The sequence below is a fragment of the Cololabis saira genome, chromosome 20 (assembly GCF_033807715.1).
Source record: "Cololabis saira isolate AMF1-May2022 chromosome 20, fColSai1.1, whole genome shotgun sequence".
Lineage (NCBI taxonomy): Eukaryota > Metazoa > Chordata > Actinopteri > Beloniformes > Belonidae > Cololabis > Cololabis saira.
The window spans coordinates 32,027,313-32,080,955 of NC_084606.1; the positions used below are offsets into that span (position 1 = coordinate 32,027,313).

A 53,643-nucleotide genomic window follows, 5' to 3' on the forward strand; every position below is an offset into this window, starting at 1 on the left:
AATTTAACTGGATAGTTTTTTTTTTTAAAGGCCGAAATGAAATAGAGTAACGAGGCTGTTTTTAAAATGTAAGGAGTAAAAGTCAAAAGTCGTCTGAAAAATAATTACTCCAGTGAAGTATAGATAACCAAAATTTCTACTTAAAGCAGCACTATGTAACTTTCAGCTTTTGTTGAGTTTGGCGGCTCCTTTGGACAAAAGCGGTAGTGCTTTACCAGTAGTGTGTCAGGGTTCCTACCATGCTCCTCAAAGTTACATAGTGCCAGTGAAGGCGATACAGACCCCTCAGACCATGACAGAGGTTCATTAAACCTGTTGGAAGTTGATGTACCATCACAATGATGATGATGAAATATTATATTAGGGTGGAAAAGTTACATAGTGCTGCTTTAAGTAAGGTAACAAAGTATTTGTACTTCGTTACTTGACACCTCTGCTAATTTGGATTCACATCTTATATCATATCATATAAGTTTTCAGATCCTTCAACTAGCTGGTTAATATACAGACTTAAAAAAAAAGGACCAAATCTCAAGTTTTTGTTTAGAAAAAAATTAAAATGTTCTAAATGTCCTCAAGGTAAGAACAGTTTGATAATTACTGTAATTAAATGTATTCCAAACATCCATAATTATCAGGATATTTTGAATAAACTGATCTTACTCAAGTTTGCAAATGTCAGATCTTTCCAAAAAACTTTCTTTAAAGCGTAGATACATTTGCGCTCACCGCATGATTGACCAGCCTATCGATGCTTCAGTAGCCACCGTGCACTTGGACTTCTTATTAAAAGATGAGGCAGATATTCAGATTATTGAAGCATCTTTAATGATCAGATTAAGAATAAGGTACATGGTTAATGAGGGCATTTGTATAAAGAATGATCAGCCACTGATGGCAGACTCATAAAAAAGTAATGTGGCTCAAAATAAACCACCAACAGTCAGAGTAATAAAGCAAAGCTGTAATTCAGGTGTGTGGTATCTTTAATAACTAAACACAATAAAAAAGGTGCCGTTTAAATTAAAATTATGGCTGATACAGACGGCTGAATAACCAGAATGCTGATCATTCAGGGACACGCATGATCTTGAATTAAAACAGCATAAATGTAAATATGATTCACTTAACATACTGGTAATATTCCTTCAACTCAGCTTGTAGATTAATCCCTCAACACTATATCTTAATTGTCTTCAGAGTACATTTTAATACTGTTAACAATGATTTTAATACAATGATGTTGGGACAGACTGGTACATCACATGAACTGGCATCTTTTACGCTTTTATTAACTCTTCGTTTAAATCTCAAATAAATCCACTCACAAACTTAGAGTCAGTTGATCATATCCTTGGGTCAATGTGAATAATTCTTTGGTGATACATATCAAATCTGTCAGTGGTCCAATAATAATGAGGATAATACTTTAGAAAGTATATACTTAAAAGTAAATGTAGTAAAGAGTAAAGACTGCAGCAATCGGGCGTCTCATTTCCGTCAGTCTCTATAGTCGGGCGTCGCTTTGTGAGGACGGAAAGGCCTTCTGTTTCCAACTGCATTCCTCCCGTCAACATTTTGCCTGTAGTCAGAAGATTACATTTACAATGCGACTCAGTAACTGTCTGTAGTTTAGCATTTGGAGTAATATAATCATTCTAAGATGTACTTCTGCAAAGTAATGATGATAAGTTGAACAATGCTGAGGATCAGTTTGTTTTTTTCAGAAACAAGGACACACTGCCATCTGCTGATGGAGAAACATATCAGCAAAAGCATTTACAAAGTTTAGTTTTTCAATACGAGTGCAGAGAGTGCAGAATAAATCTCAAGCAAACAGATGCAATGCAGAGACTGCAAATAAAATTGACCTTTGAAAAACGTACTGACTGAGCACAAGTCATTCCACCTGCCACCAGAAAGGAAGCTCTTTTTGTTTGTTTCCCCAAAACATAATAATCCTTTCCGTTCTGGTTCTGTTATGAAAGCACTAACCTCAGATTCTCATCTTGCAGGTCATCAGCTCTCAGGGCAGATTGGGAAATGCCGATCCCTGGAGCAATCCTGTCTGGGTATCTCACAGCAATCCTCATACCTTGTAACTCATAGCCCTGAAAAAACAGACAACACACATTTACTGGAAGATTTAAGGGGAGGGAAATTACGCAAGCACATAACTTATGTAGAAAAGGGAGCATCATCTTGATTAGCAACGGCCTGGTTCATCGTGGCCCAAATACTAAACATTAAACAAAACCAAGTAGTTGTTTTTCTCTGTACTTTTAGTGATCATAGAAGATGGAACACAGCATGAACATTATGGCCCATCTTGTTGATGCTTCAACAGAAGCCCGTGTGCCAGATCAATGCAGTTAACAACTCGGCTTATTGCTGCCTGTTTAAATTGAGTTTCACCGGCCCTTGTTTGGATTGGGTCAATCACAAAAGTTAAACACATTTAAAGACATAAATCTGTTGGGAACAACTGTTGAGTCTCGTCATTCGGCACTGAATGATTGCACGTCCATTAGGGGTGTAACAATATATCGTGCCACGAAATTTTGCGATACAAAAACGTCACAATACGTGTCATGGAGGCGACAAACTGTATCGCGATATTGGGTTATTAATATTAATCTATTGTGTTGACTAGTAACGCCATCCGACCACGCGTGCCGACCGCGACTCGACCCGCCAAAATCTTCCTCCGCTCAGAAGAAACTAGTACCGTTTTGGTCCCGATCACGGGACTCTTGCAGGGTTTTGAGCTCTGAACTTTTACTTATGTAAGTCTGGTGTAGAGTTAAGCTTTACCTTATTAAATTAAACCTTTTTGGGGTGGTGAGTAGGATAAACACGGGGACAACTTCTGCTGAGTTCCAGTGTACTTTAATGTCCCTCAACAGTGTAGGATTTTAGAACATCAACACAGCACCTAGTGCCGTACTGTGGCGTATCACTCCGCCCAATCTAAAACAGACTAATCACTACAGATAAACTGACTAGTGTCATTATAGTCCCTGATTTACATCAGAATATAAAGAATATATTTAGTGTTTAGTGTATCGTTACATCCCTAGCGTCCATCCAGTTGTGTCTGGGGGCATTTTGGACTTCATCTATCAATACTTTAAAACGGGCCAATTAACAAGCATGTATCTGCCGACGCTGCAGTGAAGGGAGATTTATTTTCACAATGACGTTCTCCTCTTTGTTGCAGTTGAATCTCATACAACAAAATTGTCTGTAGTGTGTCAGGTTATCTGTGACTGGACACGCTCACCTGTCGTCACAGAGCCGTTTAGGCTGAAGTTGTTCTAGGTCCTAGAGCAATGCGCAACACCAGCCACGTCCTGTCTAAAATGTGTTTTTAGCTTTCAAAAGCAGATTTTGTTGTTAAAACTATGGTTCTTCAGTAAATACTTCACAACACACACACACACACACACACACACACACACACACACACACACACACACACACACACACACACACACACACACACACACACACACACACACACACACACACACACACACACACACACACACACACACACACACACACACAGCAGGGTGTACTTACATTATAGCGTCTGATTGCTTCATCACAGTGTTCTTGTTTTGTAAAGTTTACAAATGCACAACGTTTATTCTGTAGAACCTTGGCGCTATAGACGTCCCCAGCCCTGCAGGAGGAGAGGACAGGAACAATGAAACAAGTGTCTCACCACTAGGTTTAATTTACACGTTGTTAAACTGGAGCAATAAAAAATAAAAATGACACACACAAGCGTCTTACATGCTGAACAGGTTGGTAATCAAAGACTCGGGTACTGGATTATTCAAGTTCCCCACCCAAACTGGAAACAGCTCCCTGTTAAGAGAAAAGATCATTAATATGTTTAAATATTAAATAAGAAAAAAAGTTAATCTACTTTCCAATTACATTTTGCTATTGCTATGCCACTACTTTATTATATGAACTAATAATGATTACTTTGATGCTTAGAAATTCAAAAATTAACACATTTAAAGTCACTTTGTAGTAATACCACTTCTGGCCATATGGGGGCAGCATATCAGGAGAAAGTTTGTGTCAGCTCCTGGCACGAGACAATGGCATCTCCAGTGTGAAGAAAGTGGTATGACAACCATCCCCCTCACTAGTAGTCAGTGGCTCTTGTCAGCGCTTATATGCCCCCCTGATGTCAGCACTGATACTTGCTACAGAGCAGCTTTAAAAAAGGCAGAAACACTTGTTTGCCCGTTTTTTCCAACCTCGCCAGAATAAAGGCTGATTTATGGTTCCGCGTTACACCAACGCAGAGCCTACGGCGTAGGTTACGCGTCGATTTAATGCGGAACCATAAATCAGCTCCGGAGCCGGCAGGCAGAAATCCCTAAATTTTTGGAGCAAATTTCTTAACAGGCGTAGCTACAACTGTTAGATTTCATCTATTAAACCAACATTTATCTTCCTAAATGATTTATTTCAGCCAGCGGTAATTCTCCACAGAGCTGCAGGTTTCTCCCTGGGACGACGGCGCAGGTTGACCCGGCGATCACGTCTGTACGTGAGCTGCTGCTGCTGCTCCGAGCCGGCGGCTCTTCTCATCCCCGAAAACATCGGGTCAAATTTCTTAACAGGCGTTATTTGGATAAACTGAGCCCAGGTTGGGGATCTTCACGGTTACTTTTACGCCTGAAAGAATATTAAAACTTAATAAAGTGGCATATTAACAGCGCTACAGCTGAAATTAAAACAGCTTTTTGCTCTCAGCTTCCTGATTAGGAGTAGGGATGAAAACGAGGGGTAGGGGGAGTATTGGGACAGGCCCCTGGGAAGATTTCAAGTGCCCTAAAATCTGTCCCTTCTTTTTTAGGGGTAGTGAAAAAAGAAGGGCGAGTGAAAGAAAGTAGGGGGTGTATTGGGATTGGGCCTAAGCAACAGACCAAAGAAATGCTATATGTCTTTTTGGGGACCTGCAGAGCTAAAAATTGCAAAAACCCCTTAGTGCTGCTTTAAAATGTAGCATCTTGGTCTAAAGAAAGTGTAGAGCAACGGATCTATACTCACGGTAGTGGTCGGCCATCGCTGCTGTTGGTCTTTAAATAATAAGCATGATTAGGCTTTGATTGGCTTTGGACATTGGGCATATTATAGACGGGACCTAGAGGTTTGTTGGTAAGTGGTGTCTTGGGTGCATCGTAGGACTGAGCTGGAGGAGCAGGTGAGGAGTATAAAGGTTTTGTATTGGCTGACAGGACTGGAGAGACTCCGGTGACATTTGCTACTTGAACCGGTGGGAGATGGCCATTGAGAACAACTTCTGAAACACAAAGAACAACATTTTAATTAATGAACCCTCTAAAAGGCACAAAGTAAACTTTTGTGTTTGGGTGTGTCTGCTGTTAACTTAATGGTTCAATGACTCACCTGGTCTAGAATATAATTTGGACAGCACCTCTAAGGCCTTATTTACTGTCCCATGAATAATTAAAGCATTTGAGCTCTCCTCCCGTGTGAAGCCATACGCCTGCCGAAACGGAATAAAAAATGTTACAATTTGAAAGAATTATCAGGTCATTTCTCCATCGCTGGATCAAACATGGCTTGTTTTTTGGAGTCATTTGTAGTTACACAGGCACTTCAGCAGTGCCCAACAACAACACAGTATGCCAAATGTTGGCAGAGAATCCAGACAAACTGGTTCTTGTCTGATGCAAAAGAACAATGCAGTTATGGGAACCAGAGCGCTACTTTTTACACCTTCTCCTCACAATATGACTGCAGATAAAATAAGTGTTAATGTTACAAACCATTAACTGTATTATCTGCACCCGCATGAGCTCCTGGGCAGCTTCTGCATATGAACTATCCAGTTTGAGCACATCCATAAACGCTTTGGCAGCCTCTTCATACCTCTGAAAATAAAAAATAAAAAAAGTAAAACCTCCACATGTCTCTGACTTGGAACTACATTTAAATTCAATCTCATTCACCATCTTGTAATTAAAGTTTCTGCTATAAATAGATGAAACATGTCTTGAGTAAATAACACAAACAGGCAGAAGTTGCCAAAAGGCCAAAGTAAGTAAGGTCAGAACAATCTGAACTGTAACTAAACTCATGACAAAATTCTGTCACCAAGAACATGACGGGTGGCTCATGTAGAGGTTTACGTAATTTACCTCTGATGTTTCAGAGTACAACTTATATATAGCACATCAACACGGACTTTGAGCACAATTTTACAGTATAATTAAAGAAACAATTTATCCTAGTCTTCCTTCTTAAAGCATGCAAATCCTTCAGTTTTGTTTGTCACAGTGATGACACTTGAGGTCTAATGTTGCAAAAGAGAAAGATGTTAGAACATTTACCTTCAGACCTGCCAGAGCTCTGCCCTTCCTAAACAGGCCTTTAACCCAACCTGGACTTATGCTGAGAGACAACTCTGCATCTGCAAGAGCCTTTTCATATTCTTGCAACTTTTCAAAACAGAAGGAACGATTGCCAAACAGCCTGCGACAGAAAAACAAGTTTCAATATAGCACACAAGCGCAGCAATTATACAATTCAGTTTAGGTTTAAGTGAAGAGAAGAGACATGCACTTACTTAAATTCTGTAGGATTGTATTTAATTGCATCGGTGAAATACTTCACAGCCATATTGTAGTCTCCAGAACTTGCAAAGGTATTTCCAAAGTCTAGGTAAAAAGAGGAACTTTAGTAAGAAAAAAATAAAAATAATAACACCACCACCACCAATAACATGATTTACACATTAACAAGTTAAGAGTTGGCATACATATAGACAGCACTTACTAGCAAGATCAGTACTTATTTTCACATGATCTTCAAAGCTGGGGGCAGCAGTATCCTGTAACAGACAGATTATTGACCTCATACATGCCAAAAAAAAAAGATCTAACTCATTGCATGCATAACTTGACAAGTTAAAAAGCCTTACCTTCATCTTTTCATCCTTTCCAACCTTGTCTTCGTGGGGTTTGCCTGGGCCACTTTTACACTCTTTGTCTGGGAGCTTCTTCTTCTCAGCTCTGGAGTTCTCCAGTTTACGTTTGGCAATAAGAGCTGCTTTGCTCACGAAAGAACTTGTCATATCAAGCTCCTGAAGAAAAAAGGGGGACAAAAAAAAAAAAAGATGGTTTTTAGGCTTACAGCAAACTTGATTCCCCTACACAGAGTAGTAATTTATCATCTGCTAGTTAACGAACCAAAACAGAGTCATCAACAGTATTTTTGCATGAGAAACTTTCACAGTCCAGCTGGAATATCACTCGTTACAAAAAGCATGTCTTACTACTTCAAAAACCAGAAGAAAAAAATATTGAAAATGGGGGTTAAATAGCGGCAATTCTGAAATGTGAGTTTTATTTCTATGAACACAAGTTAAACTCTCTTCTACATTTCATTCGTTTATGGGCATTCCTTTTTTGAATTTCAGGCCTGAAGTTTTCTTTAAAAAAATAAATAAATAAAAAAGTAGTAACATGGGCAATTTAGTGCCAGTAAGAAGAAAAAAAAGGTGTTATTTCAAACAGAATATTAAAAAATTATTATAATTATTAACTAAAAAAAGGCTTCTTGAATTCTTTTATCTTAAAGCAGCACAATGTAACTTTCAGCTTTTCTGAGTTTGGCGGCATCTTGTGGACAAAATCGGTAGTGTTTTACCAGAAAGAACACTACGTTTCCCATGAGCACCAGCGCGTACTGCCGGAAAACTCCTGTCCCGTCACTGCATTTGTTTTGATGAGAGAACACGGGACACTTTTCTGTTTCACCAAGTGAACAGAAGGAACGCAAAAAAAGATGTTAAACTGCTGGAAAGGAACTGGAATTTACCGGGATACCTTAAACAAGGAAGCCAGGGAGCGGTATATGGAGAAAATAATGATTATTAACGGTCTGGATCCATATGAAATCCCTAAGAGATCCCTGAATCCCTGAAGAGCCATGTGTTTCAATAAATTTGTATAATAGTACAACATACAGTACATGTTTTGTATCCCTCTTACTTCTCTTTTCTTTTTTTTTGACTGCTATATTATGTTGAAGAGGCGTGAGCAATATTTTTGTTTTCCTCGTGAGATTATTTTTTTCCTCTGCAGCTACAAATAGAGTTAATATTTTTTCCTCAACAAACTAGTTTTATCTGAAGATTGGGGTTAATTGCTCCGCAGAGAGCTGGCCAGCAACTGCGAAGTGGGGAATAAAACCCGAGTTTTGATCCGACGCCCGTCTGCGTGAGTGTTTGTGGTTTAAGGCTGATTTATGGTTCTGCGTTAAATCGACGCAGAGCCTACGGCGTAAGGTACGCGGCGACACGCACCGTACGTTGCGCGTCGCCACGTACCCTACGCCGTGGGTCTGCGTCGATTTAACGCAGAACCATAAATCAGGCTTTACTGTGTGTTTGGTCGTTACAGCCGCGATCCAAAGCGAGCCAACGGCTCTTTCACTCTTTTACTTTGTTATATCAGATACTTGGCCTGCGTGGTTCTGCCTCCGAGCAGGAAACCGTTGAAAAGTTAAACCATTAGGATCTTTTCCCCACGTCTGTTATGTGGAGCTGCTGCAGCCGCAACGCAGCAACAGCTTCTGCGGAGCTCTGCGCTCCACGCCCCGCCCATTTTCGTCTCGACTGCGAATCGGGAAGGAGGGGGAAGTGACGTATGCCGTAAAGCAGTCAAAGTCATAACGATTTGTAGTTTTTTAGTGTGGCAGGGTTCCTACCATGCTCCTCAAAGTTACATAGTGCCAGTGAAGGTGATACAGACCCCTCAGACCATGACAAAGGTGTCATTAAACCTGTTGGAAGTTGATATACCATCACAATGACTCTGGAAATATGATATTAAGGTGGAAAAGTTACGTAGTGTCGCTTTAATTCCGTTGCTCTGGTGGCCTTATTTTCAGCAGATTAAAAGAGGTGTGAAAGATTAGCAGCTTTGGGTCTTAGGGCAGGACTCAAACATGACACAGCTGCACAAGAACCTCTGGTACAGAGGTTGGGGCATTTACTCATGCATGTCAGCAGTCTGGCACCCCTTCTAAAGTGTATATTATTAAACAATTCAAAGGAATCGGAAGGAATTTCCATGATGAAAATTTACAAGTTCACATCTTATCTCTGAAACCCTCAGATGGTACCGGGGCAAGAACTCTTGCTAATTAATAGTTGATATAAACCGATGGGAAAGGGAGTAAATTTAGAAAAACATTCGTCAAGCTACACAAATTATACTGTTTAAGAAAATATATATATATTGATGTTAAAGGTATTGTGACATCATTTTTAAAATGCTTTTAACACTATTAAAAGTCTTGGCCAACATCCCTCAAATGTGTCTAAAAGGGTGTAACAAGAAAAACTTAACTCTAGTACTCCATTCCTGGCTTTTTATTACAGTCTTTTTTTGCGCCGTGAAAAACGCTTCCTTTCCCCCCTTTCCTGTCAATCATTGCTCCGCTCCTCCTCCATACCTCCCCCTCCAACCAACTGCTACAAACTTCTGCCCGCGTCTCCACCATGACATCACACCGAACCGGACTTCTAACAGCGGCGTCGGAGAGTTAAGCCGGGAGCGACAGGCGAAGCATGCACAGAAAAGCAGTCCACCGCAAACAATCATAAAAATAAAGGCATGCGAAGCAGCAGTGTCCCCTTATCTTAAGTCCAGTCAGTGGCCGCGGGTCTTCTTAGCAGTTTTCCTCCGGTGATGAGAACAGAGGGGGCTCTAAACAGCTCCGTGTTAAGCCTGATTTATGGTTCCGCGTTAAATCGACGCAGAGCCTACGCCGTAGGGTTCAGCGTACGGTGCGCGTCGCCACGTAACCCTACACCGTAGGCTCTGCGTCGGTGTAACGCGGAACCATAAATCAGCCTTTATGGTGCGCTGGAGAGGAGAGGAGGCAGGGAGCTGGGTGGAGGGGGCGGTGATTTAGCGGGCCGTTACGTAACGTGCGCACATGCGCCGTTTTTACATAGTTATGCGGCAAATCCCAGAAAGCACACAATACACTGAATGTTAAAAGTTTGTTGTTTTTTGGGTGTAATTGATGTCAAGACACCCAACAAAACACAAAAAATCAACTGTCAGCTGAATTAGTATTGCATACATCTTTTTGAAAGAAATCTGCGCCATTTGCTCCAGACCATAGATAGAAAGGAATATCCAGACTTATCAGCAACAACTGCAGACGCCAGGCTCTGTGACGGTATTGGGTTTCCATCAATGCCTTTGGTAAAGCACATTTACACTTCTGTCAAAGGCTGCATTAAGGCTGAAAAGTTCATTTACATTTTAGGGTATTATGTGGTGCCTTCACGAACCCATTATTTCCAGAAACTTCTGTGAATCTTTTACAAGATGATGCAAAAATCCCATTCTACAAAACAGGAAGGCGTGGCTGAGGAAGGAGGTAACAGAAATTGCCCTGTCTGCAGTCCTCAACACAAAATCTGCAGAACAAAATAGCAACCCTGTATTGTGACACATCTTAAGACAAGTTTGCATGAAGAATGGGGCAACATTTATTTAATTTTCTTTTTTTAACTTTGCATCGTCAATCCCTGTGAATGCCCTTAAATAGATTTGAGAAGGAATGGCAGCATTACAAAACAGGAGAAAACATCAGTATGGGGCTGCTCAAATGCAAAAATGTATCTGTAAGATGCAAGAGAAATTAAATGGGGAAAAAAAATTAATTATTTTGGTTGTTACCGTCTGCAAAGACAGAGGCCAAAGTAAATTAAAGAATTGCTGCATTACCTTTTGTGTTTATATTTTTCATGCAGTGCCACCTTTTTCTGATTTTAAGTAGTAATATCCATATTATTTGAACATAAACGCCACAATTAATTATGAATGAAAACTAGTTTATTAAAGTGCTTGTACCTCTGAGTCATCTGAGTCTTTCATGGTGTCATCTTCATCACTGAATTCTTCTCCACTGCTTCCAATGTCGCTGTCTGTACCTTTAGCTGGAGCAAACAATTTCACACTGGAAGTAGCATCGCCTTTCCTTTGACCATTAACCACTTTACTCTCTTCACCTTTAGACTGATGTTGATCATCTTTCTTCTGCGCAAACACACAAAACAAACCAGCTTGAGTCAACAGTCCTGCCTGATAACAATCATCAGCCTGAGAGACTTTGGTTTTTTACCTTATGTTTTTCCTTTTCCATTTGTTTTCTTTCCTTCTGCTTCTGTTGGACAAGAACACACACACACATGTGAACCTTAGTATCCATCATTCCTCAGCAGTTCATTCTGGATTCAGTAGTACTTACCTGTTTCTTCAGCCGCTTCTTCTCAGCCTTGGCTTTTCTTTCAGAATCCTACCGGAGCAGAGCAAGCAAACGTAAAACTTTACATCACATTAGCATGAATTCATCCAACATGTATGACACAAATAAAAAAAAAGGAACTTACACTCTCCTTTGGCTGAACCTTTCCAGAGGCTGCGACGAAAGGGTTATGAGCAGATGAATAGTGATGCAGAGGAGGCTGATATATTGAGTTAGATGAATTTGTGTGGTTCCCACCTAATCTTCTGCCGTGATCATGGAAACAATGGTGATCATCTGTCCAACAGTCATAATCATCTACATCTAAATCTTCATCATATGCAATACCTGTCAGGAGCAACAAGTGTTTTGTAAGTTTACACAACACAAATAGTCAAAAACATGAAACACACTTACATATCCGATACATTTAAAATAAATGACTCATGCTCAACGTGACTGCACTTTAACAAAAATTGAATGGTTGTTATACTGTACGAAATCTCCTTACCGAGAAGGCCACATTTAATTATCCTTTGCATATGAGGATGGTTCTGAAACATACCCACAACTCTTTGCTAAACGGGAGAGAGACGGATATAAATGGCAACCAGTTTAGTTCAACATCTTCAGCCTTGAAAGTTTTCCACCGTCAAACTACGTCAGAGTCCCAGTACACGCCGAGCAAACGAAAGACACATCTGGTGTGATCTCAAGGCTGTGAACCTGCACTGACTGAAGAGAGACGAGTGGCAGAGCTAGCAGAGACTACACTGGTTTCACTTTCCTTTACTCAGAATAAACTGATTCATTGGATCCACATTTGCATACTGGGCTGTTTCTTTCCCTGCAATCACTGGTGCGTGACTACACTGGGAGGGGATTTTCTATGACAGTACTGTTACACAGCAAGGCATGAGTTCAAGTTTTTCTGTACTGCAAGTACTTGAATTAAAAAGGAAACAGGAATCGTGTGATTACTGCTATGAAAAATGTATTTATCTTTAGTATTCATCTTATTCATAGCAGGTGGAGTATCAAAGTATGACAACAACAATCATGAATCATCAGTTTATGAGCAGGTTTTTCCGTGGCTGTCATTACCTGGGTGACACATACTTTCAACTACTGCACTGTGCAAAACAAAGTAGGCATCCCTGGTTAGAAGTGTGTTGTGTCGTGGGCTGTGAAGCTGGTGCACTCACTCCACGCAGCACAGCTGCATGAAAGCTATTCAAGTTGGAACTTGGCAAACTGGTTGAGCTGTTGTACTTAAAACATAGCACCATGTAATATACATTTGGCTTCTTTGTAATCATTAAAAGACTTTCAAATGGCCCCACGCTACATTTAGTTGACCGCTTCATGTTTTCTTCTGGGCTTAGTACGAGAATTTTTTGCATCGCGTTTAAGCCTAGGCGCTCTCTACTGACGACACCACTAGTGGAAAGGACAGTTAACTGACAATTTACTTCATCCAGCAGCTTCTTATCCACAATTAAAATCGATAAATCAATTAATAGTTTATATCCCTAGGTTATGGAAATGTTTTAAGATGAAAGTCACTTTTTACTTTAATTAATTTATGGCACCGCCACAGCTTCCATAGTTCTGCAACGCTGTCCTCAGAGTTTTCCTCAAACAAAGATGATCCCCAAAATAGCAGCATGTGGTACAAGTGAAGAGCATACCCAAAAAAACTGTTCCCAATAAAAGGCAGCTTTTTTTTTCCTCCTTTCCCCCCAGTTTTCTAGTCGCACTTTGGGTTTGCAATATCCAATGTTGTGAAACTGCTGTAGAGTTTGTCTATAGTCAGTGGCAACTAAAGGTCGCAGCACTATCAATTTTATCTGACATCTTAAATAGAGATACGCAGAAGAGTGCAATACGAAAGACACAAGCACTCATGGTTTCTTTTCCCCTCATAACTCGTATGATAAGAAGGCCTGGTATAAAAAGGCTTTTCAGATGTTGAGTTTCACATCACTAAAAATAGAGTGCCCATTTATGGTCCAAAAACCCCGTTTATCATCCATATTCTGACAAAAAAATCGACCCCCGGATGCAATACTTTTTCTGTATTATTATTTATTTCAGTATAAGTATTCAAATTAAGACGGAGATTTATTCAGTTCAACAGTGAAAGCCATATTTTGTTGATCATTTGTATCCTAAAAAATAATAAGAAAAAAAAACATTTTGTTGAATTAACCTGTTAAAAATAAATGTACTACATTTGAAACCCAGATGTGGTTATATTAAAATAAGATTGTATTATAAAAGGACATATCAATAAGTCATACTCCTGATTTTGGTTTGTTAAATAATATAATGACCAATGTTTTTGTTTGTTGTTGGGTTTTTTTTAAGTCAAACAGAAAACACAATGATATTAGACCTAGACGATTAATCAGTTCCATTTGTTTTTAATAATTTACACCAGCCACAGAAAAACTCAAAAGTTTATAGATAACGTGTACTCAAAATAAAACGACACAATGTTCAGAACAAAATGATTCAAAACTAAAGTCAGTATTTCGTGTGAGCTCCCTGGAGATCAAGCACAGATCTAACTCTCTTTCCACAGACTCTCCCACACACATGTTTGAAGTGATAGTAAATTACTGTAAATTCCATCATATTTCAGTTTAAGAGAGTCAGGTTCCTTAAATCTCTGTTTGCATCATAAAGAGAATGACAAATTAATGTCATTATTTAACTGTTGCTAAAATAAAGATCTGTGCAAGATGTTTAACAGAGGTTTATGAAATGAAACATACAAATCACATCTTTTCAGCTTGTGTATTTCTCCTTTTTTATATTTGGGGAGATATTGGATTATTTCCCCTCCTTTCTTTAAAAATCTAGGAAAATCAAGTTTAGAAGAAAAAAAATATATATCATATGTTAACACGACTGACAGCACGGACGTGAAATAGAAAATACAAGATTAATTTCTTATACCTAAACAGACTTGTACAAAATATTTCACCTTTTGTTTGGCAATGTTATGTTGTAGGGGTGTAACAATATATCGTGCCATGAAATTTCGCGATACAAAAACGTTACTATACGTGTCGTGGAGGTGACAAACTGTAGCGCGATATTGGGTTATTAATACCGTATTAATATATTGTGTTGACTAGTAACGCGCATCCTATTGGTGCAGCGGGATACACGTGACGACCGCGCCTCGACCCGTGGACCAAAATCTTACTCCGCTCAGAAGAAACTAGTACCGTTTTGCGTTCCCGATCCCGGGACTCTTGCAGGGCTTTGAGCTCTGAACTTTTTCAGGTCGTGAGTAGGATAAACACGGGGACAACTTCTTCCAGTGTACTTTAATGTCTGCTCAACAGTGTAGGATTTTAGAACATCAACACAGCACCTAGTGCCGTACTGTGGCGTATCACTCCGCCCAATCTAAAACAGACTAATCACTACAGATAAACTGACTAGTGTCATTATAGTCCCTGATTTACATCAGAATATAAAGAATATATTCAGAAAATAATGAACCCTGAATTACCAAAATAACCTTAACAAAAATAAATCTCCTCTTACACTTATAAGGTGAGCATGAATCAATCTTTTTTATGATGTAAAGATTGTGTCGTCCCCAAAGGTGGGAGCGGGATGAAATTATAACGGGTTCACCTTACGGCCTCAGGCTGGAGCTTGTGAAGCTCTGAGCTCTGGCAGAAGATAAATAACAGTCATGTTGCATTTGGAGTTTGGGACTTTTCATAGTTTATATATTTATTTATTTAATTTTAGTTGTTAAATTTCTGGAAAAGAAAAAAGTCAAATCATACATGAGAGAAACTATTCAGTTTGCGGCAAAATATTTGTACTTGTATGAAACTGAAGATGCATAATGCAAACCTGACATTTACTTTTAGTTCAGTTTGTGGAAAATGGTTGGCCTGGCTTTCTCTTTAAAACTTAAACAGTTATAAAGCATTACAAACTGTAACAATAGGGAAAACGTACAGTATTGTTTTGTATTTTGTGTATTTCAAATAAAAGACATTTTTTTCCAGTCATATGTTCCTCATTCAAGGTTGTTAAAAAAATACTGTTATAATTAGGGCTGGGGATCGATTCAAATGTCAAGAATCGATTCGATTCATAAGATTCAGAATCGATTATCAAAATTTGATTCGATCAGATTCCGATATTGATTTGGGTTAGTGTTATTAAAACTGTTTTTTGAGCTGTTGCATGAATTATATGACTGTAGTTATGCAAAATATTAATACTACTATTATATTGCGATTCAACAGCAAGTATTGCAGCTAATGATGCTGTAAGGACCAATCAGCTCCCAGAATGCTGATAGAACTACTTTCAGAAACATCATGTGGGTCAGAATTACCAAACCGATCCAGGGAGGAAACAGAGACGGATGAAATCGGTTTTATTTTTTCCCACATTCCGTTTTTATTTGTTCCATTTTCGGTCTATTTTGGTTTTTAATTTTTGAGCATTTGGTTTTTAGCATTTTTTGCAAATGTAACCCCAAGACAGTATATAAAGTAATGAAATATAAACAATGTATGCAATTATAACTGAAAACTTTAATGTTTTCACACCTTTAAACATATTTAAAGGCAAAAACATGGCACCAGTTATTCTCGTGTCCAACAAAACATTCCTTTTTTGGGGATAAACAAAAAAATAACCAAAAGTTGTAATGTAATGATGAAAGAAAAAAATAAATAAATAAATAAATAAATAAATAAATAAATAAATAAATAAATAAATAAATAAATAAATGGGAAAAAAAAAAAATCGATCTTTAGACATATGAATCGATTTTTAGGAATTAATATGAGAATCGATTTAGAATTGGGAAATATATTTTTTCAACACAGGCCTATAATATATCGTTATCGTGACCTCAATATCGTGAGATTAGTGTATCATTACACCCCTACTATGTTGTAACATTAAAATTTGCAAGTACAAGTAGCTAAACTAAACAAGTCCCTGAGTAAATGTTTGCTGCTACTTTCCACCACAGTTTATCGTGAAAAGAGGAAGGATTTTCCCAGGGATGAGTAAAACAGGAAAACATCTTTAAAACGAAGGCAGGGTTTTAATGTGTTGTTTTCTGATAATCGATGTTTACTTTGTTCCCCGGAAATAAACTGCACAAGTTCAGCAGACAAACCCACACAGGAAACATAACAGTCTCAACAGTCTTCACCAGTGTTCTAGTGGTCTGAGTCTAAACCAGCCTTTCTACAGCTGATACAGCACCAGACTAAAGTAATAAAGTAATAACATCCTTGATGTTTCATGGAAACAGGAGAATAGACGGCACTCACCATCATGGGGATAATTGTTAACTCTGAAAGACAAAACAAAGACAGAAACAAAGTCAAGCAGACGCTTCAGTTAAGTTACAGAGCTGGGATGGGATTAATCGATATTCACCGATAACTGGAACCAACTGGTAGCTGCTTAAGCCTGATTTATGGTTCCGCGTTAAACCGACAGCGTAGGGTGCGCGTCGCTTTAACGCGGAACCATAAATCAGCCTTTAGCTGGACCAACCGCCAACTTTCTAACAAGTTCAGGAAACATTTTCTCACCCGCTTCGTCCGTAAAGACCTGCGTGTTTAGTAATACAGGCACATAATTGACGTCTTGTACGCTTAAATAAGAGTTAATAACGCACAGTTTACATCCCTAACGTTAAGTTTAACAGTAACTTCGACCTCGCTGCTCTTCCGCTGCCGCGCAGCCGCCACACGCGGAACTAGACAGCTGATATGCGCATGCGCACTACGACGGCGTCTGTGACGCGGCTTCAAACAAAAACAACAGCTGCTGCCCCCTGCTGGTCGTTTATAACTATATGAAATACATAATACCTATTTATTCTGCTTTCAAATCATGACCCATCACACAACATGTATCGGGATTTTTTTTATGTTAAAATTAAGAGGGACTCACTTTTTTTAAATAGCATTTAAATATATATTTAAATGCTTAAATGCATTTTTTTTTTACCTTGTCTGCACATATATTAATGGTTAATACCATGCTGGTAAGAACCTAAAGCATATATATATGTGCATTTTTGTTATAAAATACATATGATATATATTTTTTTATATGTCACATATAATTATTTTATTAATATATATATATATATATATATATATATATATATATATATATATATATATATATATATATATATACATATATATATATATATATATATACATATATATATATACACATATATATATATATATACACACACACATATATATATATATATATATATATACATACATACATACATATATATATATATACATACATACATACATACATACATACATACATACATACCCAATTTTTTTTTTTTTTTGGGCTGCTGCGTAAATGCATTTAAATAAATATATAGGGCAGGTAGCATCTCTGCAGAACCCTTACAGTCTGTTTGAACTCCTTCCCTCTGGACGGCGCTACAGAGCAGTGTACACCAAAACCTCCAGACTCAGAGACAGTTTCTTCCCCCAAGCTGTTGCTCTGATGAACTCTCATCACTCAGAGTCTAAGAGTAATCAACCACTGTGCAATAATAACAATAATAACCACAATCATATGCTGTAACAATGCACTTTTCAATAATCATGTCTACCTCATACTGCTGCACCTTTCACTTTTAAAATATGTTAATAAGAGCTATTTGTCTATTACTGTTTGTAACTATTTACATCTGGGTTCAGTGAGCGAAAAAAAACAAAAACAAATTCCCTGTCTGTCTGGCATGTTCATACTTGGCTAATAAAGCTTATTCTATTCTATTCTAATATGCAAAGTTATTAGGTAAATGCTATTGATGTGGAGATTTGTTGTGGAAGTTAATTTCAGAAATATTTCCAACTTAGTTTTTATCGTCAAATTTGAAGACAAATTGTTTAAAGGTTTGGTTTTTCTATAATGGGGTTCATGTACAAAGAACACCTCCCTTTTTAGTAGAAATACGACTGGATCAATGACCACCGTGTGCATTTCTCTCCTACCTCTGGCTGGAAAACATTCTGCATGGTATAATAAAAGCTTGTATTAACTTTGATTCTGTTCACTGGTTTTCTTATGGTACACCAGACAAACGAACACGTGATCTTTCAAAAAACCAAGGGACAACTATAGCTATGTCTTTAACCGTTTTATGATCAACTCTTTTATGAAGCCTGCATCCTCCCAAATGCTGTTCAAGTACATGCAGTTTTCTCTCAAGGTAAATCTCATGAAGGACCCACAAATTCTCAATAATGTCAAGTGAAAAGTGGGACCAAGTCATGTCTAATCATGTTGCCTGCTTCTCCTGATAACAGAAATGGTCTTTCAGAGAGCAGCAGGAGGTTTGGGAGTTATTTCTCTGCTCCAGTGAGTCACTCATTTCAGCTGTCATAAAATCATTAAAAATGCTTCCACAGGTACTCCAACTTCGACACTTCCCCCTGTGGGTCTTCTACAAAAGGCTGTCGTTATTCATATTTTCCCACAATTGCGAACACTTTTCATCCTGTAAATCTGAATACATATATTTTCCAGCTGTAGAATATATTAGTACTGCAGGATAATTGTTTCCTGGTAGTTTTGTTTTCTCAATTATGACATGTTTTCCATGTACTTTTTACAACTTTGTTGACTCGTTGCTACAAAGTAAAACGTGGTCACGCATTACTAGTATAGCTATTTCAAGATGCTACTATTTGGTTTGAAAGCTCTTTCTCTGTTACTTTTCAGTGCCACGGTCAGTTTAATACCTGTTTTGATCATTTAAAGAAGTGATGTGGTCTGATAAGCCTAGATCCAAACTACTCAAGAGGGATGTCTCCATCAAGTCAAGAATTGGTGGATAAAATGACGCATCCGCCACACAAGGTGACTACTTTACTCGTGGAGGGAGTATTATAATCTGGGGTTGCTTCTGTGCACCAGAGGGGTATTCCAGGAAGCGGGTTTTGTGAAAACTCTGAGTTTGTTAAGCCTGAGATGAGGGAAATCTGGAGTTTTCAGTTCCAGAAAGCGATTTAACTCAAACTCTGAGTCAGTTACTATGGCAACTGAGCCTCTGAACCTAACCTGCTCACTAGCAGGTTTACTTCAATAAAGCCTGAGTTTCTCTCCTTCTCCTCCCTCAGTGGCATCAATTCAGCCAATGGACCACGGACAGCCCCTCTGGTGACATTTGAAAAAAATAAAATAATTGATTATCTCGTGGCCACGAGTTATTAATGCGTGGCCACGCATTATTTTATTTTTTTCAAATGTCCCCGTACATACTCGCCATATGCAGGTATTAACACTTCTAACTCCAGTGGCGTGAAGTATGTGGATCTTCAGATGCAAACTAATGTTTCCTCAAAGGGATTTTGTAAATTGAAATGTTAAATAAAGTTAAAAAAAAAAAAGTATGTGGATCTTTTGTTGTCGCCGGTTGCCATGGTGAATTGTTGTATCAGGGCTCTATTGATGATGGCTTTTTATTTTCTTCACGCACGCGCTTAACTCGAGGTTAACAACCTCAGAGTTGATTGAACTAACTCATATCCGCTGTTCTGGACATGAAAACTCTGAGTTTCCTATCTCAGGTTAAGTCTACTCGGAGTTCAGGTTTAAACTCAGAGTTTGTTGAACCTGCTTCCTGGAATACCCCTCTGGTCTAAATTCAACATCATATGTCCCATAGGGTTGTTTTGTTTTTTTCCCCTTCTTGATGGCATGGATATATTCCAAGATGACAACACTATGACAACACTAGGACTCATCAGGCTCAAATTGTGAAAAAGTGGTTTAGTTAGTAAGACATTTTTACACAGACTGGCCACCAAAGAGTTCAGACTTAATCCCAGTGAAAATCTTTTAAATATACTGGAGAAACTTTACACAGAGGTATGGCTCTCCGATCATCACTGCAAGACCTTGAAAGACCGTGAAAAATGAATGCAACTCTACATGGAAGTAAATGTTGTGATATTGTGTAAGTTCACTGAAACGTCATAGTAAATGGATGCTGTAATCAAAACTAAAGGTCATCCAACAACACGGTAGCACCCTTTTTCTCTTTGGTCAGGCAGTGCATTTTGTATCCAACACAAAATGAATGGAAAAGTATTTTCTCAATCCAGCCCATCACTATATTAAAAAAAAAACTGTGCAAAAGACAATGAAGTAAATCTGAGAGCATAAGCTTACATTAAAAATTTAATGCGTCGATTCAATTTAACAATTCAGTTAATCGTGACTCAACACACAGCCAGAAATTACTTTCTGAATAATTTAAGGATGAAAAAACCTCATAGTATTAAACAACTACAGTTCAACTCATTAGAAATAGCAAAAATATCTTCTTTTTTTTTAATTGCTTATCATTGAGGTAATGTGTAACCATAAATGTTAGATTAGTGCTAAGTATATCTGAAAATCTGTATTGCACAAGCACATTAATGACACAGTTTTATCATCTGTCATTAGCGAGTGTCAGAACCCTGTTTACAGGTGAGTGAAGGTGTGGACAGAACTCTAGCTCCCTCCGTGCATCTCATCCCATCTCATGTTGCACAATGAGAAATAGTCCTGGCTTTATATCTCCATTACCCAGTTTAAAAGTTAAGACCCCGAGCTGCAAACTCAACAGATAATCAGTGACCACATTCAGAGTAGGAAATGGCTTAAAAAGACAGCCGTTGTTTCCAGGGGTTTGGCCTGCAATGCTCGTCGCAAACTGCCATTAGTTTCCACGGCGGGCGCCGTTACGATACAATCCTTCCGTGGCGAACTGAAAAGCCAATAAGTCTCTGGTACATTGCGCTGAGGAGGACGATGGCTCCCACCACCATGCCACAGATGAGGCTGACGGCCCAGCGAGGGCCCAGGATGGTGTAGACATGGGAGACAAAGACGGGGCCCAGTGTTCGCGCTCCACTCCCTGAGGCCGTCAACCAGCCCATGTACACGCCCTGAAGAAATACATGGAAGATGCACAGAGATATTTGAAGAAATGTACATTCAAAAAGGTCTTGCAAGATTATTTAAATGCTTATAATTATTAGGGGTGTAACAATATATCGTGCCACAATTTACGATACAAAAACGTCATGATACGTGTCTTGGAGGTGACAAACTGGTCCGTGTATCTTTTGGTCATTGGATTTTTCCATCATGAGTGGGAATCAAAAAACAAAAAACGATTGGTTTATTTGATTTTCCTTTTAAAACAAAAAACAAATATTGAATTACACTGCATTTTTTCTTTTTTCGTGTTAATATGATTTAACAAAGATTCAAAATACGCTTTTATTTTCGTTTTCTATTTCATATAAGAAAAATGAAATCCCTAGTCAACAGGAAGGAAAAAACGAACCAAAAACAACCGTTTATTCGTATTCGTGCACCGGAAGCTGGCATTTACAACCGAGTGAACTTAGTTCTGGATATTTGACAGGCATTCCTGTGACAATTCTCTCCAGGGGAAGTTTGATTTCAATATTTTATTGGTCGGGTTTACCTGACTCGGAAATGGCTCTGTATGCTGCAGTTCGGGTAACCATGGCAACCATAGCGGCGCTGAAACAACAGATTAAGGATTATTTTTTAAAGATTGATTAAGGACTTGTTCCACAGCGGTTTGACGCACAAACACATTTCCTGCACGTTGCAGCAGATGAGTCTCCTGCAATGCTCAGAAATGATCGTCAGAAGATTCTGTGCTCGGCATCATCTGAGGAGAAAAAGACGCAGAGCTGGAGAGCGCTTTGATTCATCATGGCCGAATGACCGGCTATCTGTCTTCACTGGGGGTGCATGCTGGAGAAGGTCGGGTTGGAAGAATTAATTTAGTCCCACGCGTGAGGTATCCACGTGATTATCATTATATGTATAAATTGCACTGCAGCACAAACTTTACCTGACGCCGGAATTCATGGTATGGCTGATGGAGCTCTCTCAGGTTCTTCCAACCCGACCTTCTCCAGCAAGCACCCCCATGTGAAGACAGATAGCCGGTATTGCGGCTTTCCTGTACTTTTAAGAGCCGCTTGAGAGTTTATTGTTAGGTCCTGTATATTTGCATGACGCGCTGCTGACAGAGAAGTATAGGCTACGCTGAGTCCGACAGAAGTTTTATGGCGTTTAATGACAAAACTCAGCCACAACGGCCTTCCGACATGCTTAATGGGTTTTAAACGTGTACACTGCAAACGTGATCGGGGTGATCAGTGTTCAGTACAAAGCTGTCAACAAAAATTAGGCTACGGCTCCCTAACAGCCTGTCCTAACTGCATGCGAGCGTCCGACTGTCGCGCCGCAATGCGTGGCATCGGACCCGCTCTGAACGCGTTATCGGCCCCACGTTCTACCACGTTCTTTTGATTGACAGCTGAGACTCGCCTTTTAGAAGGCTGATTTATGGTTCCGCGTTACACCAACGCAGACCTTACAGCGTAGGGTACGCGGCGCGGTCACCGAACGGTGCGCGTCGCTGTAGGCTACGCCGTCGATTTTACGCGGAACCATAAATCAGCCTTTATTCACCCGCCCGTGCGCTCCTGAAAGAAACTCCTAAAATGACTCCTAAAAGAGTAAAGGGACAAGTAAAAGATGGGTGATTACTTGTAATCTCCCTACGTTTGTACTTTCTAAACAGAAAACAAGCTTATTATTCGGTGGAATAAGTGGGGAAAAAACCGAACAATTAATAACGGCGTGCGATTACGCAATCAAACGGCGAACAGCTGGAGTGACCGGCGTGCGGTGCAAACATGTCAGCATGTCAGATCATTACTGGGATGTGGGGAAAAAGCAGAGGACACGATCAATCCGGCAGGATCCGGGACAAATTAAGCCCTAATAAGATTAAGATAAGATTCTTATTATATCTTATTATCTTATCAGAACCTTCCAGCCTGGCGATCTCCCTCCAGCAGCTGCCACTTTATTGAAGTTCTTGTATTGAAATGACTGTTTCCTACAGCGCTTTACACTTTTTTTTCAACTTTCAACCGGCTTTCAACGCGAGCGACGGGAAGAAAATAGAAGCAGGGCGTGCGACAAAAGTCCAGCTCAAAACGACGCCGCGTCGCTCGCAACCAGTATAGACAGTGCAATAAAAAATAAAGCAATGGAACTGTTTTTGACGCTGACTCTCGCTCGCGTCGCATGCAGTGTGTATATTTGCAATATACTGTGGACATCTGAATAAAAACCTCATAAATAGATTGAATCAAAGCGCTCTCCAGCTCTGCGTCTTTTTCTCCTCAGATCATGCCGAGCACAGAATCTTCTGACGCTCATTTCTGAGCATTGCAGGAGACACATCTGCTGCAACGTGCAGGAAATGTGTTTGTGCGTCAAACCGCTGTGGAACAAGTCCTTAATCAATCTTTAAAAAATAATCCTTAATCTGTTGTTTCAGCGCCGCTATGGTTGCCATGGTTACCCGAACTGCAGCATACAGAGCCATTTGCGAGTCACGTAAACCCGACCAATAAAATATTAAAATCAAACTTCCCCTGGAGAGAATTGTCACAGGAATGCCTGTTAAATATCCAGAACTAAGTTCACTCGGTTGTAAATGCCAGCTTCCGGTGCACGAATACGAATAAACGGTTGTTTTTGGTTCGTTTTTTCCTTCCTGTTGACTAGGGATTTCATTTTTCTTATATGAAATAGAAAACGAAAATAAAAGCGTATTTTGAATCTTTGTTAAATCATATTAACACAGAAAAAGAAAAAATGCAGTGTATTCAATATTTGTTTTTTGTTTTAAAAAGGAAAATCAAATAAACCAATCGTTTTTTGTTTTTTGATTCCCACTCATGACGGAAAAATCCAATGACCAAAAGATACACGGACCCAAACTGTAGCGCGATATTGGATTTTTAATATTAATAGTCTATATTGTGTTGACTAGTAATGCGCTGTGTATTTGTGCCGACCGCGCCTCGACCCGCGGACGAAAATCTTCCTCTGCTCAGAAGAAACTAGTCCCGTTTTGCGGTCCCGATCCCGGGACTCTTGCAGGGTTTTGAGCTCTGAACTTTTACTTATGTAAGGCTGGTGTAGAGTTAAGCCTTACCTTATTAAATTAAACCTTTTTCGGGTCGTGAGTAGGATAAACACGGGACAACTTCTGCTGAGTTCCAGTGTACTTTAATGTCCGCTCAACAGTGTAGGATTTTAGAACATCAACACAGAACCTAGTGCCGTACTGTGGCGTATCACTCCGCCCAATCTAAAACAGACTAATCACTACAGATAAACTGACTAGTGTCATTATAGTCCCTGATTTACATCAGAATATAAAGAATATATTTATAAAATAATCAACCCTGAATTACCAAAATAACCTTAACAAAAATTAATCTCCTCTTACACTTATAAGGTGAGCATGAATCAATCTTTTTTATGATGTAAAAATGTATTTATTTACTTTTATTTATTTATTTATTAAGTACTATGGACCTCTTCTCAAGATGTGTCTTTAATAAAGTATGAATTGAATAGAATTCATTTTAGTTGTTAAATTTCTGGAAAAGAAAAAAGTCAAATCATACATGAGAGAAACTATTCAGTTTTGGGCAAAATATTTGTACTTGTATGAAACTGAAGATGCATAATGCAAACCTGACATTTACTTTTAGTTCAGTTTGTGGAAAATGGTTGGCCTGGCTTTCTCTTTAAAACTTAAACAGTTATAAAGCATTACAAACTGTAACAATAGGGAAAACGTACAGTATTGTTTTGTATTTTGTGTCTTTCAAATAAAAGACTATTTTTTCCAGTCATATGTTCCTCATTCAAGGATGTTAAAAAAATACTGCTACAATATCGTATCGTTATCGTGACCTCAATATTGTGTATCGTACCGTATTGTGAGATTAGTGTATCGTTACACCCCTAATAATTATTAAAAATCAGATGTATATTAATCTAAAGTCTACTACCTGAGGTTTGGGTCCAATGATTTTGGAATAGAGTGTGTAGGACATGACATTGCAGGCTGGGTATCCCACCCCGATCAGGACGTCTGACACCATGTACTGTGATAGGTGTATAGCAGGCGTGTACTGACACCAGGTCTGTTCGTAAGGACAGCCTGTCGGCTCCACAGTGCCATTGGCTGAAACCGAGTCCTTCAGAATTAGATTGACCCCTGAGTTGTTTTTGATATCTGCAAATTTTACAAGAAAAAAAAAAGAAAGACAAATCTAAAATTAATACTTGCTATAGATAAGCTGCAGCAATTAAGACCAACCAGTGCTACGGAAAAAAAATCAATCAATACCTGCCCACTGGATTTTGGGGTACTGATTTCCCCACGGAAGCAGAATAATGAAGCCGCAGAATATAGTACAGAAGCCTGTTAGCAACACTGGACGATCCCCAAACCTGGAAAAGAAAGTCTTGTTGAATAAGAAAAACCAAAGGATATATATTTGATGGCATTAATGAAAGCTGTTGGTAGAACACCTTTGAGAAGCTGCCTTCACAACCACGAAGACAATGATCGATTCACAGCCGATGCAGCACATGATGATGCCGTTGTAAAGCACAGCTTCTTTCCGTGTCCAGGCAAACATGTCCATGGACAATGGGGTTGAAATTCTGAACGAGTAAAGACAATCAAAAAATTACACAAAAAGGAGTAAAACAAGAAGTCAGTTATTTTCTCACAACGCCGGTCAATGAGTGTTCTTGGTTCTTCTGTATATACTTGTTGATCCAAGGTGTTATTAGCAATTCTGCGTCAATCTTGGTTGTTTTGAATAATGGGCAGAGTTTATCTAAATACATACGTTTCAAACACAGCAAAGATGAACATGACGGTGAAGAACAACACGTTGGAAGTCACAACAGCCATGTGGTCGATGCTTTCCTCGGATTCTTCAAGAACATCAACTCTATCTACAGGAAAGAGGAGAGAAGGATTAGAAATTAAGAAAAAAGAACTGACCAAACATACAGTATTACAATATTTGATCACATTAGGCTTCCAGAATTATAATGAAGGATCCACAAATTTAATGTTGTGGACCGTGTATCACTTTTCTCCTAAATAAAACTCATCACTGCTGACAAAAAATACGCCATTCTACTGCCGAGGCAGCAATAGCATTGGTAAAGCACAAGAAGTGAAACATATGTATGTGGTGCACCTAAAAAGGATGGTATTGTATACCTTCAGAGTCGTAGTTGATGGAGGGAAGGCTTTTTCCCTTTTCATCCACTCTGTGTTCTCTGAGGGAAGAATTACAAACATTTTAGGCAAAATACAAATCCATAACTGTGATAAAACAATCAGTCACACCTCTTAACACAAGTTTCCATTTACAGTCTTTCTTTGTTTAGCTGCAGTGATTTGGTGGTAAGAAAGAGGCGGACTATTTTTTCCGTTTATATCCATATTTATCCCATTAAAAATCTATTTTCGTAATATTCTTGATTAAGGCTTGTCCCAATACGACTTCTTCATTTCAATATTATCATTTTTTTCTCCTCATTCATTGCCCCACCCCGTTTGCCAATATATTTGCCAGTAGTACGATAAACTGCAGACTTATCACTTCTCCCCATTTGCCCCTTTATCTGAATACAGCTACACAAACTGTAGCCAAAGTCCATTAAAGAGCTTTTCCACATCAGCCTTGTGAATACAGGGACTCACTTTCTCATCCCTCACTGTTTTCTGCCCTGCAGAGCTGCTGCAGCCCGGCTGTGAGCTGTACATGACAACTAAAGCTGATATGGTACAATTAGGATCAGTAAGCCCTCATCTAGCTTGTGTTTCCACTGCCAGATGTGTCGGCTGGAAGGCTGTATGTAGCTCGCTCTCTGACGAAACAGCGGGACATCATACCCGTGCCTGTATTATAGTGACTCAAGTCAATTCAATCAAGGAAGAAGAATGCAACTCAGTTAAGAAAGGAAAACAGTGGAGGAAAGTGAACACATTGTATTCATCCTCCTTAGGGAAAGGAAGCTTGACTGGAATCCAACAGCCAACATTTCAACTCCTGAGATAACGGTATCGCCGACATAAGAAAAGTTGCAGGTGCATGACTGACCACTGAGGGCTCTATATACTCCTACTATAGCCACAGAGCTACAGGATAATGACCAGTTTTGATCAGGAGCAGGTCTTGCCAGACTGTTATTTGTAGGGGTGTGACGATACACTAATCTCACGATACGATACACGATATTGAGGTCACGATAACGATACGATATTATATTTTTTTAACAACCTTGAATGATGAACATATGACTGGAAAAAACTGTCTTTTATTTGAAAGACACAAAATACAAAACAATACTGTGCGTTTGCCCTATTGTTACAGTTTTTAATGTTTTATAACTGTTTAAGTTTTAAAGAGAAAGCCAGGCCAACCATTTTCCACAAACTGAACTAAAAGTAAATGTCAGGTTTGCATTATGCATCTTCAGTTTCATACAAGTAAAAATATTTTGCCACAAACTGAATAGTTTCTCTCATGTATGATTTGACTTTTTTCTTTTCCAGAAATTTAACAATTAAAATTAAATAAATAAATAAATAAAAGTAAATAAATACATACAATTTTACATCATAAAAAAGATTGATTCATGCTCACCTTATAAGTGTAAGAGGAGATTTATTTTTGTTAAGAAGGTTATTTTGGTAATTCAGGGTTCATTATTTAATAAATATATTCTTTATATTCTGATGTAAATCAGGGACTATAATGACACTAGTCAGTTTATGTATCGCGAAATTTCGTGGCACGATATATTGTTACACCCCTAGTAATTTGTAATTTAAAAAAATCTGTAATTTCATTGTTATGAAATATGAACGAATTTTGAATCTTGACTAATATTGAACACATATCAGAATATGTCAAGCCCCCTGTCCCTGAATCAACAGATTCTGGGACAGAATCCCTCTCCATGTCTGCACCGACCTCTTCCAGCAGCAAAACTTCCCAACAGTCACACCCACTATTACTTAGGTGTCATGACTTCCTATTTTCTAAATGATTTCAATGCATTAATAATTAGCAACTCGGTGGAGTGTTTCAGCAGTTTTAAAGTCTCTTTCTCGGCATCAGACAATTCCTTGATGTCTTGGTCCTGCCAGCTTCCTCTCATCTCTGTTTCTAAATCTGCTAGGTTCCTAAGTGAGAGCTTTGATGAATTGTGGAGGTTATTTGTTAGTGATATTTTTTGCAGACAACTTTTTTTATTCATTTGTTACCACACCGTGTGGTTGCAACAAGCTCTGCTGTGATTTCCTCTCATCATAGGAATAGTGGGTCTGCAGCCGCATAGTGTTTTGGACACATTCAGACAGACCACCCGAACGCTAAATAAGTGACTTCTGTCCTCTGTGTGAAAAGGGTATAAGAGTGGCTTCATTTTTAATTCAGCTGTATTAAAATGCATATGAAATATGAAAGAGAAACAAACGGATGTCAACTGCTAACACTGTTTAATAGTAGGTTAAGTAAAAAAAACAAACTATTTTGGCTCTTCGTTTTAAATGTTGCCACAGCGGATCATCGTGCTCCGCATATTGATCTGGTGTACTTTTTTTCTTTTTTTTTTTTTAACCTTTACCCAAAGGTTGCATTTGAAACGGCACTATGTGATTGTGAATATCGCTGCTGCAAGGAGAGAAACCCGCACCGTGGCAACGCAGCTACCTTTGGCATTTAAACAGGCTTTTTCCAGTAATTCAGATCGGGTTGAAACGATAACTAATGCCGTTGGTGTTTTTATAGCGGCGGATCTGCGACCATCCTCAGTTGTTGAAAAACACACGTTTTAAGCATGCATTTAAGCATATTTTGTTTAATGTGAGAATATTTTATTTATTGGAGGACTTGGTAATGCATTTAAGCAGTATTCTATTATTTATTCCTATTTCATTTTTTTTAAGAGAATGTATAAACCATTGTTTGCAGAAGTTGAAAATTGAAATGAAAAGCTATTTTTATGTTTTGTGTTTTTTTTCCTCTTACTGCACCGAAATGTGATTTCTATGTACCGGTACCGTTACACTGCTAATATCTATCCATTTTTATAAAGTACCTCACATATTCTTTGTAATTTTGAGATTTAGTAATACCATGATGATGTATTTTTCATGCCATGTGTAAGCCCCGTCTATCTAGAAAGAACTTTGGTCAAAATGTGTTCTTTTTAGAGCTCTATAAATAGCCTGACTGCTGACTAAATAAACATTGTAAGTATCTGTTAAAAAAGCATTAAGCAATTCAATACAAATGACTGAAAAAAAATAAATGAAAATTGTGGTAATTTATATCCTATTTTTTCACTAGAGAGATGTCATCTGAAATTTTTGTCCTGAAAAAAAAAGTAAATGCACAAGGGCTGCGGGGGGTGGGGGTGGAGGGCAGGTAGATACTTACTTTAACACAAATAGAACAAGCAGGATGTTGACGAGGCCGAACGCTGTAGCCAGTAAAGCCGGAGTGGTGTACATGTTCAGCTGCAGGTCTATGAAGTTCAATGTTACACCTTCTTCACCAATAAATGACAGACAAGCCTGGAGAGCTGACACACACATGAAACCAGGAAAATGTTAACAATTAAAAGCAGTGTTTTCGCTTGTGTTATTTATTAAACTATTACAACTACCCAGTACTGGAGTTGAGGGGGGATGGCATCCCCCCTGAAATAAAAACGGTCCAAATCATCCCCCCTGTAAAACTCCCCTCCCTCCTTTCCATCCCTTATGTCATTTCATCAATGAATGTGGTTTTACTGCTATTTCAACATTTAGAGTCGTCACCAGAAAAATGACTTTGATTTTCACCTGTTTCAAGTAAATTTTCACTTGAAATAAGTAGAAAAATCTGCCAGATTTATCTTCTCATTACAAGCAAAAAAATCTTGTTCCACTGGAAGATTTTTCTACTTATTTTAAGTGAAAATCAACTTGAAACAGGTGAAAATTGTTGTTTTTTCCAGTGATGAGTCTTGTTTTGAATGTAATGAGATTTCTTTTACTAAAATAAGACATTTTAACTAGAAATAAGACAAATATTCTTGTTAAGATTTTGAGTTTTTGCAATGATCCATTTTACTTATCCTGTGAAGGACAGAGTCATATTGATAAGTTCAGAAAAGTGTTTTTTATTGTTGTGTTTTGATGTATTTGATGTAAGCCCAGTGGATATTTAAAGCTTACAGAAGGCTGCATTTAACTGCTGCTATGTCATTCCTGCAGTATTTCTGCAGGTGTTTTGGTCAGTGCTATTATGTAATATATTAATATTGATTTTTTTTTTACAACTCGAGTACTGCAACTACTTCTTGTGATAAATTTAACAGGAAGTACCTGGGCCAAGGATGAAACCCAGAGCCTGACAGGCGCTCATGTTTGCCATGGCACTAGTCCTCTCCTTCAGCGACGTAGCACCAGCAACGTAGGACCTCACCACGGCCACGTTACCTGTCATGTCACAACAAAATGTATAATTGTGAGGCTGATATCACACAGTTCAACGGATCCATGCAGGTTTATAAACAAGGAACTTATTCAGTTTTTAAGACTTTTCAAAAGTTAGATCCCCCACGATACCTGCTCCGAAGCCCACGAAGACCCTGGACATGAGCAGGTGGTACTTGTTATTAGTCTTGGGCAGGTAGGCATAAGCGTAGTAGATGTTAGCTGACAGATTGATGAAAATTGAGCAGACAAGCGGCTCCCAGCGTGACCGGTGATTAGACCACCATCCAAAAAAAGGAGAGGCCACCATCTGCCCCAGGCTGTAGGCGGCCACCATCCATCCCAGGAAGCTGGCGTCCGCACTTCCATCAATCTGTAAACAAAGTCAAACAGAGCAAGTAAAAGCACCTAGGCTTCTCAGACCAAAAGGCAGAACAGTCTAAGTTGTGCTTTACTTTATTTAAACATAAATCGTATCCAACATTTTTTTTACCTCAATTGTTTTCTTACTCTGATAAATTGTAAATAATGTTGCAATTACAGAGAATAACAAAGTGTATTTCGTGAAAGATTTCAGTTTTTTCACTCCCTCCTGTTCTTTCACTTCCTGTTTATGCTGCCCAGACTGGTTTCCGTGCCAAGAGTACTTGTACGAATGATAATAATCTTTTACTCTGGAAATGTCAAATTATGCATACCTTTTCCAAGTAAGGCCACAGCGACGTGATAACGATGGTGAAACCTGAAACGGCATACAAAAAACACACGTTCAAACTAGTTTCAAGTTGAAGGACTGATGGAAACGGTTATGTGTCTTTTCAAAAGGGAGCTGCTGATTTTAGTTTTATTGAAGCTGGATATTCTAGTCAGCAAAGTTAGATTAGTATCCCTACTACACTTTTTATTTTCTTTGTATATGCTTTTGATTTTATGCAATGTTCAAGTGTAGGTGAGAAAAATCCCTTTTTTTTTTATTATAAACATACAAACCCAAATCAGGGAGTTCTTGGAAAATATGTGGGATAGTTGTTGTTTTTTTTAAATGCATACAATTTTGTTTTGTCTTCATAATTAATTAATTTAATAATTATTGACCAATTCATAAGTCTTGAAAAAATTTAAATTACTGTTTTCATGTAAGCGGCGCGCCTCTTTAATCCCGCGTTGTTCCGGTTCCTAAAAAGAATTAGCCCAGCGAACTGAATGATTTCACCCACTTGCAGTTCTGCCTGCAGTTCTCCTACCAGCCAGGTGTTGGAGTGGAGCATGCCATCGTGTAGCTGCCACATCAAGTACACTCTCATCTGGATAATGGAAGAGGCACTGCAAGGATTGGACTTCTCCAGTGCCTTTAACACTATTCCCCCCCTATGCTTCAAGGAAAACTGGACAGGATGGGAGTGGACCCCCACCTAGTGGCCTGGATCTCCAGCTACCTCACCGAAAGGCCACAGTACGTCAGGCTGAAGGACACCCCGTCTGATACCGTTATCAGGAGCACTGCAGCCCCCCAGGGCACAGTGCTGGCCCCTCCTGTCTTCACCCTTTACACCTCAGACTTCTAAGAGTTGTGTCACATACAGAAATATGCCGATGACACAGATGCATCAACGGTGAGAGGAGTATCGAAGTCTGATGAGGGAATTTGCCGTTTGCTGCCATTCAAACTACCTTGAGCTATACACCTCGCAGAGGAAAAGGAGCTGGTCATATTCTGTGGGAGGTCCAGACCAAAGATGAGACCAGTCCTACTAGAGGGATCTGAGGTGGAGGCTGTGGACTCATACAAATGCCTCAGACTGTGGCTGGATAAGAAACTGGACTGGTCAACACACACCAGCCACCTATATGGGAAGACACAAGGCAGGGGGGCAGATCCAGACTGATCTGGTGAGCCAGCTCTGTGATCTGCATGAAACTGGACCCTCTGGTGACCAGAGGAGCCTGTTCAGTGAGAGACTGCTCCTTCCCAAGTGCAGGACTAACAGCTAACTCCTTTGTCCCTCAGGCCATCAGGCTGTACAACTCCTCAGTTGGGGGGTAGGAGGTAACAGGTGGCCACTATCCACATAGTAAATAGTTGCCGTTTTTCCTTTTTATTCAACAGCAATACTTGTCCATCTATCGTCGTTATATGTGCAAAATTCTGTCAACCACAGTGTAATAACTCAATTTAATCTTACTGAATAATTTAGTCAATTATCCACTTCTATATTCTTTAAAGGGGACCTATTATGAAAAACAGGTTTTCTCTTGCTTTAACATATATAAAGTGGTCTCCCCTCAGCCTGCCAACTCAGAGAAGGAGGAAAGCAACCAAATTCTGCAGTGTCTGTACAGCCGCCCAGATGAGCCGTCCAGTGTGATGTGGATCTACGAGCCGTTAAGATTCTGCTCCCTTTCGTTACGTAACCAAAATGCAATTTACATCGATGTAAATTGTGGGCGTGAAACCACGCCCACAATTAACTCCTCCGGCCGGAGCTTCCGCCATTTTTTCGTAGCAGTGTATCGCGTCATTCAGGCAGCCAATCAGCACAGAGCCTCATTATCATAGCCCCGCCCACTCAGAATCCTGCATAGATAATGAGATTAGAGAATGGGAAGATAAAGACATGGCTCAGAGGCTGAATTTCTAGCAAAAACAATCAAAAGCTTGTTTTTAAGACATTCAAGGCCTGTTTAAAATAGGTATTAGATGCAATAATAGGTCCCCTTTAAGAGTGTATATTTTGTTATACAGCTTGTGTTTTTTGTATTTATTTTCTTTTGTACCCTCTGTGTGCTGACTATTGTTGTATACGCTGATGGAGACTCAATTTCCCAGAGGGAGTCATCCCAAAGGGGTCAATAAATTTGAGTCTAACTCTAAGTCTAATAAGTTAGCTGATCATTTGCAGCACAGAAGACTGTGATGTCACTCTGGGCAAAAGGCCTTTGGCACATTTCCCTGGACAACACTCATATTTGCTCTTCCCTGTTGCTAAACATTTAAGAGTCTTGGTTTTACCACATGGCATGAAAGTGTCCTCTTGAATATTTTTGCTACTGCACTGATAATTTCCCTCAATATAATGTTTTTCCCCATTGATTTTTGAAGCTTAATAATGACATCTTCATATTCTTCTATATTCACTTTTTTATCCATATAATTCTTTTTTTATGGCACTGCACTTTTTATTTTTACCTTCTATTTTTATTTATTTTAAATTGTATCCATTTTATCTTTATATGGGTGTTTGGCTTTTGGGGTGTTGTATTTGTAAATGACAGTGCTGTGTGTGTGAGATGGAGATGTCAATTTCCCCGAGGGAACCTCTCAAAGGGATTAATAAAGTCGTCTGAATCTCTCCTGACTGCATCTATTCTTAACCCATCTGTCCTCTCCTTTCCTTCGATTGTAGAAAGCCAATAGAAATAAAAAGGGACATACAGACAGACAGACAGACAAGGGATAATGCCCGACGAGGTGTACATTATCAGAAATATATGGACGACGCGGGGGCATGAACAGTCCTCCGCGAATGTTCACCTCGAAGGGCATTATCCCGCTTATACCACAGTCACTTACCAAAAAACATAAATATTAAATCAGTTATTCATGCTTTAATGTGTTTTCAGTTGAAATAATTGGTTTTATAACAAGCCACAGCTGAGCGGACTATTTAATCTCTCGTCTTCAGCCGTTGCAACCTGGTAAGTTACAACGTTTTTTTTAACAAGCCATAACTCAGTTTCCGTGGTAACGAGAGATATTCTAATCCGCTCAGCTCCGCTATTTTCTTTTCTCTCCTCTTCTGCATCCCAGTCATCAAAATTGTTAAATTCACCAAATAAATTAAAAGAAATGACAAATGTGAGTGTGTGTGTGTGTGTGTGTGTGTGTGTGTGTGTGTGTGTGTGTCTGTGCAGATGTGTGCGTGTGTCAGTGGTGTGATGTGCAGATGTGCGTGTGTGTGTGTGTGTCTCAGTGGTGAGATATGCAGATGTGTGTGTGTGTGTGTGTGTCTCAGTGGTGAGATATGCAAATGTGTGTGTGTGTGTGTGTGTGTGTTAATGGTCAGATGTGTGTGTGCAGGTTTGTGTGTCCAGATGTGTGTGTGTGTGTGTGTGTGTGTGTGTGTGTGTGTATAGATGTGTGTTAATGGTTAGATGTGTGTTAATGGTCAGATGTGTGTGTGTGTGTGTGTGTGTCTCAGTGGTGAGATATGCAGATGTGTGTGTGTGTGTGTGTGTGTGTGTGTGTGTTAATGGTCAGATGTGTGTGTGCAGGTTTGTGTGTCCAGATGTGTGTGTGTGTGTGTGTGTGTGTGTGTGTGTATAGATGTGTGTTAATGGTCAGATGTGTGTGTGTGTGTGTGTGTGTGTGTGTGTGTGTGTGTGTGTGTGTGTGTGTGTGATGTGTGTGTGTATAGATGTGTGTTAATGGTCAGATGTGTGTGCAGATGTGTGTATGTATCAGTGGTGTGTGGTCAGATGTGTGTGTGTGTGTGTGTGTGTGTGTGTGTGTGTGTGTGTGTGTGTGTGTATAGATGTGTGTTAATGGTCAGATGTGTGTGCAGGTTTGTGTATAGATGTGTGCTAAAGGTCCTCACCCACGCTGCTGAGGAACATGGTGAAGTACATGACTCGGATCGACCTCCAGCGACTGCTGTAGTCTCCATCCTCAGAGTCCTCGCTGCTCAGACAATCACGGGGAATTAATGTTATTAATACAAGTGGATACACGTGACGGGACGTCACAGCAGTGCTCCAATTTAAAAACGCAGCCCAGGCCAATAATAAACCCTTGTATCTGAACCAGTACACACTTCCCTAGTGAAACTTCACCCATATTAGTAAAGATATCTTAACTCTCACCTGCTCGCATCGTCCCGGAGCAGCGGAGTGGCGTCGTCTGCTTCCAGATGGGACATTTTAACTTAAGTACTAACCTAGTGGAGCTGTTTCTCTGCTAGGTGTCCATGTAGCCGAGGGTCAGTGAACTACACCGTCAACAACCAGGAAGTTAGCGGCTGGTCAGCTAACAGCAGCAAACTACAATGTCACGTTTCACGTTCAAACGCGTCTAGCACCACTAATACCACGCAGCGAGGGAAGCGGGATCGATTCCAATCACTGCTCAAGTGGAAAAGAACTGGCGGTACAACATACAAACCCGGACTATGACACCATAAACACGCTTAATTGATGTCAAGCCAAATCAAGTTAAAAATTAATATCCGGTTGTGTCTTTCAAAATAATACACATCACAGGAATTATTTACTAATATCTATTGTATTGTTATTTATAAATCTCAATTCAAAGCCCAACTTAATAAAAAAAGCAAAACAAAACAAATTCATCAAACTTCTAAAGCCCAAAACTTATCCACTGTAATATTTATCCCATTTGTTTTTACCGTTATCAACCAAACGCTCTTATTTTGAAGGCCGAGTACATTTAGATATTAAGCGTGTAAATTGACGTGTGCTCACTCACGTGAGGACTTAAACGCTCCTCTCCCTTCTTCATGGCAAATCCTTGGATCTTCATACACAAGACAGAAAATGAGCAGCATTTATATAAACACTTTTTAGAAAAGATGCATGAGCCTACTATATCGCAACTGTATCGCAAAGTCTAGTTTCAGTCTTATGCTTTTTTTTACTAAGTACATCAGGGTTGCTGTTTAAAATGTAATTAAAAAAACATCTATTATATACAGAGGTGTCAAAAGTATTCACATTCATTACTCAGGTAGAAGTATAGATACTAGAGTTTAAAAATACTCCTGTAGAAGTTGAAGTATCAACTCAAGTTTTTTACTCAAGTAAAAGTATAAAAGTACTGGTTTCAAAACTACTTAAAGTATAAAAGTAAAAGTAATGTAAGGGGGAAAAAGCCATTAAAGACAAAAGCCATTGAAAATGAATGTATCTTAGTATAATGCAAATACATTAAAGAAGCATATATGTGTACTATTGAGCATTAACATGTGTTTCAGAGAGCAGCAGATATGATGACTAGTTGCCTATAAGTATTGTAATGGTGCAAAAAGTCAAACTTCAGAGGCATGTTATCATTTATCCTAATCTTTATTGGAATGTACATCCAAGTTTAGTTGCAGGAATCTGAGGGAACGGATGTAAGAACAAAACTGGACAAGAACATCTGAAACAACCACAACCAAATTCACTCTATCCGGATGGAGCAATTTAACTGGATAGTTTTTTTTTAAAGGCCGAAATGAAATAGAGTAACAAGGCTGTTTTTAAAATGTAAGGAGTAAAAAGTACAGATAATTGCCTGAAAATGTAAGGAGTAAAAGTAAAAAGTCGTCTGAAAAATAATTACTCCAGTGAAGTGTAGATAACCAAAATTTCTACTTAAGTAAGGTAACGAAGTATTTGTACTTCGTTACTTGACACCTCTGGAAATATATAATCTTGGGGAAAAAACAAGATCATTTTTAATGGGACAACGTGTCTTAAAAAAGTTGGACTAGGGCAATAGTGTGTAGTATCTCCTTTTCTTTTAACAAGTCCATACATGTGTGGAAACTGAGAAGATGCAGACTTTTCCACCATGAAGCCATGCTTTTTCTGTGGATGTGGTTCAACACTGGTTCCTACAGTGGGAGGCGCAGAGCCATTGCTGGGCGGGCGCAGTATGAATGAAAAATGAATGCTTGGACACTGCTAATGTAATCACATGCGTCGCTTGTGCCTTTCCCCGCATCTTATGTAAACAAACCTGATGAGAGCGGCTCTATCAAAATGAAGAGATGCTGTCCATCTGGCAGAAAGAAAAGAAAGGCAAACATATTTTTTTTAAAAGGAGCATCAAGAAAGTGGTAAATAATGTAGATAATCCATAAAACCTGCTGAGGGTGTAGAGCTGGTCCACTGTTCCACAGCCAGGATGAAAACCATATTGCTCCTCCTCAATCACAGGTTTGACAATCCAGCAAGTAGCCCTGACCTTAGGAAGCCTCTGCTTCTCCATAGGAAGGCATGTTGGTGGGATTGAGGAGGCCCTCAAAGTATTCCCTGCACAGTCTCACAACATTCCTAGTTGAGGTCATCAGTGCAACATCCCACTGTACACAGAGTTGGTGCTGCACCGCTTTCCCCTCCTGAACCACCGCATGGTGGAGCAGAATCTCTTTGAGACTGTCCGGATGTCATTCTCTATGGCCTCTCCAAACTCCTCCTACACTGAAAAAAATAAATCTAAGCTCATGTAAATATAACATATTTAAATCTGTGATATTAACAATTAAAAATGTTGCTTTACATGAATACATCTAGTTTTTTACTTAATCTGCATTTGTTCAAAAAATAAGACATTGTGCATTTTTTTCAAGCAGTATCAAGCAATGATCTTGTTGTATTTACCTTTCCTTTAACAATTTTAATCTATTGGGCAGATTGACCAACGTTTAGATGAAACATGCTTTATTTGTTTAAGTAGAACACCACAGTAAAAAATATCTTGCTTGATCTGCTTTAAAAAAATGAAGGCAACTTTTTCGCATGAGATTTTTATGTAGATCAAGAAAGACTAGTCTTTGTATAAACTACTTAATTTTTAGAACAAAATTCATTACTTTTGGTAAATAAAGTAAACTTAACACAATTAAGTTGACTGTACTTGCAAAATGTATTATTTACATACAAAAAATTAAGTAGTCTATACAAATAATAGTCTTTCTTGATCTACATAATAATCTCATGCAAAAAATTTACTTATTTTTTTTTATATTAAGTAAGTATTAAGTAGATCAAGCACAATATTTGTATCAGTGCGTTTTGTTGCCTCAGCAACCACCAGACGTTCCCAGCAGACCCTCACAATAAGTTTGGGCCTACCAGGTCGGACTGGACTCTTGTGAATTTTTGTCCAGGACCCCAAGAGACTCCCAAATTATCTTTGGGCATAATGGAAAGGTTTTTGACAGGGCTTGTTTGATGGGGAGTGGTTTCTTTGCATTTCTTGAAAAATGTATTGACAGCAATGTTGAATATTGTTACACAGTTAAAAAAAAGAGGAAGAAAGAAACCTGAACATAATTACACTGACAGTTAAGGATAGTGTTACATAAAAAATAAAAACAGTTACACTTGAAATAATTACACTGTCAATGTGTTTGTTTGTTTTTTTATTTAAAATAGGTTGTAGTTTGTTTAATTGGGACCTGAAATGTATTGCGGTTTACTTTTATTGGTTCAATTGTTAAAAAAAAAGTTGGTGAGGTATGAAATAAACTGCAATGGGGTTTGAAAACAAAAAGTTTCTTATAAACCAAAGAGGAGCCCGCCAGAAAAAGTTTGGGAATCACTGGTGTTGCTGAAAGATGCAATGTCTTTAAAAAAGATCTTTGGATGGGAGCATATTTTCCTCTAAAATCTGCATATAACTTCTAGGAATGATGCTTCCTTTCCAGATGTGCAATGTACCCATTCTGTGGAGACACATGCACCTCAAATACCACCAGAGATACTGGCTTTTAAACCGAGCGCGCTGAAAACAAGCTCAACGATTCCTCTGCTCTTGAATTTGGAGGATGTAAATTGCCAAACTGAATGATTAATCCCTCGTCTGTGTATTATTTAGACTTGCAGTCAAGACCGCCTTAACCGAGACCAAGACCAGAGAGTATCAAGACCAAGACCGAGACTAGTTCAGCTCAAGACCGAGACCAAAAAGAAACCTAGTTATTTAGTCATCTTTGCGTGAGTTGTAGATCAGCACCATCCTGGTTCAGCTGCTTAGTTTCCATATGAGGATGTATTCAACTAGAGCACAATAACACATACAGTGAATGTTTTATGTGAGAACTCACTATAAATGTTTTCAACAATTATCTGACATCAGATATGTGTGGCGACTGCACTACCGCTATTTCTACAGTAGTTGATGATTGACTCAAATGCTTTTAAGGATTGACACGACTACTAGTCCCAAAGTCATCTAACAGAATAACCAGCTCCAACACCCCCCTCCACCTCAGAAAAGTCATGAATAGTAAATGTTACTGATTAAAATTGTACTTAATTTGTAAATGAAACTTGATTTTTTTAAGATTAAAGATACAATTATCATCTTGAACTTGCATTATTTATAATCATAGCAGCAAAATTACACTCTATATCAACATACCTGAAATAGACCTAATACTTAAACAATCACAACAATATGAAAATATTAGTCAAAGGCCAATGATGCCATATATTTATTCAAACAAGGCCATTATAAACACAATACTGTAATTAAATACAGACACACTTACAGATGCACAAAAAATATTAAATAAAATGCAAAATACAAATAGTTTACAAAACTGTACATTAAAAAAAGAACTGGTGATCACAAGATTGTTTCACCTTAGTGTGCAACAATCTCAGTTATCAGAGTCCGAGTCAAGACCAAGACCATAAAAAGTGGTGTATTATTACTGTATATCATCATTTCCTGCCCTGAATGCGCGGTCTGCTGAAGGGGATCCGTCCATTCCTCTAAACTGAAAGTGAAAGTATAGTTTTTCAAGCGCAACAGCGGTCATTTTCACAGATTGCTGCTATTCCGTCGTCGAGTTCAATGCTGGAAACTCATCGTGTTTTCTGATCTAAAAAAAGCAGCTGTAGATCTTGTTCCCATCTTAATGTTGTACCACAGTCCGAGCCGGGAATTACAAGGTAGGCGGAGGTTTCCCCCCGGAATGAGGGTCGTCTTTTAGTCTGCTACAGTTGTTGAAGCTGCTTTTATTCCCCGCGTGTTGTTGACTTTACTTCTAACCTTCGACGTCTCTCTTTTCCAGACCGAGCGATGATTAATTTGTGGATCTTGGTGCTGTTTGCGTCCACGTGTTCGGCGGCTCCTGGTGAGTATCTGGTTTCAACAAATGCATGAATCACACCTGTTCAATCAGTCAGCATTTATTACGTCATCTTTCTCTGATTACCTTCTTTCTTTCTAGTCTCCAGAGGTGTCAAAAGTAGGGACAGGGGGCTTGACTTATTCTGATATGTGTTCAATATTAGTCAAGATTCAAAATTCTTTATTTGCAGAGGTGTCAAAAGTATTCACATTCATTACTCAGGTAGAAGTATAGATACTAGAGTTTAAAAATACTCCTGTAGAAGTTGAAGTATCAACTCAAGTTTTTTACTCAAGTAAAAGTATAAAAGTACTGGTTTCAAAACTACTTAAAGTATAAAAGTAAAAGTAATGTAAGGGGGAAAAAAGCCATTAAGGACAAAAGCCATTGAAAATGAATGCATCTTAGTATAATGCAAATATATTAAAGAACCATATATGTGTACTATTGAGCATTAACATGTGTTTCAGAGAGCAGGAGATATGATGACTAGTTGCCTATAAGTATTGTAATGGTGCAAAAAGTCAAACTTCAGAGGCATGTTATCATTTATCCTAACCTTTATTGGAATGTACATCCAAGTTTAGTTGCAGGAATCTGAGGGAACGGATGTAAGAACAAAACTGGACAAGAACATCTGAAACAACCACAACCAAATTCACTCTATCCGGATGGAGCAATTTAACTGGATAGTTTTTTTTTAAAGGCCGAAATGAAATAGAGTAACGAGGCTGTTTTTAAAATGTAAGGAGTAAAAAGTACAGATAATTGCGTGAAAATGTAAGGAGTAAAAGTAAAAAGTCTTCTGAAAAATAATTACTCCAGTGAAATATAGATAACCAAAATTTCTAAATAAGGTAACAAAGTATTTGTACTTCGTTACTTGACACCTCTGCTAGTCTCTTCATAAATGTCTCTTCCACCGACTTTACTTCAATACTAAGGATAAGCTTTTATAATATTTACCTTAAAGCTTATTAATTTTCCTCTTATATTATTGTTAAACACTGTAACTACATTTGATTGAACTGAATAATACTGTTTTCATCTCTAAATAAACTCTCATTAATTCAGTTAATTTTAAAATTGACTTGAATGGAACTTTAAAAGGCAGAAACACAGCAATAACAGTATCTGAATCAAATACTGTCATTTTCAAGAGTTCAGATGTACAGTCATGGATGAGCATTTGTAAATGTTTCTGGTTGTCAGAGGATCAAACTTTATTTTATTTTATTTTTATTTTATTTGTTTGCACTTACAAACATACAAGCATCGAAAAAAAGCAGTAATAAAACAGTTAAAATGTGCAGGAAAGATCATGAAGCCCGACAAGCTTATAAGCGACCCTCCCCTCTTAAACCTACAATAATTATAATTAACACTTTACACCCCCCCCCCCTCCTTCCCATCCAATAACCACAATTCCTCATACACACATACACACATGTGCATATTTCCATCATATATAAAGAAGTATATTATACAACAGAGAACAATAGTTACATACAATTTTGAAAGAAAAGAGAAGTATATATAAAAAATAATAATAAAAAATAGAGATACATATACAATACCCAATGATACAAAAGTGATTAGAGGATGGGATTTTTTAAATTTAGTGTTAAATGTATTTAAGGAGAGACATGATTCTGTTACATTTTTTATATCATTCCACAGCATTGCACCTTGGTAGACAAATGAAAATGAAACTTGACAAGGGAGAGATCTTTATTCATTGTCCTATCAATAAAAAGTTGGTTCAAGGATGTTTTAGAGGCATCAACGACTGTATTTAACTAAACATGACTGTGATCTTAGAGAGTTTGCTTCTAGATGGACAGGGCAGGCAGCGGCATCCAGCAGGAAGATAAAAAAAATTCCACACACTCAAGGCTCTTGTACGTAACCTTTAAAACTCCAATGCTGCAGGAGACATACTTTTTATTTATATAAACCCTGTGCTGTGTTTACAGAGAAGCCCGTCTGAGAGTCCAGAACTGCTCCAAAGTGCTCGAAATATTTTAACAGTTTCAACAAACTGGCCAATAAATGCAACTGATTTGAAGTTCACATCCTGTTAGGTTGAGAATATTAGTTGCAAGCTGGCTGGTGTGGCACTGATCTGAGCTCTGTTAACAAAAAAGCCACTGACAATACTCTACTATGCTTGTAACACCACTTTTTCCCACTTGAGTTACAGTTTGTAATCCCACTGGCTGACAAATGAAATTTCTCGTGATATGTCTCCCCCATGTGATCAAATGTTGTATTACTACATAGAGCAGCTTCTTGCCCTCTCAAATCTGTCCTAAACTACCAATGAAACATTCATTTTCGACTTTATTTTCATAATCAATGTTTGCCCTAGATGTCATGAATATTAGGAGCCAAAATGGAGGAAATCAGGAGGCAGCATATCAATAAATGTCTTTTATTAAACAAAAATGCTGCAAACTCCAAACAAAGGCGAGCATCATTGAGAAGCACAACAGGATGGAGGACAAAATGTGAATGGACTCGCAGGGGAAGGAGTAAAGACAGGACGATACGTAATCACAGAAACAGATGAGACCATTTCTAAAAACAAGGAGACACAGGTGACACAAAATCTGTACCAAAAAAAGCGAAACCAGTTTATTTTTATTTATTTTTTATTATTTATCATTTTTATTTTCAAAATGAAGACAAAAAAAAAAGAGGTTAACAACACCACATTTCACATAACAAAAAGAAAAACATAACAATGACAAAAAAAGAGACAAGGGGTTGGGGGGGAAGGATTGGTACAGATAAACTTTAGAAATGATGGTGCCTCTAGCATCAGTTCAGGTCCAGCTCTAAAAGAAAAATAAGTAAAATAAAATAAAATAAAATGCATTTGACCAACACAGGTCATGTTATTGTTCTATTATTCTCAAGTGTTCTCTAATGACAGTCAATGGGGCAAATTGGCCATTTTCATTGTCTTTAAGGATTGAGGTTGCCTTTTCCATTGACAATAAATCCAAAAAGTCCTTCAGCCAATTGTATTTATTATAGCAGTTTGGCTTGCAAATCTTCCAATTCATAAGTATTGTCCTCTTCACAGACAGAAAAGCTAGAGCAATGATATGTTGCATCATTTTTACATGTATATTTTCCACTGCACTCCCCAATAAACATACAACAGGACATTGAGGAATATGAATATTCTCAAAATAGCTTTTAAAATGTCAATTACTTCAGACCAGAATTGTTGGACCACTGGGCAGAACCATAGTAAATGCATAAATGCACCAAGCTGAAAAGTTGGAAGGGATGAGATATTATACCATTTGTTTTAACACAAGCAGTCGGTTCAAAATATAACGCCTTAATCCACTGTATACATTTTGGTCCAAAACCGTACTTAGCCGCTCTATTCTATCGAAAGCTTTTTCAGCATCCAGCGATATTGCTACGGCTGGATGATGAAAAGTAGATGCTCTTGCCATGACGTGAAAGAGTCTCCTCATATTATTAGAAGAAATGAAGCCGACCTGGTCTAAATGCACAAGTGATGGTATTACCTTCTCCAGACGCATTGCAAGAATCTTGGTGAACAGTTTATAATCGTTATTTAAAAGACTTAATGGTCTATAATTACTCATCTGCATATGGTCCTTGCCTCGTTTTGGAATAAGAGAGATGATAGCAGATCGCATGGTCATTGGCATTGACTGATTTAAAAATAATATCATTAAAAAGCACAGTGAGAAATGGGGCTAATATGTCCTGGAAACTTTTATAGAACTCTATACTAAATCCATCACTACCTGGTGTTTTCCCATTTGAAAGCGTTTTAATGGCAGATTTGACTTCTGTTTCCAGAACACATGTCTCCAATATCTCCTTTTCATTAATCTTTAGGGTGGGTAATGATATATCTTTCAAAAAGTTATCCATATCCTCATTATTGGCATGACATTCAGATTTATACAAATTAGAATACAATTCCTGAAAGGCTACATTAATTTGTTTTTGCTCACACACTAAAGACCCCTTACAATCCTATACTGCTGGTATAAAATGTTGATTTTCGTGTAGTACAGTTTATATTCATTTAATTTTATTCTTTATTTCATTCAAAAAATATTCCAAGAAATAAATTCACAAATGACATAAATTACAAATAAAAAAAAACAACAACTAAGTAAATAAAAAAAGTAAAATAAAATAAAATTACCGCCGTCTATGGGTATGTCAAACTTGACTAACATATTTAAGTATATTTACTTAATATACAGGCTTTAATTGCTTTTGAATGTAATGTTTGATTTGGATTCTTTGTTTTATTTATTCAGATTGTTCCATAAACTGATTCCTTTCACAGAAACACAACGTTCCATCAATTTTGTCCTGCATCTTGGTTTTTTAAAAATCTCTGTTCCTTTTAAGTTATACTTGCTTTCTCTTTTTTCAAATCTTTTCTGAATGGTGATTGGTAAAGTTTTTTTATGAGCTTTAAACATAATTTGCAGAATACTATAGTCTACTAATTCATGAAATTTCAACAGTTTTAACTGAAGGAATAATGGATTTGTTGGATCTCTATATCGTTTTCTACTGATTATTCTTATGGCTCTTTTTTGCAAAATGAAAATTGATTGAATAAATGTTTTACAGGCATTTCCCCAGACTTCAACACAGTAGGTCAGATATGGAACAATCAGAGTGTTATATACACATGCTTTGTTGTCCAATGAATCCTTTACTTTGTGTAACAGAGCAATTGTTTTTGATATTTTTATCTTTGTATAATGTATATGTGATTTCCAATTCCAGTTTATAATATGTCCTACGTCATATTATTAACATCAACAAAGAGCAAATCATAAGATGATTAATAAAAACCAACATTTATGTTACAGTTTCAGAGATCATCACAGTTTCTGCTAGGTCTCAAAACTCAGTGGAACAAGGCCAAACAGCGACATTACCCTGCTGGGTCAATCCATCCCAAAGTGCTGAGGATCTGGAGGTTCGATGGTATCGTGGCGATCGCTTTGACACCCCTGTCATGCTTCGCAAGGCAAGAAAATTTGTCCATGAAAACCAGGAATCCTCATATAATGGCAGAGTCTCATTTGGCGTAAAGGACGCAGCGTCCGGAGGGCTGAAGACGGGGGATGTCAGCCTGAAGCTGGTAAACGTTACTGTTGGAGATGAAGGAGTTTACACGTGTTACATCAGCAGCGAGGTCTCGCATGATAGCACAACTGCAAGTCTGAGTGTCACAGGTGAGTATCATGAATAAGTTCACAAAATGAAACAAGGGAACTTTTCATCGAATGTTGATCCCCTTTTTCTCACCCGTTTACAGTCACGGGAAACCCCCCGCTTCTGTCTGCAGTGTGGAAAAAAATTAATGTGGTGAATGTGAGCTGTGAATCTGAGGGCTGGTATCCACAGCCAGTGCTAAGCTGGTCGGACGGAACAAAGGATCTTAACCGTGAAAATCCGATGTACAGCCGGCTCTCCTCGGGTCTGTACTCAGCCCGGAGCTGGATTACTGTCCCCTCGTCGTCTGAGGTGTCCTGCTCCATCGGCCTCCACGATGAGCACATGCAGAGGGCCAGGATGCGTCTAGAACATCATCAAAGCGGTAATGAAAATTAGAAGCATCTTTGCAACAGTTGTATCTATTTTAGTGTCAAAACAGGAGAACAACAATTCTGATTTGTTTAATTTTTTTTATTTAGACTCAAGATCCTCGTCAGTTGGATGGGTGGCTTTTGGGATTCTCTTCAGTATCGTATTAGCCGGCCTTGTACTAGGAGCTTGGTACTTCAAAAAGAAAGGTACATTTCTGAGTCAAAATACATGAACTAAATGACAACATTTTAAAAGTGTAACCATAATCTGTAAATATAGGAACGTACCGAATTCAGACTTTTAAATGTTCTTTTTATATTTCATGAAAGAAATTTAAATCAGGATGTGGCAAAATTGATGGTAAGACAGACCATAGTCACGTTAAACACATGCCTTGTTTTCTTTCCTTCATAGAAAAGGTATGTTTTTATAAATAGATGCCTTTGCATCTCTTGAAAGTAGTTTACCCAACACCGGTAATCAACTTTTATGGACTGTAAAAGTAAATTTTATTCCTGTAAATCCACATACTGCTTCAATTATAACTGTTATGTAAATGTTAAGTTCGCACTCTTAATCTTTAAACACCTAATACATAAACAAATATCAATTCAGAAACAAATACAGGTGACTGATGAAATCCTTAAACAGATCAAATGGATTAGAGTAAGTAATGGAAATGAATCTGAAATGAAACCGTGTCATTTTACTTTTCTGTTTCAGGGTTTAAAATCACTAACTCCAATGAAGGTAAGAAAAAAATAGATTCAAGAATTCTTTCCAGCATTTCTGTAAAACTTACATACATGTGATACTTGAGCACCTAAAGTGTAATGACTTAAGAAGGGCAGATTTCAAAAAGCCTCTCAGCTTGTGCTTGTGCCTTGAGGAAATCAGGATGCAGCATGTCAATAAAAGTCTTTTATTAAACAAAAATGCTGCAAAATCCAAACAAAGGCGAGTATCATTGAGAAGCACAACAGGATGGAGGACAAAATGTAAATGGACTCGCAGGGGAAGGTCAAAAGGTTAACTTTAAAAGTAACGAACAGATGTGGCATCACATAAGAATAACATATCTTCAGATAACATTACAGTATATAATGAACCACTTTATCATGAAGGGGAAACCCCCACATCTGTCTGCAGTGTGGACACAAGATAATGTGGTGAATGTGAGCCGTGTAGTACAGATCATAATATGTTCTAAAAATTCTAATTTCACACAAGTACATACTTTTTTGCAAACACATGTTCTGTTTCAACTCAAAACTGCTTTGATTCCCATCGTTTTGGTCCCTAATGGAAGTTTGTTCCCTTTATTATCTAACAATAGACCTGTGGTGGTTTTAACTGCACAGTATTCCTGTAAATCCACATACTGCTTCAATTATAACTGTTATGTAAATGTCAAGTTCGCACTCTTAATCTTTAAACACCTAATACATAAACAAATATCAATTCAGAATCAAATACAGGTAATTGATGAAATCCTTAAACGGATCAAATAGATGACAGTAAGTTATGGAAACTATCTGAAATGAAACCTTGTCATTTTACTTTTCTGTTTCAGGGATTAAAACCACTAACTCCAATGAAGGTAAGAAAAAAATAGATTCAAGAATTCTTTCCAGCATTTCTGTAAAACTTGCATACATGGATACTTGAGCACCTAAAGTGTAATGACTTCAGAAGGGCAGATTTCAAAAAGCCTCTCAGCTTGTGCTTGTGCCTTGAGGAAATCAGGATGCAGCATGTCAAGAAAAGTCTTTTATTAAACAAAAATGCTGCAAAATCCAAACAAAGGCGAGCATCATTGAGAAGCACAACAGGATGGAGGACAAAATGTAAATTGACTCGCAGGGGAAGGTCAAAAGGTTAACTTTAAAAGTAATGAACAGATGTGGCATCACATAAGAATAACATATCTTCAGATAACATTACAGTATATAATGAACCACTATATCATGAAGGGGAAACCCCCACATCTGTCTGCAGTGTGGACACAAGATAATGTGGTGAATGTGAGCCGTGTAGTACAGATCATAATATGTTCTAAAAATTCTAATTTCACACAAGTACATACTTTTTTGCAAACACATGTTCTGTTTCAACTCAAAAGTGCTTTGATTCCCATCGTTTTGGTCCCTAATGGAAGTTTGTTCCCTTTATTATCTAACAATAGACCTGTGGTGGTTTGAACTGCACAATATTCCTGTAAATCCACATACTGCTTCAATTATAACTGTTATGTAAATGTTAAGTTCGCACTCTTAATCTTTAAACACCTAATACATAAAAAAATATCAATTCAGAATCAAATACAGGTAATTGATGAAATCCTTAAACGGATCAAATAGATGAGAGTGAGTTATGGAAACTATCTGAAATGAAACCGTGTCATTTTACTTTTCTGTTTCAGGGATTAAAATCACTAACTCCGATGAAGGTAAGAAAAAAATAGATTCAAGAATTCTTTCCAGCATTTCTGTAAAACTTGCATACATGGATACTTGAGCACCTAAAGTGTAAATACTTCAGAAGGGCAGATTTCAAAAAGCCTCTCAGCTTGTGCCACTTTTTCTTTTACAATGTTAATTCAGCAATTACAGCACATTATGTAGCCTTTTTTTAAATTACAAATTTCCTTTCAAAACTACTGACACTGATGACATTTGACAATCATAATTGTACTCAACACTACTGTACTACTCCTCACGACATAAATTTAGCAAACAATAAGTTATTTTCTTCTCTTTTTTTCAGAGAAAGAAAGTCTTTTACCTAAAGGTAAGACATGAGTGAAGTTGTAATTTTTCTCAAAATCAAAACAGAACTTTGCATATCAATTGTTTTATGTTCTTGTTTCTCGACAGAGATTCCAACGCTATCAGCAGCTCGCCAGGTCGATTACGGTAATAATTGAACTAATTTGACCTATTTTGTTTTTTTTCTCTGTCTCTGTTTTGTGGGTGTTTCTAATCAGATTTTCAATCTTCAACAGTAAATGTTAAACTTGAGGACGCAAAAAGTGAATTCATCACAATCAGAGGTAATAAAGTGAGGGACGCCGATCGTGAAGATTTTCCAGATGGAGATGAAGTCACCTGTCTCACAGCTATCAAAGGAACGCCTGGCTTCTCCTCCGGACAGCACTACTGGGAAGTTTCTTTGGGAAATGCAAACATAGAACCCAAGATGTCCTGGTGGATAGGAGTTACGAGTGCAGCTGAAATCCCTCGGAGATCAGATATTTCTCGAAACACATCCAACGGGTTCTGGTTTCTGTATTCTTCTCCTGACATAGAAAACACTTTACAGTTTAACATAGAGCCAAGGATATGTCTCCCCATTAAGTCGAGACCAAAAAAAGTTGGGGTGTATTTGGATTATGACAAGGGAGTGCTTTCTTTTTATGATGTGGAAGATGCAAGTTTAATTGGCTCTTTGGCCACTAAGTTTACTAAGGAAGTGTTTCCGTTTTTCAACCCGGGGAGAAATGACAAAGCAGTTATGGAGATAATACAAAGAACAGAGCAGATAAATAACGTAGGTACAGAAACGCCATCAGAAACACGTGGCGAGGGAAAGTAAAATTCGGTAGTTTCTGCATCTTGGCTAAAGCCGGTGTAGGTACTTTACCGAGTTGAAACACCAATTTCATTTTTATTCAACACAGTTAAACTGTACCGTAATAGTCATAGTAGCACATGTTTAAGTACCTATATATCAAATGCATTTTTAAAAATAATTGTGTATGATCTGTCCTGCACTACAACAAACAAATGGTTAGAAAATATGCAACAACCTACAAAATACCTCCAAGTAGAAACTCAGATGAATAACCCAATTATCCTGCATGTTGTGGACCATTATATCTGTTTAACACACATAGAAATAACCACAAATCTGTTACCTAAATTTTAATTCCTCACAGCAGAAACCCTATTTGATGAAGCTCATTTGAACATTTTATTTTGGAGCTTTACATGCTTAGACTGAGATTCAGAGAATCATTTATCTACTGGGAAGCTTAAGCCCTAACAGTAGTCAGTCATCTCTAAAAGTGTTTTATTCCGTTAAATTGTGCAAAACCTTTGACTGGATAAAAATTGCTGGTGCAGGAAAAAAAACAACAAAACTATGAAATTTCACTATTAAATTTCATATAGAATTAAGACATTTGCTCCGCCTCCAACCCGCGGTCGCCTGTAAATGAAGCCATAGATAGATAGATAGATAGATAGATAGATAGATAGATAGATAGATAGATAGATAGATAGATAGATACTTTATTAATCCCGAGGGAAATTCAAATATGAGACTTTAATCTCCATCGGGGTCTTGAGATATTGAAATGTTTGACACCCCACAGACACAACTTCATTCAATTCAGTATGTTGTACTGATCCAACAATATAACGTTGTCCTAAGTTTGGATAATTACACCACCAGCTGCAGGCCAAAAAACAACTTAGGGTCACATCCACAAGTTTAGTTAATTTGAAAACAATTAAAAAAAATGTTTTTTGTCACGCCAGTCTCGAAATGAAATGCCTAAAATTCTGAGGATGAATCGACTGACTCGTTTTACTTTACTTTACTTTGGTTTTCCAAAACTGGGAAGATTTATACTTTTTTTTTTTTTTTAAAGCTTATTATTGTAAATGTACCACCCTTTTAGGGACTGTGCGAAATTTTGATCATTAAAATGCCATTTCTTTGGGAAGTTTTTTTTTTTCCTTTTACACTGAAAATTACTCTTTTTACCTGATAAACCTGACATTTTACATTACGGACACATCAAGTGGCATTTTATCTAGTTTTATGAAACTGACTCTGGGATACAAACACTAAAGAAAAGTACATCTCTCTCTCTCTCATGTACAAACCTGCACAAAACGCACACTCACGAAATGTAAAACTAATTAGAGGTGACATTAAAATTCATGAATGAATGCAAAGTTACTGCATGGTAGTGGCAGATTCCAGTCTGAACACATCAAAGAGTGAGCAATACATTCTTAGTTTATATTTTCTAGACACATTAGTTACAACCGGAGCAGAATCAATGTAAAGAAAGAGAAGAAAAAAAGTCCGCAAATCTGTTCAAGAGACATTTGTGTACGTGTGCTTTTGAGAGCAAGTCATTTACACACTATGAAAGGTAACATGTTATTGTTGCTGTCATTTTTGTTTGTGTTGATGCAGCTGTACTTTATTTTGTGGCTTTGTTTCGAGGCATGTGTATACTCATAATTGTTCATTAGTGACTGAACTGTATATAGTTTTATAAGTGAGTTTTATAAAATATTTTCTGGCTTGAATATGTGATTCAATTCAAAATACTTTGTCATATCTCTAATTACACCTGTATCTTTCTAGACATAACTACTCTTTATTTAGCAATAGTTATATACTCTTCTATGCCAATATGCCATTTGTTGAAAATAGTTATTTGTGTGTTTGTATTTGAAATCAAAATGAATCTTGTTTTGAAGATGGATATGATTTGACCAATCAAGGATTATGGAAGTGGGAGACCAAGGACCACACAGCTTCTTCCCGTTTGGTTACGGTTTCACATTTTATACTTGTTAGGGCCCAAACATAATCGGGTTTTATATTATACATTTTTTCTCTATAACAAAACAGGCTTTTTTCTGAACTTTGCCATACTCAAAAATGTTGTACATCCATCAGGTCTGGTGAGAAATGTTGACATTTTAATGGTTCCTCAAGTGGGCATGAAAAAAAGGCTCAATGGCACCACCTTGAACATAAACAAAAAAAATCAAGCCCCTCCTAACTTTGCTACATGCACAGAAATTGGTAGTTTTATGTAGATTGGCAACCTGCACGGAAAGTGTCTAAATTCTTAAATGTACAGGAAGTCCACCATTTTTAATTGAATTTGTGTGTCATGAAATCACTACACTGGCTTCCAGTGAGTCAAAGGATAGAGATTAAAATCTTACTGCTGGTCTACAAAGATCTGAATGGTCTTGGACCAAAATACATGCTTGATCTGTTAGTTCCTATGAAGCTCCCAGACCCCTGAGCTTCATCTGGATCTGGTTTGTTGTGGTTCCAGAACCAGAACCAAGCAAGGTGAGGCAGCGTTCAGTTATTCTGCTCCTCACCGGTGGAACAAACTTCCTGTAGACCTGAGGTCTGCTCCAACTGTAGATCCTTTAAATCAGGCCTAAAAACATTACTGAAGCGTACTCTTAAATTAAATACTTACCTGCTGTACTCTACTGCCCTTACTTTTTAACAACTTGTGCTTTTTATTATTTTACCTATTTTCTTATCATTTTATTTGTTATTCACTGTTTAATTGTGTCTTGGTGCTTTTAATGTTGATGTAAAGCACTTTGAATTACTGTACCTTGTGTTGAATTGTGCTATACCAATAAACTTGCCTTGCCTTGCGATTTTGGGCTGATTTTTGTGATTTGCAGACCTCGTATGAGAACGAACTCCTCCCAGAGATTTCATTAGATCAACTTCATATTTGGCGTGTTTTATCTAAGGGCTTAAATTGCAGAGCTTTTGAGTTTTCATCCAGGCACTCACCAATGACATTTCGCCATCAAAATTGCTCTGAGTCAGTCCTGCATTGACCAAGAGGCCTCAGGTGTTCTGTATGATCAGAGTCTGCTCTGAACAGGTTTAGTCATACTCATAGCGCCTCCTAGTGGCAACGGGGAAGTGACTCACTCGCTTAATTGATGGGAACAACAAAGATATTTTATAGTGATATTGACCAAGAACGTGCTGGCACCTGGGGGCCATACGTGCCTTTACTGTATGCTATTTTCTATAATGTAGTTCATTGTTTGACTTTTCTTTGAAATAAAATATAGCAACAGTATGTCATTTTTATTTTCTTTATTTTGCCGTTTTCACAATGTAAAATTCACTTTACAATCCAGTTTAAGAAAACACAGCAAAATGTCATACGCTTTAACGTACAGGGAGTATTTACAGTATGTACATCATAACACGTCATCACTACTGCATACTTTCATACATCAGGAAGTATATACACTGAATAAGACTATATGTTGCTTCTGAAATACATTATTTTCAAAAATCATGATACGTAGTCAGTTCAAGTTGCTGTGCCTTGACACATACTAGTCTATGATCATGATATAGAGGTATGCAAGAAACACTTAACGGGTGCATCGTGGTCTGAGACACTGAAGAATACTTTTTAAATATGGTCATCAGCTCAGAGCACAGTGTCAGTATTAAAACACAAACTATACAGTTTCATACGAGTCCACAAGACGTAGTCTCCTTTGTAGATTTTCCATGATCAGAACCATTGGTTTCGTCTCC

The 53,643-nt window shown here is 38.0% G+C and overlaps 3 protein-coding genes across 10 annotated transcripts; 1 reads left to right on the forward strand and 2 right to left on the reverse strand.

The window, feature by feature from the left end:
- Positions 1-1,233: 1,233 nt before the first annotated feature.
- On the reverse strand, positions 1,234-17,091 carry LOC133420578 (uncharacterized). 8 transcript variants are annotated; one of them, XM_061710288.1, is made up of 19 exons: positions 16,926-17,091; positions 16,659-16,681; positions 11,837-11,903; positions 11,584-11,673; positions 11,471-11,499; positions 11,329-11,376; positions 11,203-11,244; positions 10,932-11,117; positions 6,977-7,138; positions 6,832-6,886; positions 6,623-6,713; positions 6,387-6,528; positions 5,823-5,927; positions 5,440-5,539; positions 5,080-5,332; positions 3,802-3,876; positions 3,586-3,688; positions 1,996-2,111; positions 1,234-1,582 (listed from the first exon to the last, which is right to left on the reverse strand). In XM_061710288.1, exons 2-19 carry the CDS (start codon positions 16,662-16,664, stop codon positions 1,501-1,503), a joined length of 1,752 nt encoding a protein of 583 aa, XP_061566272.1. In that variant the 5' UTR covers positions 16,665-16,681; positions 16,926-17,091; the 3' UTR covers positions 1,234-1,500. The 8 variants fall into 8 exon arrangements, with proteins under 8 accessions (XP_061566272.1, XP_061566271.1, XP_061566275.1 ...); XM_061710287.1 differs by having other exon boundaries at positions 10,932-11,017; positions 11,090-11,117; positions 11,471-11,673; XM_061710291.1 differs by lacking the exon at positions 11,837-11,903.
- A 3,456-nt stretch (positions 17,092-20,547) lies between these two features.
- mfsd8 (major facilitator superfamily domain containing 8) lies at positions 20,548-35,822 on the reverse strand. The gene is made up of 12 exons (XM_061709595.1): positions 35,675-35,822; positions 35,410-35,492; positions 31,513-31,556; positions 30,947-31,187; positions 30,704-30,817; positions 29,772-29,916; positions 26,540-26,598; positions 26,157-26,265; positions 25,831-25,965; positions 25,646-25,749; positions 25,305-25,531; positions 20,548-21,320 (listed from the first exon to the last, which is right to left on the reverse strand). The coding sequence occupies exons 1-12, from the start codon at positions 35,728-35,730 to the stop codon at positions 21,114-21,116; spliced, it is 1,524 nt and encodes a 507-aa protein (XP_061565579.1). The 5' UTR covers positions 35,731-35,822; the 3' UTR covers positions 20,548-21,113.
- A 4,478-nt stretch (positions 35,823-40,300) lies between these two features.
- LOC133420500 (butyrophilin subfamily 1 member A1-like) lies at positions 40,301-50,363 on the forward strand. The gene is made up of 6 exons (XM_061710194.1): positions 40,301-40,495; positions 40,618-40,680; positions 45,570-45,938; positions 46,022-46,303; positions 47,017-47,043; positions 49,280-50,363. Exons 1-6 carry the CDS (start codon positions 40,462-40,464, stop codon positions 49,885-49,887), a joined length of 1,383 nt encoding a protein of 460 aa, XP_061566178.1. The 5' UTR covers positions 40,301-40,461; the 3' UTR covers positions 49,888-50,363.
- The last annotated feature ends 3,280 nt before the right edge of the window (positions 50,364-53,643 follow it).

Coding starts and splice junctions, on each gene's coding strand:
- LOC133420500 (XM_061710194.1), top strand. CDS start 40,462: ATGTTGTACCACAGTCCGAGCCGGGAATTACAAG. Junction 40,496..40,617: donor TCCGAGCCGGGAATTACAAG/GTAGGCGGAGGT, acceptor TCTCTTTTCCAG/ACCGAGCGATGATTAATTTG. Junction 45,939..46,021: donor TGCAAGTCTGAGTGTCACAG/GTGAGTATCATG, acceptor ACCCGTTTACAG/TCACGGGAAACCCCCCGCTT.
- LOC133420578 (XM_061710285.1), bottom strand. Junction 11,674..11,836: donor AATTAAATGTGGCCTTCTCG/GTAAGGAGATTT, acceptor TGCTCCTGACAG/GTATTGCATATGATGAAGAT. Junction 2,112..3,585: donor AAGCAATCAGACGCTATAAT/GTAAGTACACCC, acceptor CTGTTTTTTCAG/GGCTATGAGTTACAAGGTAT.
- mfsd8 (XM_061709595.1), bottom strand. CDS start 35,730: ATGTCCCATCTGGAAGCAGACGACGCCACTCCGCTGCTCCGGGACGAT. Junction 29,917..30,703: donor GGGTTTCATCCTTGGCCCAG/GTACTTCCTGTT, acceptor TGTGTGTGTCAG/CTCTCCAGGCTTGTCTGTCA. Junction 25,750..25,830: donor GTGAAGGCAGCTTCTCAAAG/GTGTTCTACCAA, acceptor TTTCTTTTCCAG/GTTTGGGGATCGTCCAGTGT.